This window comes from Chinchilla lanigera, unplaced genomic scaffold (genome assembly GCF_000276665.1).
Source record: "Chinchilla lanigera isolate Chin_1 unplaced genomic scaffold, ChiLan1.0 scaffold00017, whole genome shotgun sequence".
Classification (NCBI taxonomy): domain Eukaryota; kingdom Metazoa; phylum Chordata; class Mammalia; order Rodentia; family Chinchillidae; genus Chinchilla; species Chinchilla lanigera.
Window position 1 is genome coordinate 23,334,388 of NW_004955418.1, and position 72,089 is coordinate 23,406,476.

A 72,089-nucleotide genomic window follows, 5' to 3' on the forward strand; every position below is an offset into this window, starting at 1 on the left:
TTTCTTACTCATACACACAAGGCAGTCTTAATAGTGATGCTTTTTGGTTTTTTGGAAATAGTAGAACAATGGAAGAGATGAAGTCCTTAAACTCATTATCACTCCCTCTACCGGATGGTGTGCATCTATACCCATTATACCCCTATAAAGATCGAAACCCTCTGTTTCTATTGCTACACTTTGCTCTTAACAAAAAGGTAGAGAAGACACAGAAAAAGATCAGCCCAGCAATGTGTTTTGTACTTTTGACTAGGGAAGCTTTGGTATCCATTTACAATACATTTTTTGCAGGGGGTGGGGCTAGATGGGTTTTAATGTCTCAAAACACTGAAATACACTAAAATTTGGAGTATGAGAGATTCTTCTGTTTTGTTTGTGTCTGCATATGCACATGCGTGTGTATTTGTGCATCTATTTAGATGGTAAAAGGACGAAAGAGAAACTGACAGAGGTGATGTGAGGAAAAGAACACTCATGATACTTCCCAGTGGAACCGTTCTCTCCTGTTTTGCAAAAGCACATGTATCGAAGGTGAGAATCTGGAAGGTGACTCCTATAAAACTGCACTTAGTTGTGTTATCCCTTGGAAATCTATGTATAGTCAAGAGTTCTTTTTTTTTTAAAGAATGCTGGGCATTCATTCCCAGATGAGGAGTTCTGTGTGGTAAGGAAAACCAGGGGCCAGTGACCAGGTGACTGGTTATAGACTTGAGTGTGTTTAGAAGGGACCAGAAGCTTAACTTGGTTAGGACTGTAGAGGGGGATGTAGATAGTGTTTAGTAACTTGAAAATTATACCAAGTGGTAGAAAGCCAGCAATACATAACTCTATGTGTGTGTGTGCATGTGTGTGCATGTGTGCACGTGTGTGTGTGTGTGTGTTGGGCAGGCAGAGGGTAAAGCATTTATCCTTTACCAGGAAGAGTCTTATATATGTTAGGCTGTGTGTGTTTGATACAAGGATTGATTTGAGAGAAAACAGAATAAGAAGTTGAAGGATTAGGAAAAGGATGACAGATATATTTGTTGCTAAAGGTTGAACTGGGATTAAAAAGACAGGAAAGGAAAACATGTGTTTTGTTCAATCTCCACTTGTGTCTACCAGCACTACACACAGAGTGGATTCTTGATAAATACCTGTTAATTGACTGGCTGCGTTATTTCATAAGCAATGTGACTAAGTCCTCTGCCTGTTAAAATTACTGACAACACAGAAGAGGGAAACACGGAAAGTGTCTTTTTCTATTCATCAGGCATCAGATGAAGGTAGATCAAATTACAGTAATTTATTAAAGGAATTAGAATTTGGGGAACGTGTCATTCTAGGAAATTGAATCTCTTTGTAGGAAAAGTTGCTTCATTTTCCCCAGTCAAATCACCCAATAGGTGACTTTTGATAATAGTCTTGATAACAGACTCTGTTTTAAATAGTATCGGAGAAGCAACATTATTATTTCTGCGTTTCCCTAAAGTGACTCATATAGAAAACAAACATTCAGGAACTTCCTGGAAAAGAATAAAATTGGGGGCATGTTTTAATTAAAACAGGATTTTCATCTTCAGAATTTGTGATAATCTTTTACAAATCTGAGGGAAAACACACAAAAATATGAAAGCAGTTACACACTCACAGCTTGGGAGTTTCCCAAGGAGGTGGAGACAATTTTCATTAGTTAAAAAAGATAAGACTAGAAATACTGAGTTTAAATCTGAATAAGAATCATTCAAAAGATTGGAAGACAAGAACAGTAAGATCTACTGGGGAGTGAAACCACTTTCTGGAAGAGATGATAGGACCCCAATCACATAAAAATTTAAGATTGTTGTTGAGGAAAAAGCTATAGGAAAAGGAGAAGGATGAGATAGATCCTGTCCCAAGAGGAGAATGGATACGGGGGCCCTCTAAGAATCTCTTCTGGAACAGCCAATAGAGGGAGGAGAGACTTTAAATCCCTGACCTGGGGTAGCCTTCTTTCGCACCCCGTAAGGTACTGCGTGGTTTTGGGGCTGTGCAGCAGAAGCCTGAGTGCCCGGATGGAGGGAAGGAACAGCTTCCTGTCTCTTTTACCCGCTATGACAGAGCCTGAGAATGCGGAAACCATTGGATCTTTTTTCCTCTATGGAAACTCAGGGTTCATAGAGGTACATTATTTTATTACCATCAGAAAGTACAGTTTTAAGGACAGATTAAAGAAACTTACACTTTTTTTTTTTTTTCAATAATGGGACTAATAAATGGTCCAGAAAATTTCACTACCTTTCAGGGCACAAAAAGACTTAGGAGAGGTCACTGCTGAGCACATAGGATAGATTTTTTTTTCCATGTTCAGTTCAGAGCTCATTGAAGAGAATGTTTCCTTGTGAGTGGAATTTATTGTTTCAAGACACATGAGGACCCTGACAGAATAATTCAAGAGGACAGAAAATACCCATGACCAGATCTATTACCTCTTCACAACCAAGGGGAGCACGGAAAAGGTGGTGTGGGACTGATTAGGAAACTGATGCCTTAAAATCTTTTGTATTTTATTTATTTTTTTATTTTTTTTGGTTTTTGAGTTTTCTCCGGTACCGGGAACCGAACTCACGACCTTGCGCTTGCCAGGCAGGCGCTTTTGCCCCTGAGCTAAATCCCCAGCCCCTAAAATCTTTTGTATTTTAGTTTAAAGCCTTAGTTGACTGAGTCTCCTGTCCATAAACTGAACCATCTGCAGCAGATTTAACTTCTAGTTGTTAGTTTCCTTCTCTGTATCTTCTAATAGTATTTTGTAAATATTAAATATGATAATGCAGGTAGGGTGTTTAGTGTAGTGACTGAAACAGAATGTGTAGCAGGTAGTAGTCCTTGGTGCTTGGGGAACAAATGATAGCTGAAATAATGTGCAGAAAAATAGGTGAGATGGAGAATGACAACCAAACATAAAGTGTAACTCAGGATTCTGCCTTGCTATTCAGGAAATCTGTTCATCAGTGTCACATGAGAGGTACATTCAGAGCTTTTGTAAAATAAGAGGAATACTTCAGTCAGAAAGATCTGGCTCAAACCACTTTGCCCAGCCACAGGTCGTGAGGAATTCTAAGCACTGTTCCACTGGGGAAGAAGAGCTTCATTTTGGACTCTCCAAGAGGAATGGCAGTACCCTTGGACTTAGCTTTGACATTCTCATTTTGAGCTGAAAAGAGTAATTGGCTGTGTGATATCTTGATGCTTTTCTGAGTTGTGATTTGGGAAGCTGGGCATGAGATTTGATGGATAAGACATTAAAATGATAAAGTTTAAAAATATGGAAGTTGTCAAATTGTTAAAATAACAAACTTTAAAAGAATGGAGGATAGCATTTTTATTTGAGAAAAATTTCAGCAGAATGATGTTGGAATACAATTCCAGAATCCACTTACATTTATTTCAAGAGCAACGACAGAACATAATTTTAGTTTTAGCATGCAGAATGTTTTGGACAATGGTTGTCCTAGAAATACTTTTGGAAGATAGAAGTGCTGGAAATAGGCACTATTCCATCCCTGAGTTTGTTAAAATAATGATATTTTTAAAAGTTAGATTCTGATGGGTCCCTGCCAGCCAAATATAGCCATCACTGTCCATGTCCACCCTTCAGAGAAGGCTTGAGTCATCTCCAGGTGTTGTAGAACTTGAGCCAGGATATGGTCTTCAGGATTTGATGGACTTTACACATTCTTTGTTCTTGAGTGACCTGAGATCACTAACAATCCTTTGGTTGTAAGAAGGGTGGCAATTTTCCTATTTATAAAACCAAAAACTCCAGCAGAATAAATCGTCTTCGTCTTCTTGGTCAAAAGCAGTAGGACAAATCACTAAGGATCTGGTTAAAGGATCTGCATTACAGTTCTATGAAACTGAGGAGTCACTTGACCTCTCTGAGTCTCTGGCTCCTCTTTTTAAAAACTCAAACCTGGAGTGGGTCTGCCCTGCTTTTGAAGAATTCTTGAAGGTCCATGAAAGTATGTGGAAAATAGTAGACTGGCTTTAGTGTAGAAGGAATCACATGAGTGAAAGATCTGATAGAGAAGGTACATTTTGAGTTGTACTATGAATATTTGTAATGATCTAGAAGGGAAAATTGAGGACTGGATGTGAAAGAAAAAAGGCATTATTGGAAATTTGGAAAGAACAGAAAGTTTGGAATGAAAGTTATGAAAGAGCAGTGTGCAGGGAAGATGCATCATTTCTCCTTAATCTCCAGCTCCCAATTCGATCACACATAAATTTTGTTTCATTCTTACATTTGACACCTACTTTCCTGAACTGAAACTAGAGGGAGATGTCATATTACGACATGAATCTGTGCTAACTTGTGCTCCAACATTATGCCCATAGGCATTTACACGTCCAGACTAAGACAGCATTGATGCAAATGAGAAGAGTTAATTTCAATTCCCACATAACTTTTTCAGGAGAATCTTCTGGAAGGCCTCACCTCTTCATGGAGAATAACAATAACTTTCCATTTTCACCTCATTAAAGATTAACGATATCTACTCTATTTTACTTAGCCAAATTTGGAGAGAAATCCCAAGTAAACATCAAAGCAAAACAGAACAGTGAGGCATCTTCAACATTACAGATATTTCCCTTCATAAGATTGTTTTTAATTATTAAAATAGATTGTTTTATTATGTGGATTTGGAGCAATAAGGATAAAACATGCTTTTGAAGCCAGGATGTGAGGAACACATATGTTGACACTGATGTTAAAAAGACCCCACAGAAATGACAAATGATGGAGGGAAAAGCACTATTACAGCAGATCTTGACCTTTCGAGAATATGATCCTCCTGTCAGCACTAATGGTTTTCCATGCTCATAGCAAAAAGCTGTGAGTGCCTACATTTGTGATGGAGGTCAGACGACATCAGTATAAAAATAATGAAAGAGAATCCTGTCAAACACACAAGAAAGTAATTCTACAACTGTCTTTTTTTCTTACTTTACAACAAAGATGTACAAGTTTGCCTAATATACATATATACAATGATCCTGGCGTTTTTCCCTTCCACCAATTCAATGCCAAAGAAGATACAGAATGTTTCTAGAGGGCATTATGGTACCTAGAGTAGATATTAGGGCTCTAGGATTTCTCAAGTGTTCTGAAAACACTTGAGAAATGAGGTAAGGGGCCAAGAAGTGGCATATAACAATGACCTGAACCAAATTAATCTATCAGTTATCTTACTGTGCGATTAATGCTTTGGAAATTCAGAGGAATTTCTTATAATACTCACACTACCCCCTCACCTAGGAATTTCTTTCTTTGACTAAAATTCTGTCTTCTCGCCTAACTCTTTTGAATTTATTAAAGAGGAGCAAAGCTTTCTGGAAAAAATCCACCAAAACTGTATTTTCCTAATTATCTGGATTTTTATTAAAGGTCTTCCTACAATCACTGACAAGAATTCAGGAGAATTAACAACTCAATTTGTACAAGAAGTGTGTATAACATAGAAGAAGCCTCCCCCTGAGTTCCTTTTATTCTTTTACAAAGATTGATCATGGTACAGTTACACGAATAATGAAAGACAAAAATAAAGTGGATTCTTCCTGGAATTAAGAAGATTTCAGGATTCTCCTGATATATAACAGTGAATGATATATAACAGTGAAGATAAAAATTCTAATAATATGGAAAATAAAATTACAGTGGAGATCATCTACTGCTGTGGGTGCTCTATCAACCAGCAAGAATCATAAAGAAATTTTATGCTATGACCAGATGTCAGGTGTGAGGAATGGCTAGCCAAATGGGACCAGTTACCTCAATGGGGAGAAACAATTTCCACATGGGGAAAAATGTTATTAAATTGATCCAGAAAGCAAGAAATAGAAACTTATTATCAGTTTGTCCTAAATAATGAGATTTTTCTATAGGATTCATGCCTGTATATTGTTATAATAGCCATAGGCTATATACCAAACTGTCTACGGCTGAAGTTCAATTTGTATACTCTCTTGTTTTCATTACTCCATCAGTTCTACACTTATTATACCTGTGACGTCACAGACCTGATCAAAGAGTTGTTATCAACTCTCCCCTCCCCCACTCCCCTTAATGAAATAAATTAAGAGTATTTTTCTTCCTTTCTCCTCCAGTAACACAGCTTCCCTTGGCAGGGGCAATACTGTATGAGGACAAGGCAAGTAGAAGAAAGTTCAGTCAGGTCTCTGAACTCTGGAAAAGCACTATTTCATGTCTTAGAAATTTCTCCCGGGATCCTTCATCCTCAGGTTGCATTAAGTCAAAGATTTCCATTTAAATTTTATATCTCAATGGATGAACTCCATTTTAATCACCTCGGCGGGTCATGTTCTTCATGGCATTTCTCTTATTCTCAGTCCTTTGACATTTCGTCCTCAGGGTAGCATGACATACATGAGCTACCTCAGAATTTCTTGAATAAATATTCGCTATAATCATTTCAAGGAAGGCACAACGGCTTATCTGAATTTTCTGGAGTTTAAGAAATTTTTTTCAGTGGGAGTCAGGCATTTATTTCCTCCCTGCTCTATTTTTGCCACTGGGGAAATATGCGTTGTTTTATCTCAATGATTTTATATGCAAAATGGGAATAATTATACTTCTCTTTTGCTCATTGGAGGATTAGGAAGAGCAAAGCATTTTTTAAATTTAGACAATATACATACTACATGCTTTAAGTAGGAATTATTATTAGAATTATTAGCATCAATAAGGATTTATATATGTTCCTTGTCAAATAGAATTCTTAAAATTAGAATTCAAGCTAATAAATTAAAACAGGCTTGAGGGGATATGAACTTGAATTGTCTGTCAATGACAATTGGATGCAGTGAGTAATCCAATTTACTTCAGGTGCTACATAGCTGTGGCAGGGGTGAGGAGTAGGCATAAAGATGAAAGACTAACAAAGGGAGCGTAGCGATATTCATTAACTCCTTCAGGAAATGGTGGGAGGAAGAGGAGGGGCTGGAAGACATATTTACCAAGACAGAAGAGAAAGGAACTGTAAAAGGACAAAATCAAGAAAAAGCCCTGAATGTCAGATGAGTCTGAGAAATTAGAAACATTCACAAGGCACACAATTTCATGTTCAGGAAGTGTCAACTGACTGACAGGCACAAACGAGATTCAAGGAGAAATCAAGTAGTTGGGAAGAAATGAAAAGCAACCACTCACATTATTCCATAATTAGAACCAAAGTTTTACTTGGAATGGAAAAGAACAGTGAAAGAAACATAAAGCTGGAAGAAACCGCTGAAATTGCCTAAGAATTTTATACCTCCAACTAAGTGTACTTGCCTAGAGAAGTGAACTAACATGCTCCAAAGGCCAAGGGTGCTCTGCTTTCAGGGCAGCCTGAAAAGTTTGGATTCTTCTCTATGGAAAGGAGGCAGAGTGAGCACATATCCGAGGTTTCTTTTGGGATCAGTGTCTTCTATTAAGAAAGTACAGAGGGCTAGGGATTTAGGTCAGCGGCACAGCGCCTACCTGGCAAGTGCAAGGTCATGAGTTCAATTCCCAGTACTGGAAAAATACCAAACAAACAAAAAAGAAGAAAATACAAACTTACTCTGTGAGTTCCACATCTCTAACAGAAGGTAATCCACCCTGAAACCTGGAGGAGAAGAGAAGAGCATAATTTAGAGAGTCCAATGGTCCAATAGGTAATAATAACTAATGTGTAAATAAGCGTTAAAGAGAAGTTCAATTCAGGTATGAATTTTTAATTTTGATAGGAAGATGGGCAGATATTGTCCTTCATTAGCATCTCCCTTGGTGCTTTTACCAGAATCAGACTTATAATCTGAGGACCATGCCACATTGTAGATATACAAATATCTTTATGTCTAAGATAGGAATTAGCAATTAAACCAGTTTTTGACATGAGGGAATGAAAAGATTCAACATATTTCTTGCTAATAGAACAAGTTTCACTTAATGCACAACTCCACAATCATGGATCAGAAAAGGTAGGGCATAAATCAGTTTACCTTCCCCTGAGCACTCCAAGGGTAAGTGAGTGTTAGCTAGAGCTGTCCACATGGGGTAGCAATCTAAGCTTAGAAAGGAAGACTTGCACTAATGTCATAGTTTCATCAATTTCTGCTTCATCAGAAACACATAGCAGTTAATTATCCAAAATGATCTTCCAGTATGCCTCTGGAATTCCTGTGTCAGTTTTGTTGACATGACAGCAGTCTGATACTCTTTTCTAGTCAACATTAAATTTTGAGTATTGTTATTAACTAGGTGATAACATACATCAGTTAGTCCTTTTCTACATGGACTTAGCAACTTGGAACAATGGTTTTTCTCTAATTACTCATTTAAATTGCCTTGGAGGATTTAAAAAAGAAAAACACAATATGATTATCCTTTCCCAATGCACCTGCTAACACATGGAAATTCAGTGTCACTGGCCTGGATGTCAGTGTTCTCAAACACCTCTCAGAAATGTCAATACTCACTTAGAGTTGGAAGCCACTGTTAAAAGAAAGAACTAATTCTGTTTTAACGCAATTGAAAGATAATGATTATTATGATACGGAAGTATACACGGTACAAAGGAAGTTTGGAATATCACTGACATACTTATATCTAGAATAGATGTCAATGTTTTAGGATTTATAGAGAAAATGTAGTAGGTTTGAAGGTTATTTTATTGAGGAGTTTATTATCAGAGTTACAATTGGTTATAAGAGTCACCTTATAATTGCCTTGCATAAAAAGATCAGTATGAAGATAATAATTGGTGGATGAAAATGTACAGTTTTATTCTGAAAATCCTATGGATCTGGAAATATATACACTCAATTTGTTCTGATAAATGATAGCAGAAAGACAATAAAGCACCCTCTACCAGGGAAAAAGAAGAGTGTTTCTTCCCATAAGAGCTTTGGTTTAAAAGCAAAATCATTGTATTAGAGTATAGACAATTAAACCAAGTTAAATCTTGTAAATCTAACTTAAAACTGGATTGGCCATCAAAACAATCACATGTGAACAACCCAGTAACTGGCCTGAACCTTAGCATCAGGCAGAGCAGGTTCTAGTCACTTGCCGGTTATGTGAGGTGTCCAGGTTTTGGACCGCATTATCACAGAGCAACACTTCCAGCATCACCTTGGCAGAGGTACTTTTAGTAACAAACGGATTTTTAAGCATGTAGTGATTTCTCCGAAACAGTGCTAGGTAGTGGTCATGAAATGTCTCTTAAGTCACATAGACTCCCATTTCAACTGGAGTTAAGGACAGGTTATTAATAGCAAAAGCCCTGAGGTCACAGTCATCAATGGCACATCTAATTGCTCACATACTCAATTCTGCCCTCCTTAAAAATCACTGCTGTCTTCTGATGACACATTTTAAAGTAGTTCTCAGAGGCAGAACTCTCTCCTTTTTAACAGATAACTGATGGTCTCCTCAACAGCTAAAAGCAGTGTAACCAGTCTCCTATTGGCGGCCACAGAAGTTAGGAAGCAGCACTTCAGAGCTGAAAGGCCACTTGCTCTGCAATTCGAATTAATGTAAAGGAACATGATCCAAATTCAGTTTTAAAATAGTGACCTTTGGGCCTCCGGTACGTTTTTCACCATTACTATCTGAAGCAAACATGTTAAGACGAAAGGAAAAAGTGAGTTCCAGTTTAACTTTCTCCAACGAGGTCTCTGACACAGCTATTTGTGTACTTAGGTCATTATGATAATTAGAGCCCTCTCTAGACTCAGGAGCTCCAGGGCTGGACATCTTGTATACCAAAATACTTCTCAGCTTCAGCGAAAATGCGGAAAATCTAATCAGAAGCAACTATTGACCAGCAAGTGTTTAGTGATAACAGAAGACATTTTATGTAGTGGACACCCCCAGTGGACACCTCCAAGGCAAAGCTCAGGGCAGAAGGCTCTCACGTGGGACATCCAGAAGGTACACAGGCAGATCCCACTGAGAAGAGACCATGGCTGCCTAAAACAACTTCTTCTGATGTTCTGAGATTCAGGGGACCCATTTAAGCCAACGTGGAGGTGCTCAATATTTTGGCTTCATTAAATACTGTGCCCTATTGGGCATGTGGGAAGAATTGTCTGTGCGTGAGCACTAGACACCAGCCACATGTGATTCCTGTTATAAGCAGACCAGCTACGTGCCTGCATTTTAATCAGAGATTTACATATAACCAATGATTGCAGATGGTCTCGAGGTTTTTGTCAGTCTCCCAAGAAATGCTAGCAGGCTTCAAACACCTGGGATTTGTGTCCTTTGGCAAAACAGAGATAAACACTTTTCTTTTTTTGTTAAGTATGTATAGTTTTATCTCAGGGAGGAGCTCTTCCTTTGTAGCATCTCAGCAAGACACCGACAGTGCCTACTTTTCTTATGGCAGAATGCTGTGCATTCTTACGAGGTTTATAATTACATGTTTGTGACTTCACCCCAACAGCCTCGCCCCATGAATACAGATAGCATCTCACAAAAGGAGCGACTCAGACAGACAGGGTGGGAGGAGAGGGAGGCTGATGTGCTCAGTGACCATCTCTGGGACAACCAGTGGGGGAACTTCACTCTCCAGGACTCCGGAGTGGCCTATGGTCTGAAACACTGGCCTTGTGTTTCATGGTCTGTGAAGCACTCTTGGGAAGAAGAAGAAATACTCAACCTATTGGTTGACATTTTATTTATATCACAGCTCTTGTTGAATCATTCTGAAGAGCCTGAGGTGGCCACAGCATTCCTCCTCTTTATTCACTTGGTTACAGTTTAAAATTTGAATAGCTGTTTATGCTGGAAGGCTGAACACCCAATCAGCAGTCTTTGAATTGAAGCTGTATTGTTCACTCATGGAAATGCCTGTTTCATCTGTCAGCTCTCTTTTATAGGGAGCCTAATAATTTATGCTTGCTAAAGATGTTTTCTGACCTGTGATTCCATTGCCAGTTAGGAAAGGGCTCTGGCAGCATTCACACTTCCTTTCGTAATAGGGGGCCAGCAAGGTACAATTTAGTGAAATTACTGCTCCAGTGCATTAATGGTACCCAGACCCAGACTGGGGGAGGGCGAGGGGCTAGGGGTGAAGGACCCTGTTCTTTAAAGAGGGCTGCTGGACTCCAGGGAAAGATACCCTGGAAAGGAGTTTCCCTGGGAGCTGTCACTCTCCCCGGAGGTCTGCATGACCCTGGGGTGTCTGATGGCTGAGTTGACACACCTGCTGAAATGTTAGAGGCACTGCAGGAGACTTCACAACCTATCCATTTGCACCAATAGAAATAAATCATTCACCCAAATTTCATCATATCTCTTCCAATTTATCTTACTTTTTAAAAATATACTGTGATTCTGTTAGACTGACCAGTTTAAAAGATCCACAATGGTAAAAATCCTCTGTGTCCTTCAAAAGAGAGCATCAGAATGTGCTTGTATTATTCTTCATCTTATTAGTATTGCAGTCACATTATATTAAGTGGAACTTCTTTAAATGTGCCGTGCTATGTTACAAGTATAATATTTTCAAGACTTTCTTTTGCAAGTCATTGACTGAACTGTTCTGAAGAGAATTGTTGTAGATACAATTGGAATTATTATCCAGATGAAGTATATTTTTTTGTGTTTCATTCTCTTATAAACATTCTCAGACAGAAACTATCTTATCCTCTGCAAAAATCATTTGTGTACCTATTTTATACCTTACTACTTTATCTTATTCCTTATGTAACATGTTGCAAACTTATCTCAGTATGTTTCATTTGTAATGGATTTACTGAAGATAGATAAATTGATTGAGAGAATATTTTAACAAAAGAAAGCAAACTAAGATAGAATCTATCCCTAGATGCTTGCTCAAACTAATTAAAATCTTTAGGGACAGATTCTATTCAGCTTTTGCGGCTTTGTTGAAAATATTTCTATAATTAATTCACCAATATTCAATATGCAATAAGGCCAGTGTGAACACTCATGAAACACATTTCACCTGTCATGAAGTTTAACAAAAACTAGGTATGAGTTCTTCAAAAAAGAAATACCAACAGATTTTAGGTAGATGTTTACAAATTTAAATGGCTATTTTAAATAAAGTATTTTGGAAGCTGATTCTCAATGACTTCTGACTTTAATTGTTTTGCTTACCAAAGCTGAAGCACCTCTGCTGGACCTGAACTGTTATGGGCATGCTATTGGTTGTGCAGATCAAGGTCTCAAAGTATTGAAGGACCATGATAACTGATACTGTTGCAGGACTTTGACATTCACAGAGGGCTTCAATACTGAGGTCAGCCTTAGTGGTCCCTGCCAATGAGCTTGAGAAAAACTCCCTGACTGCCTTGGGATTACTAAATGAACAAGGAACAGCACTGGATTTGAGTTCAAGACTTGGATGGTGAGAAGCACCTTACAATGACTCCTGCTGCCCCATCCTTGTCTTTCAAGTTTTGCATCTTTTTAAGTAAGTAAGCAAAAAAATGGTGCTCATTTGACTTCATATTTTTGTCTGACAGAAACATGGTTGCAGAGGTTAAAAAGTGTAAAGCTCAAAAATGCTCATTTTACAATTGAGGAAAGGAGAGATTTTATTATTTCTGCTGATGTTAATATCAGCAAGCTATAGAACTTACCAATTTTTACTGTAGTCTAGTTGCTGAGACAAGAACTCTGTGACATAGACATTGTTTCTATTCTATTAATAAAGGAGCAAGACACAGAGAGGACGAATGAGTTTCTGAACGTCACACTTAGAACATGACAAGAAACAGTGCTCAAAGCCAGGACTCCGAATATTTGTGCTGTGACATATGTGAACTATAATTACACTACAGTAATAGCAAAATTAGGTGTTATGATGTTATAGCTCCCTGCAGTGTTTTTGCTAAGTAGTTGATAAGAGCTGCATGAACTCCTTATTTCTATCTTCAAATTCTTTTCTTTAATTTCATCTTTTCTTGATCTGCTCTATAGGAGCAATAGACCTAGGAATTGGTTTTAACTATGATTTTTTAATCTCAAAGTTTGTTCGTCAGTATTTTGGATTTGGACCAGACTCGGTTTTCTCTCCTGTTTTTACATACCAAGTTCAGAAGTTCATTGATCCTTACCTGTGTCTCATGGAAAGTGAGAAAGAAGTCATGACTTTAAGAATGAGTCACATCTTAATCAAAGTTTAAAAGCTGTTATGTAATATATGTAGAGCAAACACGGCTTTATTTCCCAAATCTCAGCACTTTCTCTAATGGTTATTTCTGTTAGATTTCATCTATAGCTTAATATGTTTTCCACAATATATCCCTGTTTCCAGGATCATTGGAGACAGACACTTTTGTACATCTCCTGCCTACTGTGTATTTCTAGTTGTTCTTAGTGTCCCTCAGTACATAGATTCCTACAAAATATTTGTTTAAGGAAACTGAGCTGTGATTTTCTGGAAAATATGAAACATCGTTTAGAGAAGTGGCTAGTATATTTATGAATCTTGTTACTCCAAGAAGTGATAATAATCTCACATTCTCAGCAGATTCATGAAATCTGTAAGTTAAATTCTGGTACACCTATAGTTGATTGCTAAGGAACTTAGATGTATTTGCAGGAATAAATTACTTTTGGAGGTGCGAACTTGAATGACAATATACCCTTCCACAGAACACCTCTGGCATATTGGACCAGATAATCCTTGGTCTCACTTAATATGACATTCTCTTTACTGATATTTCTACAAGTCATAGTAAATGTGTGTGGGAACTTCATCTATCAGTTTCTTTCAAATGTCTTGCCAGATTGTACTCATTATGAAATGCTATCATGATTGTCATTCTGGCTGATATTTCTTTGATTAACCTCAGTGATTTGTTTGTTTTTTAATAGTCAAATGAAGACTTTGAGAAACTAATGTGTCAACATACTTTTAACTTAGCATTAACCAAGGGAATTTAGTATTTTGAGTTTAGTGTTCCTCAATTAAATTCCTTGGCTAGGACTTCAAGACCTTCTAAAGGAGTGCCTCTGGAGGCTGATGACATGGAGGATTAGAAATAGGTATCAAAGAACAGCTTGTGGATAGCTTCAGATTATGACGTGTGATAGCTAAAAGCTCTTGTGTGCAATCCCCACCTTTTTTCCCCTTTCTCTCACCTTCTCACGCTCCTATAGAATTGCAAGCACCATAGCTACTAATAAAACAATTTGGCAATTGTAGCAGATGGGGACTTCCATCTGGTGTCAAGATGTAGAGGGATGCCCTTGCTGCTAGTTAGTGGGAAATATGGCAAGTGGGGATGAGCTCATTTTCATAAACAATGTGCCCTGGGATGAGGTTCTCAGTCATTATAGTGTGGGCAGCTACAGAGACCCTGAAACTTGGGCATGATTGAAGATTTGACTGTAGCATCTTATAAACTGTAGCTTAGACTGTAGCTTCTTATAAACTACACACACTCTTTGGTTAGAAAAGTAGGTACTGGTACAAATGTGCATTGTACAAATAATTCTCTTCATTAACTTTAAAAAAAAATACAACCCTAGTTGTAGAATTTTCATAGAATAAAGCTATGACCCAGTGTCGAGCATAGAGTAAGTCCTTATCACTGCATGGATGCATGAAATATGAACAGCACATTACTCAGTCTGTCTAGGTGAGACTGTTAATGGTGAGAAGATGACGGTGGGAGTTGGGAGTTGGCCATAAATAATCCTCAAAGATGAGAATAAGAATTCCATTTGCTTACATTTACCAACTTTTCTTTTCCTTCCACCCAACAACTATGTTAGCCTCCCAACAGGGAGAGTTAAATTTTTGGATAGCTTTTGTAAAGCTTCTATAACCTGGGTGGCTCAAAATAAAGTAGTTCACTGTGTGGTGCTTTTTGAGTTGAAAAGGTATTTTGTAAGTCCTAATCATTAATTTTTATTATCATGCTTTTCTATTCTTGTTTCTGCAGGCTAGGCAGTGTGCCATGTTTTTCTGTGGAACAGATATCACTTCTCCATAAACAGGATCCTTTGGCTATTCCTCTTTGGTTAGCTATTTGATGAAAAGATTAAAGAATAAAGCTGGGTCTGAGACCTATTCTGTAGCCTCCATATATTTACATAAATTCCTTGGAAAGTAAATAAAAAGAACTACATGAATAAAATGGTGAAGACATGTGAGATCTAAAGCAGCCACTTACTTGAAGGGTGGAAAAAGACAGTTTTGTATCGTTACAATTAAACTGAGTACGACGGTTCATTTACTATTTTTGGTGAATTTTAATTGAGTTGTGTCTCATTTTTATAAATGTTGTCAATCTTCATTTTCTCTGTCTCCCACGTACCAACTTCAACACACACACACATGCGGATCCACATACCAATGTGTTCTGGGAAAATGCTATCGACAGATACAGTCCAACATCAACTTACGCACAATGACACCTAATGCTATAAACATGAAAACACACAACCCTGATGGAACACCCGTAAGACTGGAAAAAAATTTTCTTTTAATGCGTTTATTTTATAGACACAAAAGCTCAGCTAGTAATCAGTTTTGATAACTTTAGATGTCTGTTTCCCTGATGTAATGACTAGACGGAGGCAGTAACAATACTTCATTATGCTATTGAAAGTGTACGGCAGGATTCAGTCAGAGCTGGGCTCAAAACCTGGCCCACAGCTGAGAGCTGCAATGATGCATTAATCCATAGCAACCCCCTCTCCCACACTGCGCCCCTCAGCATTCAGCCACTAATAATGGATATCATTTTTCTTAATAAAACTGGTGGTACTTGAATCAAGCACATGACAGTTAAGGTTTGTTTAGTCTTTCAAGCAGGTGATTACAGAATTGAACTTCCCAAGTGAGAAGCCAATGGAATACAAATAGTTAAGAACACGTTTGCAGGGAGAAAAATTGTCCAGCCCCATCTGTCAAACTGTGCGTATGACATCATCAGATATTCTGCACTCATTTGCAGCTATTCAGCCCGGCCCGCCCTGCGGTCTACGCTTTGTGTTCCAGTTTCCTTTACAGGGCCAGCGGGCTGGAAAATTACCACATGCTGCCACAGTTAGCTCAGCCAGGTCTTGTTATCATTGTTTCCAAGGAATCCATTCATTCTGTTATTTTACATATTGGGCAGACGTCCTGCCACTGGGGCTTGGACTGCAGTAACTTGAAGGGCCAAACGTTAATGGGTCTCTATTGTTGGTGGAATGGCAGTGCAATACGTGGGAAAAAATACCCAGACAGCTCCCTGACACTGGTTTAGGACCTCTAGACTTAGGGGGTAGCTTGTGAAGATCTTTTATGTAAACAAGCCTTCAATAAACAATGAATATCTCCTCTGTCAATATTCATAACCTATCAGTAAAAAAAATATATAAATCTTCGACTAGAAAGAAGCCCAAATGTATTATGGATGATGGAGCCTTTTCTTAAAATAATCTATAGAATGTGGGCCAGCCTCCTTTGAAACACTGCTAATTTATGGGGGGGGGGAACATTGTTGAAGACTTAAGGGAAGAAAAGCGTTGGATTTGAAGCTGGCAGTATTCTCTTGGCGGTAGATATACCATGTGTAAGTTGTGTGGCTTCCACTATTACTGGACTGAAATAAAGACAAGGGTCGTGGTGACATGTTACATCTTCACCATTCTGGCAATTTTTAAAAAGCTACTAATGGGAACATTAGGAAAATGTCTACCATAAAGAAAAACTTGAGGAATGGATCATGTTGTTTTGATTAGCATATAGATAAAAATAAAACATCCATAGTAGTGTAGAATTAGCAAAATCCAATCTGCATGGAAGACATACAACAGGGCTGAAGTTCTTTTTATTTGTTTTTAAAGGGGGAAACATTCACTTTCTTGTTTGCAGATTAATCTGTTCTTTTGAGCAGATAGTGTATTGGAAATGGATCGCAAGGTGGTATGCGTGTTCTTACTAGCCCCAGAAACTTTTTCCATCGGATTTTCTTTGCCTTAGATAAGAGAAGACTCAGGAATTATTCCTAAGTGCTCAAAGTGGGATACCATATGGTCATTAGTTTTAACCATGGACACTCAGGACACCTTTAATTCAAGTTTTATCATTTTAAACATTCTAATGATTAGTTCAGCTGTTCCTTCAGCTAATTTATTTTATTGATCCTAAAGAGAGTTCCAAATGGCCCTGTAGATGTGTTTACATTAAAATGGTTCTTATCCCAAATCACTGGAAGATTTAGAGCACTGAGTGGAGACGTTGGAGTTTAGGGAAAGAAAGAGAAGGTGATGGGAATACTCTAGTTTCATCAAACATACCTGTGCTGTACTTCAGACGTACCCATATTAAAATTTTGCTTTATTCTAAAACCACACTTGTCACTTTCTCTTTTTTGCAAAGCATATTCTTTTTCTACATTTTTTTATTTTTCATTTTAAAGGAAAAAATAAAACAAACTGTTAAAACAAGATAATAGGAGGGTAATAATGGTTAATACATTGCATATGGTTATCTTTAAATTAGCTACACAGAGTACAAGAGATCGGCATTTAATTGTCCAAACAATATTAGCACAGATCTTTCTTTTCAATGGACTAAGAGAAATTTTGATTCAACTCTCATTTTCGTGTCTGGTAGCTAATTTTAAATGGCTCCCCTTTTCAGCTGACATTAAGAGCCAATTGAGATAAATTTATTTTTCCATAAAAGTAATGTATGTCAGGACTAGATTTCCCAAGCCAAACCCTTCAAGCAATCATAATCATTTTGTAAACCATTGATAATATGTCATCTTTGAAAACAGGTTTCTTCAGTGTATAAAATGTTACATTAAGATAAATATTAAAATGTGGCAGTCTTTATTCAAATATAGTATTTTAGGCAACATTTTAGAAACCTGAAATCAGTATTTTAAAAAAAGTAAATAACATCTTTTAAAATCATTTGTTTTATTCTTCCAACACTTCTTTCAGCTCTCAATTTGATTCTCATGTCAGGTTTCTATAAGATTAAACAAAGTTGTGATAAAGAAAACTACCTTGACTTCAAAAGCACATAAGGTACAATGCCACACCTGATACCCTTAAGAGATATCCTTATTCTCATGTTGAAACTGACCTTTTGGTTTAACTCAAAATCATTTAAAACACCAGAAGACTGAATAATATATTACAACATTTAAGAAATATGTTAAATTAAAAACAGATTTTCAGCAAGCACTAAAGAATGATTCCTTTCACTTTAGCAGCACCCTATATTTATCACAAGTATATGTCAAGCTGTATTGTTTTGCAATAAATTCAAAGCAAAACCAAGTTATGCTTTCAAGTTCTTTAAAGCGTCAGATTAAAAGTAACTTTCACATGAAAGCAATTCATAAGGAGAAATATTACTAATAATGACTCATCTTACAAACAAGACAAATAAATGAAAAAAACCTCAAAGACTTCAGCTACCTCCTTGTTTAAAACATACGAGCTCAACTCTGCTAATAAGTTCTTATAATTATGAAAAGTGAATATAAAACTTCATGCAGTTTATCATCTACCTGTTAGAAATCCTTTTCATTTATGAATCCAGGTCCAGCAGCAGCATTCTCAGGCCCAATTTCTCCTCCTTTGTCACTGCCTGGTTCCTGTAAAGGAAATATTTCCAAGAAATCACGACAAAATAACTTAAACTTTTCTCTCCATGCTGGGCCTTCACATCACATTAGAAACTTTTTATAATATTAACAATTTTCTTTCATTTTATATTAGAATCATATAATTTAAGAATTTCAGCTGCCTAACAAGAAATGACCATGCAATCATTTTAGCAATTTTCATATCGTATTAGTGAAAACAAATACTAATATAATAGGATGCTAACATGAAAACCTCTAATAGAACATGACAAAACTTTTCATATTTTATTTATGCATTCTGCTTGTTCTTCTCCACTTCAACATTTTCCACTTCAGTTTATAGGAAAGTAGCATGGGTTTGCATGTTTTTGAATATCAATTAAGTGATATTGTGGTACAATCATAATGCAAAAGTGAACTCTATCATTCTGCTGTAGGACCAATGCATTTCTCTGGATCATCAAATCTTTATTTGAATGATAATGCTTTCATTAGTTTTGTTATTTATTTCAATTTAGTTTCCAGTCTGAACTATTTGCAGAAAGAAAATAAGAAACTCTTTGCAGTTGAGTATGGAGATGCAATGGGTTGAAGAAATAATGCAATTATTTTAGTAATCTGCTGCATCTCTCCTACTCCAAGTATTCAGATACTTGAGATAAAAGTGAGTTGTTGCCTTGAATCATGCAGACGATTGCCTTCATTTTCTACCTGGATTCTCCTTCACTACATAGAGCACATTTATCCAAAGACTCTTGCCCTTAGCCCAGTTCCAACTCCCAGTTCTGAGTTTACCAATAGAAATGAAGACTATAGAAGCCAACAAAAGTGCTTTTTGGATCCAACTCATTTGTATCAAGAATTGCACCGGGATTAAATACAACCTCCTTTTGGGCAAGAAAAGATCTTGTCTTAATGGCAAAATGCTTTGATCTTTTCAAAATTGCTTTGCACACTAAAGATATGAAAAGTCCTCACCAGGCATAGCTAAGAGAAAAGAGAATTAAGTGTACAATGCCTGGCAGAAAATACATGTTCCCTACCCTTGCTTATGTGTATGGTGATCTGTGAAATCAAACAGGCAAAATTTTGGCCACTTAAGTATCTGGAATATTTTTTTCCTAATATAAATCACACTACCATGTTGTGTAAATATAGCTTACACATTTCAGTAACCAGCACCCACATAATGCCAAAATTATCCTTGAACGGGTCTATTAGGAAGGCACTGCACTGTAGGGCATATTTATTTATCTTGTCTTTAATAAATCCAACATAACCTGTTTGTCTTCCAGACTGCTGTTAATTCCACGGAAGATAAGAAGACAGTGGCTTGTGTGTGGTGTCATACCTTAAAAACACTCAATCACTCAGTGGTGAAATGTTCACATTACAAGTGGCAGGTAGTAACTGAGATTTCATATTTTCCGGTCACATTTACTTCAGGTGTGTTATCAATGAAAAGAATGGCAAGCAGAATTGAAATGTTTTATGTTTTTTTTCTTCCCCCCACCAAATTTTCCTTCTATTTCTCTCTTTTTCTGGTTGGATAAGTACAGTTGGCAATGACTTAGTCTGTCTATAACTGGCTCCATATTAGTTGCCTGGCTAGTTTTTGCCTTCTTTGACAATGTAGGCTCCTTGAGCAACAGGAGCCCATTCATCTTGCTCACCTTGTATTCTCAGTACCTGCCCCAGTGCACGAAGCCAGCAGACAGAACAGTTGTTTAATGAAGGAATGAACCACTCAACTTCATCCTAGCAGATTCATGGGCTCTTGATCCAAAAGCAGAAACTAAAGGTACAGTATTTTGTAAGACAAATGCACTCAATGTAGGTTACCCTTGGAAAACTGATAATGGAAGTCCAAAGGATATGAGGGCAGCCATACTCCAATCTTGGCATTGAAAGTGGTTGGGCTAAGGGGCTGGGGATTTAGCTCAGCGGCAAAGCGCCTGCCTGGCAAACGCAAGGTCGTGAGTTCAGTTCCTGGTACCGGAGAAAAACCAAAAAAGAAAAAAAAAAAGAAAGTGGTTGGGCTAAGAAACAAATTAGCCAGATTCTTTCCAGGGTTGACCTTATGACCCTTCCTGAAACTAGGAATTACTGGAGTGAAGGTGGGAAATTCGGCATGTACTGAGGGAGCGTCAGCATAGTCCTGCTCTTGTCCACATAGTCTAAGGTGCTCTCCTGCTAAATATCTACACAGCTGGGGTATCATACTAAGGGAATTATGAAACCTACACGTTCAATGGATCATTTGACTTTATGACAAGTCTCTCCTTTTTAGTGTCCGCAGGAATACATTTGGATAAGATATCACTGCTAAGATGCTGCCATTTTACACATTTAGACCAGAATTCTCATTCCCAAATGTACAGTCTCTGTCGCAGGACATGACCTTGCATAGGAGAGGTGACTTATGCATGCTTAGAATTACCAGCCAAATTGCCAAGTGTCCATCTCTTATGACGGACTTTAAGCCATGACCAGAAAGACAATGAAGAAATGGACTCACAACAAGAAGTCCTGGACTCATCCATATGCAAATCTTTTAAACAGCACATAAATGATTTGCATGTAAAGCATTCATTTTCCTAGAGAAAGTATTTCTTTTCTTCAATGATGGCAACACACATCAGGGCACTAGCAACACAGGAGAGGTTTAATGCTTCCCTTTTTTACATTCAGATGAGAGCCCTTGTCTCTCATGGACCACGGGTTCATTCCCTGTACACTGCCTCTAGCTTGTCCCTAGCTGTGGAATCCTGAAGACACCTCTCTACCCATGTTACACTGAGTGCCTCCTGAGATTATTGTGGAGATTATCTGTCATTTTCCTTGTGGCTGGGCCACAGAATGGATAGAACTGAGGATATGTTTCAGATAAAGTTGTCACTTTTTCAATACACAGTGAAAGCTTTCACCCTCTGGAGGGATTCCTATGTTTTCTTTTGGTGTTGGTGCTGGGGGAGACATTGAGGTAGAGATGGGAGTTACCTAGAGAAATAGAAAGGTAATCTATCAACTTTCAGTCCTCAGTTCACCGTCTTATTCTGCCATTTGCTTGCTGACTGGCCTTGAATCAGTTATTTGAACTCTTTATTTGAATGTCCAGTTTACCTCAAAAATGCTGACACTGTCATTGTAGGACAGATTTACCACAGCAGAGGTGTCAAGCTGGTGGTGAGTATTCCCTTTTTAGGTTTTGCTCTCTTTAAAATATTAATATTTTTCTATTCCAGAGAGACCAAGCACATTGAATAGACTCTGGCTTTATCATTTTAAATGTCTTGAAAGTTCTAATGTCTAGGTAAGCATGCTTAGGTATCTGGTCATTTATTTTACCTCTATCCTAGTACCATGGGTGTGCCTCTGTCTCTCTGTCTGACTCTCTCTCTTTATCTATCTATCTACCTCATCTCTCTCTATCTCTACATCTATCTCTATCCATATCTATCGCTCCATCTATAATCATGCACACTTTAAAAATATAACTAAATAGAAACCCAAAGAACAAATATTTACTTATTTGACCTTTCTTTTGTTGGAAAATATTCAGTTCTGTGACATGCTACATTATATTTTTCTCTCTAAATTGCTTTATTTGGCTCTTTTTAGAGATATTAAAGATTTGGGCAATGATCTTCAAACACTAATGTCACATGAATGCAGACAAGGTTTTTTTTTTTTTTTGTAAGTCTGCATTATATCCATGTTGTATGATTTCATTATAATTGGTCGATTTTGTTGCTTACCGAAGAACTGTCTCTGGAAATATTGGTTCACAGAATAAAATTGGCCAGTTCATATTTGAAAGGCCTACATTGACGGTTCAGGTAGAATATACTAAATGCATGTGGCTGTGATTCATCTAAAAATACAAGAGAAGTGACTTCAATATACATAAGTGCAAAGGCCCCCAGGTGTTTAATTCACTTTTCCCTGGGGCAAGTGTGAGACCAAATATCTTCATGAATGAAATTCAGGGGTTCTTGCCCGTCATCCTGTGTCAACCTTCTTACCAGGTGGACTTGTATAAGACTTTGACTTGTCTTCAGATGTACATGAGAGTTAAGGATCTGATCCATGGGGCCACTTTTTCTGAATGAAAGATCTGAAAACTGTTTCTGATATGCAGAGTGCAGGAGGAAATGGCCAGCTTCCCTTCACAGTTTATATCAAGGATTAATGTGCAAAACAATCTTTTTATCATCTTCTCATTACAAAAGCTAAGCAGAATCTTAAACTTCTTTAACATCAGGGTATGGTATGTGATTTACTTTTCTGTGTACTGAACTTTCTTAAGATGATATGCTGTTTAAAAAAATCTGCTAATCATAATATGCTAAGGTAAACTATTCTAATTCCATTACTTAAGTCCTGATTGTGTTGAAGTTAAAAACAATTACCTAAATCTTAAAGCTTCAACCACTTACAGTCTGAAAATATGTATCTTGTTTTATTTCTTCTCCCTCTCCATCTCCCCTCTCTTCCCAACTAGTGATTGAACCTACATTGAATTTACAGTTATCATACTGAGTTATGTCCCTAGCCATTTTCTTTATTGTTTAATTTGAGACAGGGTCTTGCTAAGCCACTGAATTATCCAGGGTGGGCTTGAACTTGCGATTCTTCTGCCTCCATCTCCCAGAGTGTGGGGGTTATAGGTATGTGCTACCACACCTGGTTTCTTCCTTTTCAATAGATTTGAACTTTATAGTTTAATTATAAAATCTTTTACCCCACAGTTTGTTTTTTCTTCTCTGATAGAGTCTACCTCTATCTATAATATTTAATACTAGAAAATTAAAATTATTTTTATGGTCAATTTTCTTTTTCTTGGTTTCCCACTATTTATTAAATAAATTAATTTTAAAATGAAACCCATTCTTGCCTGTATATATAATTCAGAGACTTGAAATCCTATTTTTTCTGGTCCAATGTAGTCATTTAAATTTCCTGCATCTATTTTCATTCTTCTATTTGCTGCTAACCTACATGTGCCCTAAACACTACCTATGACTGCACTGAATGTAGTGTTGTTCTTTGAGACTTTAATTCCCTATAGTCTGCCATGTTGGTTGGAAAGACATCTCATGATTCTATTTATATTTTCTAACAAAACTGAGATGGCAAAGATTTGAACATAGATGTAAAGTTCCCAGAATTACAAAATTGCACTACATATTATTGAGGACTAAAAGCATAAGTATCCGGGCTGGGGATTTAGCTCAGTGGCACAGCGCCTGCCTGGCAAGCGCTGGGTCGTGAGTTCAATTCCCGGTACCCGAAAAAAAAAAAAATATATCATTGCACTCAGCTTAAAATAAGTAGAAACTGATATTGTTGTATTATTTTTATCTATGGAAGTTTATTTTTAATTAGCTTTCCTTGTGTAATAGTGAGGATCTTAGCTGATTTTCTTTGAGTAGAACCCCAATATATCTAAGTAGAATATAATTTTCTTTGCTTCTCCTTCTTTAGTCTCCCCATCGCCCCTTTCTTTTTCTTACTGCATCATAATGTCTCATTGAAGTACTAAATAATTGGACATTTTTGAAAATATCATTACCAACCTTCCCAAATCCACCTCTAGACCCTTTACAATGTCAAGTATGTGTGACCTCACCCTGGTGCCCTCCATCATTGCACGAGATATATTGCTTTCTCCTGTTTTCTGCTCTTCAGTACACTTTCTTTTTCTTTTCTTTTTTTTTGTTTTTTATTTTTTTCAGGTACCGGGAGTTGAACTCATGACCTCATGCTTGCCAGGCAGGCTCTGCACCACTGAGCTAAATCCCCAGCAACTCACTTTCTTTTTCTTTTTCTCCTTTTTGTCAGCACTTTCATGCCTTACACAAAGACTCTCCTTGCTCCTTACAATCATATTCAGACACTGGACTAAACCCTAGTTCTTTTAGTTGGTTATTATTTGCATTTGACACTAAAAGGATCTCCTTTATATAAGCAGAAAAAAATCTTTCAACTAATTTTTCTATATATCTTTTGATTTTTAATTATCTTTTTTCTAGTACTAAAACTAATCTCAATAAAAGTACTATAATAGGCTCATAAAACTTTTTTCAAACATACTCATCTATAACATTTAATTTTTCCTGCATGGAAATCTGCAAGATAGAGCAGTTTCATATTATAACCCCATTGTACAGATCATTCATTCTGCAAATACTTATATAATTTCTTTTATGCAATAGGTCCCAAGACAACATCCAATAATTTTGGGAATGCTGCTATTACAATGTACTATATAACTCCAAACTTGGGTTGCTTAGTATAGTGATTAGCTTTCCTGCTGGTTGAACAGACTACTGGATACCTATAATTTAAAGGAAAAGAAGTTTATTTTGGCTTACACTTGAAGAGGTTTGAGTTCAATAGTTGGCCAATTTTAAGGAAGAAACACCAGGGTGGACTGGCATGGTGGAGCAAAGCTGCTGAAATCCTGTCTTTGGAGGAGCAGAGAGCAGGGGAGAGCTCCAGGAGAAGGGCCAGGGACTGGACTTCGTCTCCAGGGCCATGCCCCATGACCCACCCAGAAACACCCCCAAAATATGCTTTATGAACATCTTTGGCATCTCTGAAGCCAATCAAATTGACAAGCAAAGCTCTCTCTCTCTCTCTCTCTCTCTCTCTCTCTCTCTCACACACACACACACACACACACACACACACACACACGGTCTTGTGGGTGGGTGCAGGTTAGGAAGGATGAGAGTGAGGGGAAATTGAGCTCTCACTGATATTTAGGAATCCAGGCAGAAGCTCTGACTTCTCCACATATGGCTTTGAAGATTCCTTGGGCTTCCATGTTTCAAAAAACAGAACTTGGGAGAGGACACAACTACTTCTTTACCATGTAAAGCACAATTGGGCTCACATGAAAGAGGCAGGTAAAGAGTAAAGGATTCATGTATTTCCTCTCTTTTTAAAACTTGATCAAATACAAATTTCAGTAAAGAGAGTGAGAACACACTTGTCTTGGTTACTTTTTTCTTACTGCTGGGACAAAATCCCTGATGCCCAAAATTAAGGAAGGAAAGGTTTATTTCACTTACAGTTTGTGGAGGTTTCAATCCGTACTTGGCAGATAAGGCAGAGTGGCACGTGGCAGAGGGCTGCAGCTCAGGATGGCAGAACACAGCTAAGCAACAACCACACACCAGGGTGGAATGGGGGAGGAATGGCCTCAGGCACTCTTTTCCTCTCCCTTACATATGCAAACTATCCACCCCAGGGTGGGTGTAGCTCTCACACCCACAATCATTCAACTCTAATAGCCTGCCCATGGTCGCATGAGGCTTTGGAGGGGACACACAGACATAAACCATAACAATACTCCAGTGGTTTTATACCTACTTGACAACACATTCTTCTTCTGGATTTTGGGACCCCTTCATGATCCTTTGTAATGTACTGACTTTGTGCTGCCAGTGGTCATCCCTGGACCTACCCATGTGGGTTTATGAGTATACATTTCTGCTCTATTTTCTGAATACGCAGTTGGGAATCAGAGCGAATTAAACCTTGTAAGTCAGGGTTCTCTACAGAGAAAGAATCAATAGGATGAATGGAGGGACAGATGTTATAGATAGGTAGATCAATAGGGAGATAATAGACCAGTAGATTCTCCACTACTGATAATGAGATTAATTCTGATAAATTGACCATAAGTCAAAATGCATTTAAAACCCTTATAAACCTATCATAAAGTAAAACAAGTGATTGATTTGGCTTTGAAAGTTATAACATTTTTCTCTATATATCATATCATATACTTTTATATGTAAAATTGTACTTATTGATTATATCTCTATAAATCTGGGAAAAATACAATATACATTTAAACACATGTTTACACACACATACATATTCCAAGCAGTGCTGTTTCAATGTGTAGATAAAAATAATCAAACAACAATGAGCAAATAAAAATCCAGCCTAATCTGATTGCATTCTCATCTGACCCTCTACAGAAGAATTTTTCCTAGCATCAGAAATCCAGGTCTTATGGTAATTGTATATTGGGAATATTTGCCAGGAAAACAAATCTATCCAGAATTATAACCATTTTTTTATTGAATTAAAAGAAAAGTCAAACAGTTCACTACTTTTTAATCAAAGATTAAAAAAATCATAAAAATTTTCAGCAGGAGAAAACTTTTAGGTAGCTGCAAAAACAAAACAAAACACAAAACTTTACTAAATGAGCCTTCTCTTTCTCCAAAGATTGCCCCCAAAAGCACTGTGAAAAGTTTAAAGGAGAATGACTCTCCTGAGTGCACAAATGTGAATCAATATTCTGTACATCAAGAGCAAGAAGAACACAGGGTGGGAGCCATTCCAGAATTTTCTTCAGTTTCTAATTAAACAAGAGAAATACATACATCTATTGATATTTCTTTCACAAATCAAAGATCATTCCTGTATTAAATCTATAAAATAAGGTTAAAATGATAAATTTCAAATCAATTCATCATATTAACTTTTGTTATTGTCACAAAAATAGGCAGGGGTGATTTTCGTAAAGCAATAGCTCAATTAGTTTAAGCTAAAAGTAAATCTGCTAAAAATGATATGTTACAAATCATGAACCATAGGAAAAAGGAAAATAAGATCTCCAGAGAAAAATAGAACTGCTATGCGTGGGGTACTCACAGAATGGCCAAAGACCATTAGAATATAGTAGTAAAAGAACCCCTTTCTATGTATGACTTGACATGTCCAAGAACTAAGAGGTTAGAAGGTTTTGAGGATAGTATGAAATATATTAGAAAAATATCTCTAGTAGCCAAGTTTTGCATTATTTTAAAGAAAACCACTAAATTTAGGCTGTAATATGTTAAAGTTTATAGATATAAGAGAATCACCTCCATAAAAGTATGATATTATTTGTAGAAAGATGCCCAAAGTGGTAGGTTGTAGCTTTATGGTAGCTTCAGGTGTCAGCTTAATATTAATAGATGGCTGCGGAATCATTGCGCTGGCTGTGTCAATGAGAGCCTTTTCAGAGGAGATTGGCGTGTGAACCGGTGGACCAGTGAGGATGATTCGCCATCACGTGAGCAGACAGCATCCAATCACCTGGGGGCGCTGGTGGAATGAACTTGCGGAAAAAGGGAAAACTTACGGGGATCTTTCTCTCCCTTAACCCAGGATCAAAACATCCTGTTCTCTCTTCTTGGACCTCACAACTCTGAGCCCCTCTCCGGTCTTCAGAATTTGGGCCCCACACCAGCATCTCTTGAGGCTTCCAGTCCCTCATCTCAGATTGAGATTTATGCTTTTGGCTTCTTTGATTCTGAGGCTTTTCCAATTGGACTGGGTTGTGTTACTGGCATCCCAGGGTCTTGATTGCAGCTGGCCTATCATAGACCTTCTCAGCCTCTGTAACTAATCTCCTCTCTGGTTATTTGTTTTCTTGCTACTGGGTTCCATTTTGGGTATTAACTCCTTATGTGATGTATGGTTTGTAAATATTCTTCCCCATTTGTAGGTTGCCTCTACGTTCTCATTTCCTTTGCTCTGAAAATGCTTATTAGTTTGATGTAATCCCATTCATCTATGTTTGCATTTGTTTTCTGTGCTTTGAGGATCATTATCTAAAACATCATTACCCAGCCCAATGCTTTGGAGATTTTTCCAGTGTATCTTTTTCTAGTAGCATCATAGTCTTTGGATCTCTTGTGTCAAGTCTTGACTGAAAGTCTCTTTGTCTAATATGAATGTGGCCAGTTTCATGCCTTTTAATTCTCATTTACAAGCAACATCATTTTCTACCCTTTCACGTTGAGCTATGTTTTTCTTTAAAGCTGTAGAAAGTTTTTTTATTTATTTTTAACATCTTTGGGACAGGGTCTCACCAAGTTACTAAATTGCTCAAACTGGCTCAGCCACCCATAGTTTTCCACCATGCCCAGCTGAAGAGAGCCTCTTGTAGGCAGCAAATAATTGGATTTTAAAAAAGTTTTTATCCACTTGACTGCTGTACATCTTTGGATTAAATAAAGTAAGCCATTTACAATTAAAGTAATTATTGATAAGCAAGGATTTACTACTATAATTTGTGAATTATTTTTTGGACTTTAAAATTTTTTTGTCATTTCTTCTGCCTGTTTAGAGTTTTCTTTTGTCAGTGGATCATTTTTTTGTCATAATATATCTTGATTCCCTTCTATTTACTTATTTATTTATTCACTGTTAGTCATTTAAAGTTATAGTCATTATATTTATAGTTATTATTATTTATTTATTATCACTAGTTATTTTCTTTGTGGTTGCCTAAGAATTTATATAAACCATCACATAGTTACAATAGCCTATTTTAAACTTATATCAACTTGACTTTGCATGCAAAAATTTAAGTTTAAAAAAATGTAACACTATCTTTCCCTCACTGCTAATTTTTATGTTACTGACATCACGCCTTACTTGTTTCTAATATTGTGTATCCATCAACAAATTATTATGTGGTTGTTTTTATTACTTTTGTCTTTCACACTTGAGTTAAAAATAATTTATGTTCCAGCATTAGAGTGTAGATCATTTTAAATGTGGTTACATGTCATCTTTTACTGGAAGTTTATATATTTTCATGCTGCTAGCATCTTTTTGTTTAAATTTGAATATTTTCTTCTTACATTTTTTTATAAGGCAGGTATGGTGATAAACTCTGCTTTAGTTTGTCTTGAGAAATCTTTATGTCTCCTTCATTTTTGAAACATAGCTTTGCTAGTGGTTAACAATTTTTTACTTTCAGTACTTCGAACACATTATCCCACTGTCATGGTCTGAAAGGCTTCTGCTTAGAAATCCACTGGTACTTTTCTAGAAATTCCCTTGTATGTGATGAATCACTTTTTCTCGACTTTTTGAAAATTCTGTTTTGATCACTGATTTTGGAGAATTTGATTTAAATTTGTCTTGATAAATATCTTTTTATGTTTGATCCATGTCACATTCTTTGGAATTCATAGAGCTGGAGGTTTACTTGTCTTCAGGTTTGGGAAGCTGTTATTTCTTTAAAAAAGCTCCCTACCTTTAGTATTTTAGCTAATCTTTATTGAACTCAGTAATGCACATATTCACTTTAGTGGTACCCTGTGCATTTTAAAAATTCTATTTTCATTCCTATAGATGCTTTTGAATGATTTATGTGCAATTTCATGGATTCTTTCTTCTTCTTGGTCAAGTCTATGGTGCAATCTTTCTATTGAATGTTTTGCTTTCGTCCTTGTGTTCCTCATTTCCAGATCTTCTGTTTCATTTTTCTTGACCCTTTTTGTTTCTATTTCTTTGTTGAACTTCTCATTTTGTTTATCTATTTTTTTTCCTGACATCATTTATGTATCTGTGTTCTGTTGTAGTTCTCTGAGCTTTTTGAAGAAAATTATTTTAATTTTATTGGCCACTTCATAGATTTCCATTGCTTTAGACTTGAGGTCTTGTACTTAATTTGTTCCTGTTTTGAAATGTTTTCTTTTTTTGTCATCCTTATGGGCTTGCAGTTGTGTCTATGCTTATGAAGATGCAGACATCTCTTTTTGTACTTATAGACTGGCTTTGCCAGTAAAATTTCTTCATGAGGCTGCTCATTCAGAATTATGGGGCGTGGTCCACAGGCAGGCTATTGTGACTGCACTGGTTTTGAGGCTAGCTGATTTAGTGGCTAGGTCAGTGGGTAGATGAGTCTGAATTTTGTGACCAAATGGGCCACCTTGATGACTGAGTCCTCTGGAAAGGCCTGAAACTAGGTCCACATCGGTGAGTATAGAGCTTGGATGTAGGTGAATGAATCTGACTTGTGGGTCCATGATGACAGACCTGGTATTTGAGAATACATTGATTGAAAGCATTTCCGAGAAAACCTGGAACCTTAGATCAGGTATAGGAGACAAGTTAATAAAAGAGCTGGAGCGTAATAACTTTATGTTGCCAGAACTATTCTTTTTGACCAACCATCCAGTTTAATTTTTGGTCCCTGTGTAGCTCTTGTCACTGAAGTCATAGGCTTTGTTGAAAAACTATTGTACTGTGGAACTTAGGACACAATCCACCCTCAGGTTTTCATCTCTGAGGAGATGGTATAGAACCATTTCCATGTAGCTCTAATCTCAGAAAAAATTCTAGTTGCTTTGTACTTTCTGTGTTAACTTCCACAACTTTTAGTTTTGTAACTGAACTATTTGGGAATTTTTCAGTGGATTACACACATTTCTATTTTATATTTCATGATATTTTTCATAAAGCATTTGTTTGATTTTGGTTGGAAAGACACTGTGTGGAAACAAACTGACTTCACTGACAGGTGGAAGAATAACATAGTTCTGGTAGTGTCATTTTCAACATGAGTATTTGTAAATTCTGTTAACATACCAGAAATGAAAATATAAAAAGTTATGGAAATCTCCTCTGAAGTGAGAAATCCTTTGAATTAATGAAGTATTTTGTACTATGCCTATCTTTCTGACCCAAATTGAAGGAGAAATTTTTGGTTTAAAAAATAAATATATAGGAAGATGCATACAGTCAAAGCATGATATATACATGAATAGAAATGTCAACATAAAACTATTAATTTTTACCATTAATGCAAGTTAACAAAGTATACAAATTGATTAAAAGTAGGTGTATAAAACCAGACCCAATGACTCACCTCTGAGAGCTTCTGGGAACATGAAGGAAAACTGCAAAGTCAAAGCCAGCTTGGGTAACTCAGCAAGACCTGGCAAAATAAAAAGAAAGGAAGGAAGAAGGAAGGGAGGGACCGGGCAAGGAAGGAAGGATAGAAGGAAACAATGAAAGAAAAGGTTTAGGATATAATTCAGTGGTAGAGCACTTGTGGGTTTGATCCTCAGTATAAAAGGAAGAAAGGAAAGAAAGAAAGAAAGAAAGAAAGAAAGAAAGAAAGAAAGAAAGAAAGAAAGAAAGAAAGAAAGAAAGAAGAAGGAAAAGAAAATTGATCTGTCTGATAAAAACAAACCTATAAATTAGGCAATTTTTGAGGGGAGCAACATCTCTAATTACTTGCCTGTTTGTTTTTTCTTGGTCATACATTCCCTATTTTTCCAATTACTTTCCCTACAAACTCTTGAGAAAAGTTTGCTTTCTAATTCTGCCCCTCTTCCTTCCAAACGTTACCTGTGGATGTACCTTTGCTTCTCAGGGAGTTAAAATAATATGATAAAGTTTTGTTAACAGATAATTGCTTTAATGTAAAGCACTCTGTTGAAGACATCATTTTTATGAGGACTTTTGGAGGTAAATATTCTTAAATTTCATTCAGAGAAATTAAAAGTAGATGGAAGAGTTAGGAGTACCAAGAAGTGTACACTTTTGTACAGACAGAACTTTTTCAAGCATTCTTCAAATTACATCTCCTTATTTTTGTATAACAACCATTCTGCTAATATTAAATACATTGGATGCATAAAATAGAAATGGTTTGCTTGTTATTTGAAAATGGAATTAATTAATTATTAGAGCAGTTTACATTTCTAAAGTAATTTCATGTGCATTTTCTCATGTTATTATCTCAGGGGAAGGAGCACACAGTTTCACCTTTTTACAAATGAGAGAACTGAGTCGTAGAGAGGTTAATAGATTTGTTCAAGGTGATCAAACAGTGTGTAGTAAAAACAAGAAGAGAAGCAATGTCTCTGGACTCCCAGCCTGGTAAGGGTTCCATCATTGTTAGTTAAGACATGTAAGTGATTGAAATTCAATCCAATAGCATTCCCTCTGCTCTACATATATATTAAGCACCTGCAATATGCTTTGTACCATAGCGGATGTGACAGTCACAGACAAAACTGCACAGAGGGACATCTGGGACTATTTGGGAAGGTTAAGACATCTAAACAGATTCCTCTAATGTGTGGTAAAAAGTTAAAAAGTATCACAACTGAGGAAGAGATGCAATACCAAGTAAATCCGCAGAAAGAGTCTCACTGGAAAAGGATATTGTGGTCTTTATAGTATGCACTTGGGCATGGCTTTGTATGAACACACAGAGCTGCAAGATGAAGATAATACATGAAAGCAGAACAAAGATTGAACACAAAGCTCAAGAGGAAAAAAGGCAAATGATACAGATTTCATGTGCATTTTGTTTGCTCCATGTCAATATGTTTCTCTGTTAATAATACCCAAATATTTGTTTGGGAAGACACCTCTCTCCAGTTTTTAATATGTACATTTTATGCAAGATTGATCTGACAGTTCTTCTCCAAAGCAGACCAAAGTACTGGCACTGGTCAGTCAGATTTACAGTGGCTCAGAGATGTGCATTTTTCCAGGACTTTTGGAAGGGAGGACCTTTCCTTTCTGCTGATATTGCTCATTTCAAAGAATAACAAGGAATGTTCATTGCTGTCTCATGGAGAAAGTCTTTTGCTGAGAGAATTCTCCATGTGCCTCTCACATTTCTGTGTATCTCATACAGTACTGACTGCCGTTTGTTCTAGACTCTTTTTAAAATATGTTTGAAAACTCAGAAAAGTCTTGAGAAGGGACAGATCGAGATCCAGAGCAGGGGAAAGGAATGCCTGTGACTCACTGTAAGGTTCACATTTCATAAACTCACAGTTCCTGAGCGCTACCTTCTGCCTTGGTGGCCATCAGTCTGAGATTATCTGTGTCATAATTCCCATAGTATTTATGGATAAAGAGGAATCAGAAAATTGTAATTATACTCATGCTACTGGTTGTACTATGCATAGCAAAGTATCTAATCCAGTAAACTTATATCCCCTACCAACGTCTTTGTACCTGAGGCTCATCAACTTGTTAGTGTCAAATTTCAGATCCTTCCCATTTCCAGACAGTTTCTAGACATGGAGAAAGATGCAAAGAACAAAACATTTGTGACAATAACTTTGAGATACCAGTATGTAATTCTAACTCTCTCTCTCTTTCTCTTTCTTTATTGTAGAAACCACTACATTTCCTTTCTTGATTAAGTTCTGGCAATAAGTTTCTATCATTTCAAACCAATAATAATGATTAATCCCATAGATGAGAGCAATCAAATAATTTTAACTAGAAGAGTAGGATATAGGAAAGGGACTATGGAAAGATTAAACTAGATACTGGCTTCTAGAAGAGCCAGAAACTCTTGAGATGCACAGAGAAAATTAACTTGAAGAGAGAAAATTGGAACCTCCTATTAGCCTATGACATTTTGCACACATTTAATTCTGGAATACAAAAACATGGAGTTTCACTTTAGTGTGTCTTATGCACGTACTCAAGTAGTGAAAAATACATTCAAGAATTTCATCTGCATTAGCTTTGACAATACAAGGAACAGATGTTGTTTACCATAAGACCTTATTTTACCAAGTTAAGATTGAGTGACTTCCTGAAGCCCTATCATGGTCTGAAAGTAGAACATAGTGTATGTGATTGCCTTCAGGTAGTCTGTGTCTTTTTATCTGACATCCTTCTCTTCAAAATATTGTATCAAAATTAACAAATAGAAAAATTAAACAAATGTAAAGGAATTATATAAAATACAATATTTGCTACATATCTTGTAATTAAAATGATAATCACTATACTCATGTGTTTAATTTTCAAGAAAAATATGATATATATGATATTATGAAAGCGTTAAACTTGAAATAATTTCACTCGTTTTTATTAGAATCCTGTACATCATACAGCTTCTCCAAGTCTTGAAGTTCTTATGTGAATTAGGATAATTAATCCCGTCTTTAAAGAGTAACTAAAGGTTAAGGGAGCTGTATTGTACATGAATATGTTTAACAAGTACTAGAAAGAAGCACAGTAGGTACTTTGTAAGATTTATTGTTCTTTCCCTTTGTTATGCAAATAAATATAAGAAGTGCTCTATTGATGTGCTAAAAATAGCAAAAGGTGATTTTATAAGAATAAGTGACTATCTGTTTGGAATACATTTTGAAATTCTCAGATAAATTCATCTGAAAAATGAAAAAATATACATATGGTAATGAAGCTTGTGTACTTTCTTACCTATTAAAACATAGTATAAACTAATAATTAGTAAAAGAAAGCATGTATAAGATAAACAATAGATCAGCAAAATAGAATAATTTTAAAGAAAATGCTAAAATGTACATGAATTTATTAAAATATGAAACAAATAAGCAATTGGTACAATTCAACAACAGTTTGAAAAATTGTCTCTGTACTTAAAAACCAAGTTATATCCTTTATGAACATTATTTTCATGTGAAATTATTACAATGGTGGACTTCTACCATCTTGTCTAGTGAAACTCTGTATTATCTCTAATGTTTTATTAAAGAGTTATTTTCTTATTTTCTTTAATGGTTTGAGCAATCTGTCATTCTTACATCTGATAATCTGAGCAATGTAGTTGAGGATAGTGATAAGCAATGTAACAACCACTGGTGATTTGTATTAATTTGTCTTGAGACCCTGTATCACTTTGAATGTTCTTGCTTTGATTTGTTTATGTTCATGATACTGGTATGCAGCTACTGTTCTATTTTTTTGTTTGTTTGTTTCTCATGTACTACTCTCTTTAAAATAAAAATAAAGTCTTGTAATGTCATGGAAACTTTCATGCATTAAAGCTATGAAATCATTCCTATAGGAGGTGTGTAGTAAACAAATGTAGATAAATATACAAATATATTACTTCTCTGTACCAAATGATGAGTTACAAAAATATTTCCAATAAATATTACAAAAATAAAGAGTCCTCTCAAATGGTATAAGAAGAAAAATCCTACAGAAAAAGAATAAAGGTCAAGAAAGCCTCATAAAAGAGAAAAACAAAAGACCTAGAAAAATGGAAAACTTTACTTTCATGATTAGGCAGAGAAGTATTAATAAACTGAGATTACCATCATAATTGCTAGGTAATTTACAGTGATCTGATTTATGTGCAAAATAGGTACTTTGTACAAATATTTTGTAAAAAAAGTTAATAGGTATTTTAAAACTTACAAGTTCTTTTTTATTATATCCTTAATCCTTATCCTAAATTTAAAATGAACTCTACCCATAGCCATACCTTGATTTCCTAGTCTACATTTGGAAATCTCTTCAAATAAAATAATCAGTAACTCTTATTACCATGCATTATAAATGCTAATGGCATCATGATTTAAAATACAAGAGAGATAATAAAAGCCTAAAAATAATGACTGAAGTGCAACATATACATGTGAAAATTTTTATTAAAAATATAGCTTTTAAACATATCTGGGGAAATATTCAGGATATAACATTAAATGAAATACAAAAGCAAACACAACATAAGGACACGGTCTGATACCTATCATGCAAAACTATGCACAAAAAAGGAAAAGAAATAGGATAAATATGGATACCATGCTTACTTCAAATTTGTAGTATTATAACTTATTTTATAGTTTATGATTTGTGTGTTTTCCAAATCATTATTTTACAATGTGATCTGTTTCTATAATGAGAAAAAAATTGCTATTTTAAAAATAAAGTGCTCAAATAAAAAATAAACATTCTTCTCTTTGGATGGAAACAGCTCATCTGTAAAATTATGTACTAGTCAAATTTCAGAGTACCCAATAAGGTAAGAAAAATTAATTTGATTTTATGGTACAAAGTTTTAAAAATGAGACACAAACTATGCTTGTGATATGAATATTTCTAATATTATTGGCACCACCGACAGAAGGTATACTATTTTGCATATTTTAGCTCTTTTCTCTTTGCATTACATGACCTTAAGTTTGATTTGCATAATTTAAATGATTCGTTTGAGTGGCATGTAGCTGAATGATTATTCTTTTAATTACTCTTATTAACCTGTTTGTGTAATAGCACATAATTTGAATAGATCATTTTCACCTTTCAAATTCTGCAGTTTCATATGCAATATAGGTAGTCTATACCAAAATGGCAAAATTATACTAGTAGGTATAAAGAGAACTGCTGGAACTTCTGTAGGATCATAGATTTATCTTTCTCCTAAATATGCCCAGAGAGGCTACTTATACTACTTAAGTCTAACAAAGTCAAAAGTTAAATATTTAACAGTTACACTTTGTTTAATTGTGGAAAATCATTCACAACACATACAAAAATGAAGCATGTTAAATTGCTTCACTGTACTGAATAACATACTTTCTTCCTATACTTTAGAATAATTTTCTTACATAATAGACCTAAGAACAAAGTCATGTGTCAGCAAAGTACGCGTGTTCATTCTAGATAAATAAATAAAAGTGGTATTCAAAGTCAGATGGGTTCTGAAGATATTTTCTTTTCTATATTTGTGTAAAAGCAAAATACTCTGTGACTTATAAGAATCCTTCAGATTTAAAATCTTTAACTATTAATCTCACCTTCAGATTTATTCACATAAGTAATAAAACTCTCAGAATTAGAGCATATGTCAGACTGTACATATGCCCATTTATTCTAGAGGAAGCACAAGGATTGTTGAGGTGAGGTACGTGTTTGCTAACGCATGAGGCTGACAGCGTTTGGGGTCAAAACAGACTGGACAGCCAAGTTTTAGATCTTATAGCTGTCACTTCTTCCTATCATTAACCAATTTTTTTTTAATCTCTAAATTTCTCATGAAGAAACATTTGCCTTGGTGCCATATTTTTAAAAAGTCAGTTTTACTCTCTGTGGATATATGTCAGTGTCAGGTGTTAGAAGGAGAATCAAGAAATAGAAGGTAGAATACTAGACTACTCATAAACAGCTTGCACTTCCTCTGGGGAAGACTTGCTCTTGTCTGTACCCCTCACCCCCAAATATCAGGACCAATTCTTGTGGTTTGGAGCAACTAACCGTATGGCCTAGTTGATGAATCCACAAGGCAAGTCAGTGAGGAAATCCACTGCAGTCAGAGGGTTAGGGCAGACAGAGGGTCTTAGATAAGGTGGATGACTTGGAACTTGCCAGGATCAGTGAGCACCTTGTGTCATAACACATAAGTGAGAACAGTGAATCCACCATACTCAGTGGTGTAATTAGTTACTTCACTCAGAAAGTCTGTCTATTTATATCTCTTTCTCTCTGGTAAGATAATTTTAATAAGTTACTAAATCTGTCAGTTCCACAACTTTCACATTGTTCTCAGCTGTACCCCTCTCTACACGATGTCATCCTCGCTTCTCCTGCCTTCGTTTAGAATTCCACCAGCTTTCAACTCAACTATTACAATAGTCTTCTGATTGATTTCCTTGCTTACTGTCTCACACCTCCCAGAAATCCTCCCACATGCTTCTGTCAATGGGATCTTTCAAAGGAGAAAACATGGCCGTGTTCATCTCTTACTTAAAACCTCACCTGTTGCATCAGCTCTTAGGTGGAGGTATATAGAACAGATCATGTGGAACAGGTTTGGCCCTACCAAAAGAACAACTTTCTAACATAACGTCTGAAACCTTCATCAGGACACTTTGGGGTGCAAGTCACAGAATATTTAACTAAAGATGGTATAAAAATGGAAAATATTATCTCTTAAAAATACTTATCCTTCAGGCTGTGCTTAGTAACTTCTCTTTTTTAAGGCTATCTTTTCTCTCTTTATATATATACCTTAGGTGCAATTAACAAGTAAATATCCTTCTGAACAATAGCACTTTTTTATTTTAAAGAGAGAAAACATAATGAAACAGGTGAGTAGGATAGTTACAATAGTTGATACATTAGTTGTTACAATAGTTGATACATTTCAAGTTTTGAAACAGGTTAGTAGGATAGTTGCAATAGATCATACATAGCATATTGTTGTCCTTGTATTAGTTAATCAAAGTACATGATATAGGCATGATATCTTGCCTAAAGTATATTAGCACAAAGCATTCTTTTCAAGGAACTAAGAGAAGCTAGCTGTAAGACTATCTTAAGTATAAGAAAAGACAAACTGCAATGGGGGAAAGGGGAAAAGGAAGAAAAGGAAAAGAATATTATTACTTTTCATATAGGGTTATCATTTAAACTATGCTAACCTTTATTTGTCTTCTTTTCATAATAACCTCAAGTTGTTTAGGGCAAGAACCATGTCTGATTTTGTACAACTTCACACCATTCCTAGCATTTAATAAGCACCAAGTATTTGTGGACTGAGAGAATGGGAGGGGCTAGATGAGTGAATAATTAGCTAGATAGAGTAAAGTTAGACCTCTATTGTATGTGTACGAGTAAAATACAGATGTCTCCATAACTGCCCTACACTGTGGGTTACAGTTTGGAGATTTGCAGTACAAACATTTCTTTTCCCATACCATTCACAATGAGGGACTGACAGTTGAACTTGTTTCCAAATCTATTTTTCTTGCTTTCAGGTCTGACACTATGAGTAACAATACCAACATCATGTTACTCTCAATGCAGAGGCAATCAAAGGAAATTAGTAGCCCTCAAAGCAAATAATTCCTATTTCACATAAATACTATATCCATGTATATTTATACATCCATGTATACTTATAATTCCCTTTCAAATGCTGTTTGGGTGGTTGGAGAGATGGCTATGGTGTAGGGGGCTGAGGACAGTGAGCCAAAACTAAGCAAAAAGATGCCTGGAATGGGGGAAAAGAGCTAAAAAGATGCCTAGAAACCAAGAAGAAAGTGCTAGAGAAGAAGGCCAAGCAGAAAGATCTCAGTGAGAAATAGCTAAGCCAAGCTGCTGCTGCTGCTGCTGCTGCTGCTGCTAATGGTGTGGGTGCTGAGGAAGAGAGCCTGGACTCACACCAATGCTACAAGCTCTGCAGTCAAGCAGTCCACCAGCTGAAGGTCAGTGGAGAGGATCTGTCCCCACACAGGTTCCACATAGACATCTCACTCACTCACTTCATCCAAGAATACAGCCATGGATCATCTGACTGAAATCACCTTAAAGGTTGTGAGTAGAATCAATGCCAAAAGAGCTTCTGGGGAGAAGCTCATCTTCTATGACCTCTGAGGAGAGGGAGTCAAGTTGCAAGTCATGGCCAATTCCAGCAATTATAAATCAGAAAAAGAATTCCTTCATATCCACAACCAACTGCATCAGGGAGACATAATTAGAGTTCAGGGGAATCATGGGAAAACCAAGAACCGTGACCTGAGCATCATTCCCTACGGATCGTACTGTTGTCTCTCTGTGTGCATGTGTTACCTCACCTGCACTTCAGCCTCAAAGACAAGGAAACACGGTATTGACAGAGGTGCTTGGACCTGATGCTGAATGACTTTGCCAGACAAAAATTTATCATCCTCTCTAAGATCATCACATATATAAGAAGTTTCTTGGATGAGCTGGGATTCTGAGATTGAAATTCCCAGGCTGAACATCATCCCAGGGGGAGCTGTGGACAAGCCTTTCCTCATATGCCCCAATGAGCTAGATCAGAACTAATACATGAGAATTGGTCCAGAATTCTCCAATAAGATGTTGACGGTTGGAGGCACTGACCAGGTTTATGAAATTGGATGCCAGTTCTGGAATGAAGGAATCGACTTGACTCACAACTCTGAGTTCACCACTGTGCATTCTACATGGCCTCTGCAGACCATCACGATCTTACAGAAATCACAGAAAAATTGGTTTCAGGAATGGTGAAGAGCATTACAGGCAGCTATAAGATCACCTATCACCCAGAGGGTTCAGAGGGCCAAGCCTATGAGATTGACTTCAGCCCACCCTTCCAGAGAATCAGCATGGTGGAAAAGTGAAAGAGAGCCCTAGGGGTGAAGCTGTCTGAAACCAACCTCTTTGAAACAGAAGAAATTCACAAAATTCTTGATGATATCTGTGTAGCAAGAGCTGTTGAATGGCCTCCACCTCGGACCACACCCAGGCTCCTTGATGAGCTTGTTGGGGAGCTCCTGGAAGTGACATGCATCAATCCTACATTCATCTGTGATTGCCCACAGATCGTGAGCGCATTAGCTAAATGGTACCTCTCTGAAGAGGGTCTGACCGAGCACTTTGAGCTCTTCATCATGAAGAAGGAGGTGTGCAATGCTTACACTGAGTTGAATGATCCCATGAGGCAGCGGCAGTTGTTTGAAGAAGAGGTCAAGGCCAAAGCTGCCAGTGACGATGAGGTCTTGCTCATAGATAAAAAGTTCTGCCCTGCCCTGGAGTATGGTCTGCCTCCCACGGCCAGCGGGGGCATGGGCATTGACCACATCATGATGTTCCTCACAGACTCCAATTGCTTCAAGGAAGGACTTCTGTTTCCTGCCATGAAGCCAGAAGACAAGAAGGAGACTGTAGCAAGCCCTGACACAGCGGGAAGCACAATGGTTGGCACTTTTGTCTAGAAAATAGCGCCAACTCATATAACCTAGGCATCTGCATTTTTGCAAGAAGATCAAGTCTGTGAAGGGATTCTTGTGTCAATCATCCATTTGATCACCACGATTCAGTTCAGCCACCAGAAGAGAGAAGAGGAATTAAGAATTTCTTTTTACTTCATTACCAAATAAACAATTTATCTCTACCTTTGATATGTCAGCTTTTCTCCCCAGACTGCAGGCCTAATGAATGTTTAGGATCTTACCATCTATTCCTTTAACAAATCGATACTAATGTCTGCTCAGTGCTGGGCATTGTTCTAAGGGATCAGACACAGCAGTGTACAAAAGCAAAGTCACTGCCTTTATGGAACTTACATTCTTTCTTTAGGGTGTGTAGAAAAATAAACAAGAAACAAACAAACAAAAAAAATGAACTTTGGTACTAACATATAGTGAATCATTTATTGATGTTTCCAGAAGGTGCTTTTGAAATTATTAGCTAATATCACCACCTGAAATATTTACTAATAAAAAGTGATGTTTATAGGGTAAAAAACAAAATGGATTCTGAGAGGATATATTCAGTATTAAATGAAATAATCTTATCAAGTTTATAGAGGTCAAAGTTTACATGATGCCTCAGCTTTCCAGAGACTGTTTTATAATACATGCCAAATCATCTGTTTTCTTCAGATTAATGGAATAATGGATTTTTCAAAATCTAAATTTTTTGTACAGTTCTAAGCATTATAAAAAAGTGTAAATTACATGCAGGTTTCACTCTAGTTCTCATAGTTTGAGTTCAAAAGAAAGTTCCTTATTCAGAATTGTATATAATAAATTTATGACTCCTAAAATAGATTGCCACTTCCAACACTCACAAAAGTGTAATAGATTCAGAGGTGTCTGGCCTTATTTATTAATTCTACCTCTCAGTTTCCTCTACATACTTTTTTCCAGGTTGAGAATCTTGCAGGGGTGAAGAAGGGATTGCTGAAAAGAATATAAGCAAGTCTTATCTTATGTAATAGAATGCACAGGTAGGGATTTTATCTGGGCTACAAAAAAAAAAAAAAATGGTAAGTCTCACCATGCTCTAGGCTGAACCATATTTTCCAAAATGACATTATGAAAAATAAGGATATTTGTGAATATATTCATACAGATCTTCTTAGATGCAAAATTTCCCAACTTTCAATTCTACTCTTAAAGATAATCTAACAATTTAAAACTCCAGTGATTTCTCTTAGTGATGATTTTATTTTCAGAAACTGTAGGTAATGTCAGCAGTGTCTAATACACAGCAAACTGGAGGAACCACTCTGTGTTTTGGAGAGGTCTCTACTGCTTGGGAGACTCCATAACTCAGCAGGAGGAAGATCCCCAACTATTTACTGTTTTTACACATATAAGCAGTTCCATAAAACAAGCATATAACCACCAATCTCTGGCCTCTTTCCCCTCAGTATTAGGGTTAAGAATTAGGAGAAATAACATTAAATCAGAACAGAAAAGACCAGGTTCCTGTGCTGAGCTCATTCATGAGGAAGTTTAGATGACTGCACAGTCCAGACTGGGGGATGTGGATATATCATATTTTATAGGACAGCGGCCCCAACAAGGTGGATTTGACATAAGCGCCGGGCAAATAGTCACATGGAGCATGGAGGAGTCACTTTTAGCAAATCTGAAGTCATGTCTAAGACAAGCTGTAGTTTAAATCTAAAAATGTCCCCCGAAGGTATCTGGATCAGGGGGTGATGTACGCAGCAGTGGATTCCCCCCTCTGATGTGTTCATAGCTGACTGCAGTGGGAGGAGGTGGGGCCAGGCCGGGTGTGGGTCACTGGAATTGCGACCTAGAAGGATGTTATTTTTGTCCCCAGCTCCTCCCTTCTCTACTTCCAGGCTGCCATGGTTTGAGCACCTTTTCCTCTGCTAAGCCCCACTGCCTGCCTTGGAGCCAGCCAACCAGACACCAAAACCATGAGCCAAGATAAAGCTTTCTTCCTTTAAGTTGTGAGTGTTGGGAATTTTGTTCCAGTGGTGGGAAAATGACTCTGACGACTCCAGTTGTTACTCCAAGTATAGAGGAGTAACTGTAGGAAGCGGGTAATAAAACCGTGACAGAGAACTGAGAGTCAAGGTCAGAACGAAGTTAGCTTCAAGCCTGTGTTAATGGAGAGTGATCTTGACAGCTAGGGATGCTTGTCCCCTTTTCCACATCTTGCCAAATTTAATCCCAGTGCAGCCACCTGTTGAGCCCACAGTTAGAGAAACCAGAAGAATGCAGAAGCTGGTTAGATTAACTACTGTTAACTACTGAGACACTGAAAGTTTGGTTGACTGCCAGGAAACAATGTCATCTAACCTCTGCTAGGCCACGCCGGCCTGTCAGACTCTGACTACACTCCCTCACCTACACACTGTGTTTCTCCATCCATAGGACACTACTCTGAGAATTTTCATGAATGGTGAGAAATTAACACCATTCCTCACCTAGCAATCCACCTACATCTCACCTCCAAATGGCTCTTATGTCCCTTACAATCTTGTATCACAAGATCATTGAACTCACTAAGGTGTCCATTGTTCTATTGACCCTTACGCCTCTCGATTTCCAGGTAATTTGCTAGTTTTCTTTGCTTCCTCTATAAATGTTCTCAAAATGAGCTCTGTAAATACATAGGATTCAAATAGTGTGTAAATCTTTTGAAGTTATGTTTAAATTTTGGGATATATCTCCCAATGTAAACTTTTCTAAAGATAGGGTTCATGATGCTTACTGGATTTTCAGTGTGGCTGGAAATAGGACATGAAGAAAGATAAATTTGTGACGTGTTATTCATTGGTTTCCTGCCATTTTCTTTCTAGTGTAACAAGTTACACTGCCACAATCATGATAGAATTTCTACAGCACTTTACAACTGGAAATATTTTTTCAATACTCTTTTATGTTCATAGACCCATTTGATGTTCATGACTTTATTGAGGGAGGACAGGTCATATATCCACTTACAATTGAGGAAATTCAAACTCAAAGATATTAAAAATATTCCTGCTAGTTATGTGGCAGAGCTGAGACCTGAACTCAAGTATCTTGTTTGGTCTGGAAGGAGAGATGGTTTTTTGCATAACAAATTCAGCACCTACTTGGGACTTTTCCTTCTTTGGCCCACATTTTTTTCTTCTTCACTATTATCTTTGATACTGTAGAAAATATCAGTATGTGTATGTGTATTACTCAGACTTCACCTATTTCCAAAGAGGGAACTTCCACATGATGTGAGTTTTTGTTAGGGCTCTGAATCTCTTCTTCAGTATATTTACAAAAAGGTGATTCACTGCCTTAAAACATGCAGAAACTCAATAGTTCAGAGAACTAACTGTTACAGATTTAGATTTATTGAATGGTACTAGACTAAACATTTAGCTATTTTTCCTCAATTAATCTGTGAAATGGAGTTAAAACAATATCTCATACCTGTAAAGGAGCGATTAATAATTCACAGACCACTTAGAAATCTACACATGCTATGTAAACAAAAATGTTTCTTATGCTATTTTGAGCAGGTCAATATTTCCTAGGCTAAGCTAATAGAAGGAAAAAGATCCTGTGAGCAAAAGATTGAATCTGTAATTCATTTCCTGATTAGACCTTTTATTAAAAAGTCCACTTTTTTTCTGCATTTCTAGTTGATTATTTCTTCCACTAAATTTACTGTCTCATCAGAGCTGTGTTTGTTCATTTGTAGAATCATTTAGCATGTATTGGACTATGGGGACCTGAGATGGAACTTTTCCCATTTAAGAAAATAGCCACTCTGTATTTAGATTCCTGTAGGGGACAGTTTAGTAGAGTGATGTTGTTATATCATGCCTACAAATACCTCATCTGGGTCTAGAGTTGCTGATATATCTGCTCATTCAAGATAGCAGCACTTAGCAATTCAACAAGATGTAAAGTTGGCTAATAAACAAAGCCAGTATTCTCTGGGGGTTTGAACAACACTTCCTATGTTTGACTCTGGTTGCCCTGAAGTTCTTTTAAACCCAGCACTGCTGGTGAAGTTTCCCCTGGTGCACTGAACAGCTCCTTCCATGTCAAAGGGCGCTGACCTTTTCACTCAGACAACAAAAAGACTGGAAACAAATTATGCTCAGGGAACTGGTCAAAGGATAACCACCACCACAACAAAAAAGTGCCTGACCCCTTCCAAACAAGCGATGAACATGAATTCTAAGCTTTAGAGCATTATCTCTAGAGCATTGTCTGTTTAACCAACTTTTATGTAAAGTGTAATATGAGCATTTGCTTCAATTTGCTCTGAAACACTCACCCCCACCCTATGTTCCTTCCCTCTGCAGAACACAATGAACCAACCACTGTTGTCTCTACTCCTCTAATCCAACTGGATCTGCTCCAGTTTACAAGCTGTCCACCACCACGCTGAGTCTTCCAGAGACAATGACTCATCTGCAAGTTTCGCTCGTGGCTTGTGAGAGTATATTTAGTGTGAAGAACTGGAGGATGCAGCATAGCCAAACACATGGTAGGGTACAGAATTCTAGTGGGAAGAAGAGGACAGAGCTAAAATAGAACTATTATAATAAGCCAAAGAACTGAAGCCTAGCTTAGCTCTTTCAGCTATGTAGCTGTAGCAACACCTACAGTTTCCCACCAAGAATGGCACACCATACTAATGCAAGGAAAGCAAGGTCTTTCTGGTGATTTCCCTGGGAGAGAAGAAAAACATACTCTTTGTAAAAATGTACTTAATGTTAAATATAAAAGAAAACCATACATCTCTATTGCTCCTTGCTGGTGGGAAAATCGTTTCTCTTTGTATTAGAGAAATTATGCCACAACAGGTACCCAGAAGATATTCGTGTAGATACTTGTGTTGGAGTGGGAGGGGCTGACAATAATCCTTAAGAGTTATTTAGGTTGGATCTCCGTGAGAACCCAAAGTTGAATTTGATACAAACATGGGGATCACTCACCTCTTGCTTTTCTCAACCATACTCCTCAATAGTTAGTTTTGGCCTCAATGAATGAAGTCATTCTTCAAATGTTTCCTTCCATATATTTGTGAAAAACTAGCTATGATCTCATGTGGCTAATGCTCAGCTATTCACCCGTGTTCTGATGCAGAGCCTGTGTTGGAAACAGTGATCACAGAAGGCAACAAAGGAGGGCCAGTGTCCCAGCCACTCCACGGCATGAACCTGGACTGGAACTTGCACTCCCATCAGCCTGTAGCTATTCCTCTCTCTTCTTTAGTTGCTGCATGACTGTGTTTTTCCCTTTCTGTGTCTGAAATGGTATTTCTTTTGTCTACCTGCCCTTCTCTTTTTATTTTCTACCGTCCTTTCATTGTCTTTCATCTCTGCTGTTCCTCCACTGGTATACATTTTCCTAACCTGACCATGACACTAAAACAAAGGTTATTCTTTAAAACTGTTGCAAATCTCTGCAAAAAGTGAATTTTTTTCTATTGTTTAATAACCCATAATCACTAAAACTAAAGATTTGTGTTACTCTCTTTAAAGACAAGTCATTATTTTTATTCGTATGAAGATTTGATTTCTTTTTTCCTTCATAGCTTAATAGAAAAAGGAAAGAGAGTCTCAATCCTAATATAAAACCAAAATATATTTTTGGAGTAAAGCAGTTGAAGTTGCCCAGATAGCTAGGAAAAACTTGTTTCTGGACAGCTGTTTTGAAAATGATTTCCTTTTATTATCCTAAATGGATTCATGCACAGAAGTAATCTTTGATTTACTTTATGAATAAGACTAGCAAGCTTCAGTAATTTTAATTGCAATTTCAATCATATTTTATTTAAAAACTTATAGTTTCAATTTTCATGTTTTTCTTGCTTATTAAATGTGCAATTAATTATATTAAAGTTAAATCTTTAGTCTATGCACATATGACATTAAAATATATTTGATAATCAAGTAAATGTAGAATTGGATACTTAGATACCTTCCAATTTTTGGCCAAATAAGATGAAAAAGAATTACAACCTCAAATGCTTGGAACAGTTCTATAAAATTCCAAATTCAGTTTACATATGGCTGCTAGAGGGCAAATTAGGCCTGTATTTCTCTCCTTCATTCTCTGTGTGTATATGTGCACACATATACACAAATGTAATATATATATATATACATATGTATACATATACATATACACACAATATATGTTGTATACATTTTCTATTTAAGGGTAAACAGAAGTCCGTATACATAGCTGTATAAACACACATATATTTATATTTTTGAGCCCATAATTTCACAGTTAAAACCTTGTCTTAAAGCAACAGTTCTAAGTTTCATAATATGACTATGGGCATGTGTTTTCCATAGTGTTATTTACATTTTTGAAATAGGCAAAGCACACAAATGCTTGATTATAGGGGAATAATTAAGCAAACCATTAATGTTTACTTAATGTGTTTAATAGTATTTTATACTTAAATTGACATAACAGTTTTGAAAAAAGATATAATATCATAGGGAAATGCTTATGATATGATCCCATGCTTATGAAATGTAGAAAAATATATGCAATATATATGAAACCTTAAAGGAAAATGCAAAATTGTCAAATGTGTTTGTATAAATATTGCAACTGTTTTTTCAGAAAAGTTTTGAATTCTCAAATTTGTAATAATGTACATGTATAACTTTTAGAAAGCCATGTAAAAGTCTGTATATTTCTCCATCCTCAATTTCCCCAGTAAAATTTGATTACAGTTATTTTTGTGGCTCTTAACACTTTTATGTGTTTTAATAATTTGGAGCAATAGCCTTGCAAACTTTAAGAATGCTGAGAGGTTATACCACTGAATTGCACTGTAAAGGAAAAGTATGACATCTTCTGATGACTGTTAATTGCATTGCTGTAAAAAGCTGCTCCCCAATTCCAACAAGTTACAAACTATTGTTTTCTAAGTGTATTAAAATGGTAAAATGTAGTTCTTATAGCCTTAGTCATACAAAAATAAAAAAGGAAATATGTGGAGAGAAGATGTGTCACAGAATTTGACATTACCCTAAGGAAAGGAAGAAAAGAGTGAAATGCAAACAGAGTCCTTATTTCTATCACAAAACTTAATTTAATTTTTAAAGTTCCACTGACTTTCCTTTTGGGGCCATATCTGAAGTTTATTTGTAACACAGACAAATACACACCCGCACAGTTGTGATTATGAGTGTTGTGTTAACAAGCACTGCTGTTCTATCAAAACTGTGAACATAGAACGGTTATTAATTAATGGGAGACATTACCAGGCGGGGAAAGTTGAGAGAGTATTCAATAAGCTGTCAAAACAGAAGCTGAATTCTATAGAACGGGTGTTCACATATCTGACAAAAATTGATCCTGAAACTTTGCTTTTCCATTTTTGCTTAGAAACAACACTACACAGACTCTCACCTACAGTCTTTCAATAGCTTAGAATAATGGTGTTTATAGCATGAAAATCAAATTTATTTTAGTACCTTTAAGATCAACAAAGCCACTGAGAATTGTGGTACAAAAGGGGTACACAGATGTGCATTTAGGTTCGTAATTGAAACTGTCTTATTTTATCTCATAGGATTAAAGACCCCCGGAAGAGACAGTACTGTTTGGGAAATAAATGGTGCCAACTATCTCAGTTAAATAAAGACCAAAAACATCTTCAGAATATAAACTGATTTTTAAATTAGAATTTTAGATATGTAAAATTATATTCAAACATGTACATTTAAAATTCCTATTGGAAAAAAAGACATAGTGACACAGGAACCATGAATAAAATGTGTAAGATAAATTAGTCATAAATATTTTTTGAGTGAACATGATGAGGAGGTACTTTGAAGAAAAGGAAAAAAATGCAACTGGCACACAACTTAACTTTCCAGATTCCAGATCTCACAATGGAAATACAACCTGAAGAGAAACCCAAGTCTATGATTTAAACAACTGATACAGTGCTATTGTACTTTCCAGCAAGGGCCCATGGAGGTCTATGATCTATGGGGGCTTAAAGGTACATTCAACAAAAAACTCTCCTTCACTTTCTTGATTTCATATATGATGTTCCAACATCAAGTTTTTTCTTTATGTTAAGAGCACTAATTATCCTTTGTGAAATGCTTGTCAGAACCCTGGAACCACAAGCTTCAACAGTACATGAAAAGGAGAAAATACAAATGAACAATGAACCCAAAAAGGTGCTCAATCTCACTAATAATTTTAATACATATTTGTCTTTCAATTTTTTAACTGAGATAAAATCCATATAACATAAAATGTATTGTGTTACTTTAGCCATTTTAAGTGTACAATTCCATGGCGTAAAATACATTCCTAACACTGGGCAACCATCACCCCAGCCATCTCTGTAATTCCTTTCATCTTGGAAAACTGAAACCCTCCAGCTGTTAAACAGGAGTTCCTCATTCCCTCCTTCCCTCAGCTGCTGGAAACCCTCATGTACTTTTTGTCTTTATGACTTTGACCCCTTTAAGTACCTCATTTATGTAGAATTGTACAATACTTACGTTTGTGTGAGTGGTATACCTCATTTAGCATAGCGTTTTCAGGATTCATTCATGTCATAATGCTATTCTGAATTTTCTTCCCTTTAAATTTTGAATAATATTCCATTGAATGTATGTACCTCATTTTGCTTACCCATTTATCTGCCCTTGTACATTTAGATTGCTTCCACATTTTAGCTATTTTGAGCAATGTTGCAGTGAACACAGGTGTCAGATAGCTCTGTAACACTCTGCTTTCAATTCCTTCAATTATTTACCTGCGGGTGGAATTGTTGGATCATGTATTAATTCTCTTTTTAATTTTTGGAGAAACTACTATACTGTCTTCCACAATGGCGATACCATTGTACCTTACCAAATGTTCCAAAGTCGAAATACATATTTTAACAAAAATCACTGTCTCAGTGATATTTACAACAATGAAAAACTGAATGTGCCTTAAAACCCATCAATAGGTTAAAATATGTTTTACTCATATTACCAATGACTCTACCGCTAGAATGAAATTTCTTTGATATGTTTAATACAGAACATTGTCTATGTGTATAATTTTGTTTAAAATCAGATTACAGAAGAGCTTATAAAATGATACCACTGATGTAGAATTGTATACAGTATCTATGTCTGTGAATGCAGACAGATATGTATGTATGCCCAGTTATTACTAGATAATGGGATAGCTAGTGATTTGTGACTTTCTTTTTGGTGTTTTCCAAACTGCTCAATTTTTTTTTTAAATGTCTCTAGGTGCTATGAAAATAATGTACTCCATTCATTCATACCTTAGCATATTATTAAAAATGTATTTTTTATTTGTTCATTATTAAATCTCTTAGGTGGGTCTTGTCAAAGTGCAATGGATCATTTTGTATCTATTGATGTCCTTCCTTACATCACTATACCAGGAGGCCCTTGGATAAGAGAAAGACTAGGACATCAATGCTATCCATTTTCAACAGTGCTCACGGTTTATGGGATGACATATACTTGTAAAAAAATCATGACAAATACATTGAATGCCTGCAGTAATATAAAAATGAAAAGAATAAAGCAGATATTGAAGAGAGAATAACTATCTGTCTAGAAAGCTGGAGGTCTAGGAAAGTTTCAAAAGAGAAGAAAACTGAAAAAGAAAGAGTAGACAGTTGCCGAAAGATAGGAAGGCAATTAAGATTTCAGGACAGGGAAAAGGAAAGGAGGACAGGACGTTGGAGAGCACCAGGTTTTTTTCCCCCTTTATTTTCTTATTAGTACATGTTTGCACAGAAGTCAGTATGGAGATGTCTCAAAAAGCTAAAGACAGAAATTTCATTTGACTCAGGCATTCCCGTACGATATTTGTTCCTGAAAGAGTTAAAGACATCACATTGCAATGATCCATGCCTACACATATATAATGGTTGATACACTGTGTCAAGTTGAGAAGTTCAGAAGCTTAACTAAGTGACTCAGCAGTCCTACATCCTAGCCTGTAGAGGACATGCCCTAGGGGTGCTGTTTATGTCCTAGGATGTTGTAATGGTTGATTCCTTGTATCAACATGAGAAGTTTAGAAGTTTAAGCAACTCAGCAAGGTGTCAGAGGGCTCACTTTGTAAACATCCTCATTCTGTGCAAGAGGAGGGCACAGACGTGGTGTGAGTGCTATACCCGCCCTAGGGTGGGTAGCCTGCACACAACATAAGGAAAAAGGAAAAGAGGAAAAGAGGCTTGCTTCCCTCTTTTAACTCTTGTCACTTTTGCTGTCTTTCATCCTGAAATGTTGCCCCCCACCATGCTACCCTGCTTTGAAGCCAACTGATTACTGACTGAAACCTCCACAAACTATGAGCTAAATAAACCTTTCCTTCTTTAGCTTTGGACATTGGGTATTTTGTCTCAGCAACAAGAGAAAAGTAATTAAGACACCATATTTATAAGGAACATTAGATTTTGAAAGGGAGGCAGGAACTCACAGAGGCTCAGTGTTCTTGAAAAAAGATGGTGGACAGGCTGGAAAGAGAAACACAAACTGTGTCCCGGAAGTAGATTTTGGTTTTGGTAGGAGTTGGTCTAATGACTGGCCACAGTTACAGCTTTAATTAATCATACCTTGGTTTATAATTTAGATGTTAGGGGGATTGTGTATTCTTTGCTTTGGTCTTTACAAAGAGCTCATATCTAAATTCACTTGTACTTAATGGCATGACTCTACTGCCTTAGATTTTCATGGATAAACTTAAACTGGTAAAATAAACAGTAACTGAGATCCACAACTTTGTTCTTGTAGATGCTCAGTTAGCTGTGCATGCTAGTGGCTTTGCATGCTGGCAAACTGTCACTTCGCTGGAGCATTTACCAGTCAAGCTGAGCAGAGGAGATGGCAGCTGAGAGCTGTCAATTTCTACATCAGTGGTCGCTAAGACAAGCATTGCTGTCTACACCATAATTCTTCATTATAAAGTAACAGATCCATGTTCTCCCTCTCAAGCAATGTTATTGCAATACATATCAAAGTAAGGAGCTGCTTAGGATTTCCATTAAAATAGGAATTAGAAGGCTGGCCTACAGTGAAGATACTTGAAATTTACAAGTGGAGAGAAAATTAGGCTGATGTGCAACTAACTTCAGGAACTAATCAGTAGCAAAAAATGCTTCTCGGCACAATTTTTCTTTGCACAAAAACATGATTCAGCAGCTTTCTGCTGTAGCTCTGTCAACATTTTTGAATTGGTGGTGATTTTGTTGGCCATGTTTATTGGGTTTTGCCCTTGCCAGTCATTGCTAATTGTACCACCTGGTAGAGGATACGCAAATCTAGACAAAGCTCCACTGCACTTGCTTGAAATCATTTTCATCTATGGTGTATTCAGAGGCTTTACCAAAGTGTTGCTGTACAGAAGGAGAGTTTTGTGAATAACAACCAATAAAACTGATTGTAAACTCTTGGTGAGATAAAATGTTATGCAAATGCTACTTAACAACAACAAAAAAACAACAATAACACTTTAAAGTCTCTAGAAGTGGGAGGCTAATGTGAGATTTCAGAAATTTGAGAAAATACACAAACAAGGCAGACATTAAAATTATTTAAGGTAAAGTGTGTGCTTAATTTAATGATCACTGTGATAGTTGTCATTTATGTACGTAACAGCAAAATAAGAAATTTACTTTTCAGTATAAAATACAAAACTGAAGCATACATAAAAGGAAGACGACCACAATAATTAACAGGCTGGAGCTAACTTTAAATGACTCTAGATACTAGACAGACAATGAATTTCATTATTTTGTATAGTGATAATACCACCAAAGGAGTGGTGTAGATTCAAAGTTAAAATGCTAAGCTTTGGCCCCAACTTTTTTTGATAATGTAGAGGGTGAACTCTTAGCTTCCATGCCAGGCTGTCTGGATGCAGGTCAATCTCCTGGTATTGTATGTGTAAATTTGGGCAAGTCACATGACTTCTTGACTCCTATCTCTGTTTAAGTGGAAGTGATAGTAATTTCTGCTTTATAGGTTTGTGACAATGAAAAGTTCCTTCAAAGCCCTGGCACATAGGAATATTCTAGAGGTGTTAGGTAATATGCTTGAATTCTTATTTGCAAGTGATATCCCCTTAGACAAAACAAAAAGTCCCTACTGTCTGTAAGCTCCAGTTCTTTATCCACAGAGAATGGAGCCCAGACAACAGAAAAGGAGTACAATGCCTGGAGCTACTTGGAAAGTGCTCCAAGCTACAGAGTTTTCCTGGGGACTCACAGTCTCCAATGGCACACAAAGAAGATTATCAGAAGCTCCTCAGTGAAGAACTTTGTATTTTCAAAAGTGTTACATTTTTAATTTGTGTAGACATAAAACACTTCTCAAATATACCTATTTATATGTCTTAGAACAGTTTGAGATATTTTTGGGTATTTTCCATAATTTCATTCTGGTCCATGCACAGATACTTTTAACATATTAAACCTTCACATTAATTATTTGGAAATAATTTCAAACTTATAGGAAAAGTACAAGGATGAAAACCATTCAAGAACATTCATAAAGCTTTTACCCAGAATAACTTATGGGAACATTTTTGCCCTATTTGTTTTATTACTTGTTCTGTCTATCTATCTATCTATCTATCTATCTATCATCTATCTATCTATCTATCTATCCATCTATCTATCATCTATCTATCTACCTACCTATCATCTATCTATCTTCTATCTACCTATCTACATACTGATCTATCTGTAATATTTTCTAAACATTTGTGTGAGAGTAAATGACTCTTTATTCTTAACCATTTCAGTGTATGTTTCTCAGTAGGGATAATCTCTCACATATCCACAGTATAAGATCAACCTCAGTAAATTTAATACTCATATAATACTTTAGTTTATTGTTCATTTTCCAGTGTTTACAACATGTCCTGTAATGTTCTTTACAACCTGCTCCTCCCCAAGTAAAGGATCCCAGGTCAAGTAATGCATTTAATTGTCATGTTTCTTTTATGTTCTTTTGTCTTCTTTAATTTATAACATTTTCACAGCCTTTCTTCATTTTAGATGGCATTGATGCTTCTCATTGTTTTAAAAATAGAACATTGCTCATTTTGAGTTTGATTGTGTTATTTCTTCATGAAACTTCAGACCTGGTGTGTTAATCTTGGTCATTCTTCTGTGTAAGCAAAGATGTGTCCTTCGAGAAGGAGCAGGATATTATATCTGGGAGACGTTTGATGTCCATCTGTCCTTCTTTCATGTTGTTAATTATGTGATCAATACTTTCAATTTCTTCACTGTATTATTCCTGTTTGTTCCTTCATTGTCATTAGTGAGCAGAATGTGGAGACATAATTTAAGAGCAAATACCTTGCTCCTTGTCATAATTTCATTCTATATTCAAATCTATAGTTATTTTTGTCTCACCCAGTCTTTACTATGACTTTTGTAAACTACTGATCTTCCAACTTTATCACTCTTTCCACTTTTATGAGTCCATTCTTGGCATTCAGCTTTGAGCAAGAATCACTTTAGCCAAATATAGAAATGATCCCTGAAAGTATAGCCTTGAGAGGAATCATTTTAATTAATGGTATGGGCTTATAAACTCTTATTTTAAAATATTTTAAAATTCATCATTGTTCTTAATTGTTTGGGTTAACAAACGATCTGACATTTAGTTAGTGGGAGCCCCTGCACATTGATTTTTCTGTTCTTGTGTCAAACTGCCATATTTTTGACAATTTTTATTGAAGCAAAATATTTGGTTCAATTTTTCAGTTCTTTAGTCTAGCCCTGGAATTAGCTACTTGTCTCTCGGGTTTTGAGACTGAGACTAGCTGGGCTTTATTTTGGGGGGGAGGGTGAGTGAAGGCAGTAAGTGGTAATGAGAGAGTGTATGTGTGTGTTTATTAAATCAAAGATAACATTGGAAAATGGTATGACAAATACTTGTTGGTCATCTGGTCTGATTCTTAACTGATGTCAACAACTACCCTACTAGAAATGGTGAGTTTCTAATACAATACATTTAATATCAAATTTTGCAGAAAATTTCATTCCTGTGTTAATTATTAACATAAATACATAAAGTTTCCTGTCAGTTTCTTCCCTCCTTAGACAGTCTTTCTATTTTCTCCACTTTTGTCAAACCATTAAAATATCTTGCACAGATTAGTTAATATAAAAATCACACTGTATCATTTAGGACTTTGTGTCTAAGATGAATCAACTTGATATGGTCTAACAAGAACCAAAATTGGAGTTTTAAATACAGATATAGGAATATCTTGTGAAACAGATGGCAGCATTTCTCTTGTACATCATGAAAAATTGTGATATAGAGGGTTAGGAAGACTCTCATTTTAGCTTCTTCATGAATGTATACTTCTTTTTTTTCCTCTTTGAATTCCAGCTTTCTCTACTTCTACAAATAAGTCTCTTATAGTGTATGAATTTATATGTTCTAATTTTCCAATATGTAGAAACACTCTAAGTAAGTGTTTAATAGTGTTTAAGCTTGAATTCCATAATTCAGGTAATATCTGATTGAATAACTTAGGCCATTTGTCCATGACTAGCCCACTTCAGTAAGTTAATGGCAGGTGAAACTCCACACCATTGTCTTGTTTCTGTGAATCAGAGGAGGCCATTCTGAGACAAATCAAGCTTTCCTGTGAATGGGTAGAAAGTCCCCAAAAGAGGCAAAGTATATTTACTCATATTCAATATGTGCTTTTCCTAAAAATATGGAAGCATGTCAGTATAAAAATTTTTCACAGTAAGAAAATACATGTTCAGTACACAATGTGATCCAAAATTATGGTCTATGTTTAATTTTATTTTTGTTTTTAAAGATACAATGTCATTATGTAGTTCAGGCTGGCCTTGAACTCATGGCAATCTATTTGCCTTAGCTTCCCAAAACTGGGATTATAGACATGTGCCATCATGACCAGCTGGTGTGCATTTAATTTTTAAAAAGTATTATTACAATAAAAGACATATTGTCATTAATCCCTCTCAAAATATTCCCCTTTTCTTTGACATATCTACCCTATTGTTCTGATCACTTTTTGAAGCAGTTCTAGAAGTCATCTTTTGTGAGTGTCTTTAGTTGTGTTATCATGGCTGTCTTGATGTTCTGAATCAATGTAAAATGTTTACCTTTCATGATTATTTTTACTGTATGAAAGAGCCAGAAGTCTCATGGTGCTAGTTATGGTAAATAAGGTAGATGAGGACACACCCTCTGCCTTCCCATTGGGTGGCACTTAGCTGCAACATTCGTTCTATTTTGATCACTCCTTGTAAAGACACCCATGAAAGAGGACTTCCAGAACTGCTTCAGAATGTGGCAAGAATGATGAAATAAGTGTATTTGAATCAAGAGGGAGTATTTTGATCAAGATTAATAGCAACTGACTTGTATTGTAATCATTTTTAAAAATGTAAACATTCACTGTATTTTACAATCACCCCCTGTGTATAGAGAACTGCTCTTTCTTAACAGGGAAAAAAAGGCAACATACAATGGCACGCTCATAAATAATTGGAATTTCTTTCAGAATGTATTTGTGGATTAACAAGGGGAGATAAATCTAGAGGGCCGTGAATTGTGCTTTCTAAAAAAAAAAAATAATTCATTGGTGAGGCAATTTTATTTGGTTGATAGTGCTAAATTTATTACTATTATGGACATTAAAGGGCCACAACATACAGGCATCAGTAATGGTTCCCTTACCAGTGACTATTTTGGGGTCTGCATAGGGTTTATGTGCAAGAGACCTCCTGCACCATGGAGAGGGGGTGGACACTCACCCGGTTCGACATGTAGATAGCAGGAGGAAGGAGCAAGGCATTACTTTCTATGTACATCACCCTTTATCTTCAAGAGAGTGCTTGCAAGTACATTATTACTTGGATTATCATTCAAGAACATCCGTCTGTGAAACTTGAGAGCATTGGCCTTAAAAATGCCTTTCACACATGTGAAAGCAGAAGCCTCACTAGAGTTGTGCCAAGAGCACAGGATAGGCTGGTGAGCCAGGATTTGAACGTGGCACCACTGTCCTTCATTTAATCTCACAATACTTAGAAACAATAAGCAAGCGTCCACGCTTGGCCCTGCACGCCCTTCAGGTCCAGTCCTGCTGCTGAGGTGGACTGTTGGTTGATGATTATGTAGCACGCAAATGAACGAACAGGAACATAGCAGGTTTCATTCTTGATGCTTAAGTAAGAGAAAAGCTCCTCAGCTCTCCTACTGGGCATAGACTTGGTCCTGGATCTGCAGTATTACAATTTTTTTTGGTTAGCATAAGATCATATATTAGTTATTTTTATCTAAAATGGTTATTTAAGTTTTAGCTCCATCTGCTTTAAAATTTAAATAGTTCCAATTAAAAAAATCGAAGGAGAGGTGAGTGTTGAAGTCCTAAGAAGGCTTTAGAGCTTGAATTATGATGCAGATTTCAACAAGGAGCTTCTTGGTCATGGAGGGATAACTTACGAGAAAGAGAGACAGAGAGACAGAGACAGAGAAACAGAGAGACACAGACAGAGAGAAAAGAAGAAGGAGAAGGAGGAAGAGGAGGAGGAGGAGAAAAAGAAAAAGAAAAAGAAAAAGAAAAAGAAAAAGAGGAAAGAGGAGGGAGGGAGGCCTCAGAAGCAGTGCCACTTGCTGAATTTGTACTCTGCATTGCTGGCTTTATCCTCTTGCTCAGAAAGCTTGGTTTGCCAGGTAGGGAAAGGCATCTCTGTCTCTTTGGGTGCCCTTGTACTGTCCCTGTTTTGTACAGGTTGTGTTGGCAGCAGGCATGGAGCAACTTCCCACTACATGTTTTCATGCACCACTGTATGCTTCCCACACAGATTCTCTCATCTTTAAAGGCTACCAGTGCTGTTTGCTGTATTTTAAATGCTGGTCTGGCTGAGTGACAATCCTCAGAAAGATGTGCACCACATTTCAAGCTTTTACAGCACGGCTTTGACATGTCATTGGTTGTCAGACACAGACCACTGTGACTTCCACCTCAAAGTCCTTCAACATTTCAAGCAGAAGGAAACAGGAAAACGATACCTGGGGAATTGTATTTTATGATTAAAATCCCCACTTCAACTTTCTTCATATTGAAAGAGGGAGGGAAAAAGACAGGTGCAATCTTACAAGAACACATTTTTTAAAAATCCAAAGAAAAGTTATTCTAGCTGCCAAGATGTATAAACCACAGTGTTCAAAATTGGTCAGATCCCTCAAACACCCTGAAAATAAAAAAAGCATTTTCAATCAAAGGCAACTGACTGCTTGCTCATTGAAGTGGTTAGCTGGTTTTGTGTGTGCACATTTTTTTGTTGCTATTAAGTAAGGCAAGAGACCTCTCCTAGTTTGGCAGTGGGTGGGGAGAAAAAGTCTTTTTCAATATAATGGCCGTATTTTAGTTAACATGTTGTCAGTCTTTAATGACTAGTGCTGTAACAGCTGGTTTTGATGTAATTTCTTTTGAGACCACTAGATTACAAGCAGTTTATTGCATTCTTCCTCTCTGACTGCTCCCTGGATACAACCTAAAGTCAAAAGGTTAAAGGTCTAACGCCATAATCTAAAGGATTTGTCATCATTTAACAGGTCACTTGTTGCTATGTACTATGCAAACGGAAAATTTTTCAGTGAGGCTGTCAGAATGGCTCAGTAATATGATTATTATTTTTTCTATTTCAGCCACCAGGAATTGCGAGTATTAAGCTGGAGACAAGTTCTTAGAAATCAAAGATTATATTTTAATGGGTATATATGTGACAGTCTTCATGAGGATGAAAGAATATGTTAAAAACAATTTAACTTTCCCTGAGAGGACCTGAAATTGGGAATTTAGCTTCAATGGAAACATATTAAAATGATACTGGGGTTTTGAAGGAATTGTAGGTAACATATACAAAATGAAAAGTGAGAGACAAAGGACGGGTCAGACAACTAGGGGAAGTGCTAAAGGTCACGGAGCCCTATTGTTGCTTCACTGTGGACTTGTAGCCTTTCAGTCTATCAGCATCTGGCAGTCTAGCTATGTTGCACCAGCCAAAGACCTTCTTTGTTTAGGGAAGGAACCATGCTTTGAAGCCTGAGCTTGGTAAAAGAGGTAAACAGAAAATCCAGAAGGAAATGCATGAAGCAGCAAAGTCTTTCTTTGCAAACATCAATGGGAGATTTGAGGGTCATTTTGAAAAATAGGTGCACAGGTGTAGATTTATAAAAGAAATAAAGCTGATTTCCATTGTTTGTTTTCATATTAGTTTGTGACGCCTCACTTTTCTAACATTTCATCTTTTTTTATAGTATTGAAAATGCTCTTGGTACAATTCTGGAAGTGCTCTGAGACAGTTTGGAGTCTTTGGAACTCGTGGTACATCTCCAGCGCTGTCACTGTGGATGGCACCTCAAGATGGTGACCTGGCTATCTGTGGGTTCAGTCAAAGCTCATTTCCTATGCGTCTGTTGCCCTCTAGGGACTCCAACATGAAAGGAAACATGTCATGTAGCTGTTTGGCCCGGAATCATTACCCGACTCATCTTTCTTCCCATCACCCATTCGAATTTAATATTGCGCTTTATGCTCGTAAACTTGTGTTTAGTATTTCTGCGATCTGAGAGAAATTAAAGAATTAATCTGAAACATTCTTCTAAATTCCAAAAAGATGGCAAATATCACAACTTAGTCATCTTGATTATTTTCTGCTTGATTTTGTGTGTTTGATAGAAATAGCAAAATATTAGGATGTTTGAATCACTCTATCTACTCTGAAATTTTGGAATCACTGTCATAATAGGCAGTGATATGCTTCTAATAGTCTTCTATAAAGATAACATGGTACTACAGATTATTCCTTGAGAAATAATTATGGGGTAGAAAATGAACTGACTCCAGAAGCTGTAGTAGTATGAAAAAAATTTCTACATTTCTTCAAAAATAGTTTCCTATCATATTGCACTTGTGTAGGTAAATGTTCTTCAGTGGACCCCTACATTCATGGTAAAACAGTAGTTTTTCACAGGAAAATAGAATAACCCATGTTGACTGTGCACCTTTTAGGCTTTGCTTGCATGGTTTTCTCGGCTGCAGTGACAGTATGGGTGCCTGAGCCAGAGACACTCATCAATAGGCTGGAGAGTTGCCTGTGAGGTAGTCTCAGATAAAAAATATATTCTGAAGTAGAAAGTCTGATGCCCACTTTTAAAACAACTTAGAAAAATGGAATGTATTGGGCAGTTAGTAGTTGGTTATAAAGGTCATGAGAGATCAAAACCAAGCCTCCCAAGTGTTATGGGAGCTGGAATTATAATGAAAGTAAAGCTGTATTATCAACAAAAGATGCAGTCAATCAAGATAGTAAGAAAAGAGGAAAGAGAAAAGTAGCCGATGATCAAGAGAGAACTATGTCATTTAATGGACAGAACTCTAGTAAAATCCTGTCAAATTGGGCTGCCATGACAGTTGGAATGGCCCAAACATTTTTCTCTAGCTCAGTCTCTTTTGAAAACAGATATCTCACTCTCTTTTGAAAACAGATAATATCTCACTCTCTGACTAATTCCATTGCTTTTATTACTTTAGAACTTAATTGCACCTAAAAGAGGCAGACTATTCCACATAATAAAGCCACTATTATAAATGTATATCAAAGAATTCCCAAGACAAATGTTTTCGCCAAGATGTGCCTCAATGTAAAAATTGTTTAGAGGGATATTTAGGATAAAAATATCTTTTCTCAGTGTTGTTGAGCATGGACAGAGGGTGAAGGGATCTTGCACAAAAGTGGACATTACTCTTTGAGATTACCTTTTTTTTTTAATATTCACTTTTCCCCGTCAACAGACCTGTGAAGGAAACTCCCTTGTCGCTTAAATATGGTTTACCTAAGTTTTTGAGGAATGATATTGAGGAAAGTCAGTGTATAGTGAAAGTGTGGTTCAAAAATCATGTCTTTTATAAAACTATTTTTTTGAACATAAGGAATTAAACAAGGATCAGGAGTTCTTACTTTGTTTCTGGACTTACCACTGCATATAATGTCACCACAAATTTTCATGTCATCTTGATGTCTCAGTTTCTGGAAGTTTCCTTAGTTATCATATTACTCCTACAAGCCTGTCAATTTCACCTTGTTATTCCATTGAATTTTGCTTTTAATGCTTTGAGAATATATTGTAAAGCACAGCAAACTATAGGGTTGTCAAATCTTGTGGATGAAAATTCTTACCATCATATAATAATCCTCTCTGTATATAATCTGACTTTTTTACACATATAGCCTACATTTTCTAATATGTATATTTTTTATGACATCATCTTTCTTTTATTACTGTCTCCACAGGCCATAGTCTTCTTTGATATTTTTTCTCTCCTTTGCTTTCAGATATTCTGTGCAATCTCAGTAGGTAAAACAAAATAGTGGTTAGAACATGGTCCCCAACTGTCTAGCTTGACAACTGTCTAGCTTGTAGCTTCTAGCTGTGTAACTCAGGCTAATTACTTAACCTCTGCTATGGCATGAATGTCTGTGTCCTTTAAAATTCATAGTTCAAAAATTAATTGCATGTGATAGTACTCAAGTCTGGAGACTTTAGAAGGTGATTAGCTCCTGAAAGGCGAAGCTTCTTAAGTACTAATGCTTTCAAAGTCAAATCTTGATAAGAGTCTGTTTTAAGAGTCATCAGAAAGCATGTTAGAATTTGACAGTGTTGATTGACTTTTGACTTGCTATCCTTTCCATCCAAAACAATGTGTTTCATATTTGTCATTTTTGGTATTCATCACACTTCTTGGAACCAATCAGTGAAGAGTAGTGCAGTATCATTGCACATGAAAAGATTCTATAGCACACATTTACCACTTCTTGTACGTAAAGACATAGCAAAATATCTTCTATGAATCAGCAGGACAAACCTCAGTAGGTGCTGAATTCACTAGCACCTTAGTTTTGGACTTCCCAGCATCCAGAACAGTTAGACAAATTCTGTTGTTTATAAAATAACAGGTCTGTGGCATTTTGTTATACAGAGGCCTAAATTTACTGAACCTTACCATGGTTTACTATTTTCATCTAAAAAAAAACTCCAATAGTACTCCATAGGTTTATTGTGGGTATTAAATAAACTATTGTGAGAAAAATTTATAGAACATTTCCTGTCATATAGCTAGTACTAAGTAAATGCTGATTTGTTTTTGCTATAATAGGACTATGGCTCTATTGTGAAACACATATTTTAGAGCTAGACTGCCTAAATGTGTGTTTTTTATCACTGCTTCTTAGCTCTGTGAATATGTTTATACTACTTAATCACTCTTAATGTCAGTTTATTCATTTGTAACATGAAAATGTAACAAAACCTTCCTGAGGAGTTGGAGTAATACATGAAATATTAAATGTCAGAAGATTGCCTGATATGTAACAAGCATTGTGAGGCTTAAGGGGTGTATTAGTCCATTTTCCCATTGCCGGGTCACAGTGCCCAGCACTCACAAGTTAAAGGATTTGGCTTACTATTTCAGGGGATTCAGTCCATGGCTGGCTGGTTACAAGGCAGAAACATCATGCTGGAAGGGCATGACAGAGCAATGAGTCTCTGGGAGTCCAGAAGCAGAGCAGGAGAACAGTGCCAGAGAGAAAGGTGTAAGGGTCCCAAGATATAGATCCAGAAGCCATGACTTCTTGATCCACTCAGAAGCACTCAGAATTGTACTTTTCCAGTTGTCTGGATAGCTCCCAAGCCCAGCAAGTTGATGGTTTACCTTAATTGTCACATCTCTTCCTTTGTCAACTTGATACCCAGATATTTCTCCTTAAATATTTCTTTTTCTTTATTTTTTATATTATTTTTAATTTTAAAGAAAATAGTATAAAAAAGAACAATAGCAAAATACAAACAACACAAAGCAAAGACATTAAAAATGATACAGGGTTTCAAACCAAATGATACAGAGTAACAGTGGTTGTTACATTACATATTCTTATCTTCAATGAAGTTGCTCAGATTATCAGATGTAAGAATAGAAGATTGATCAAATAATTAAAGGGAATAAGAAAATAATAATTTAAAAGAACATTAGAGACAATACAGAGTGACACTAGGCAGGACTGTGGGAATTCACCAATGGATGTTATACTGAAAATTATTGTTGTCACATAAGTTGCTCAGATTACCAGATACAAACATGCAAAATCGGTCAAAATATTAAAAAAAAAACTTTTAATCATTAACTGTTCACCTCAACAAACCATCAGACACTAACAGCACAGTTATGCCACTGATCCATATATATATATATATATGTATATAATGCCTTAGTACTTTTTCTTCTTTCCCTCATCCAAGTTGTTCCTTCCTTTGAGCAGTTTCTTTCCCTTATTATCTATTGTACATATTGGGTTTTATTTACTCTTTCATGTTCTTACACCAAGGAGAAAATATGATGTTTACACATGTGGGTCCAATTTATTTCACTTGTGAGTATGGTCTCTAGTTCATCCATTTGCCATACTTAATCTCCAAGTAAACACAAGATCATAATTCCACCAGATATGATGCATTACCCCACATATAAATGATATACAATAACTCCTTCCCCAAAGATTCAACTGTTCCATTGTCACTGCTACAATTCCAGGTCAAAGTCTGCTCTGAGTCTCAGGGCAAACTCTCAGCTGTGAAGACCTGTAAAATAGAAAATAAATTGTACAACACTAAGATACAGTGGGAGCAGGAGGCAAGAGGATAAAGTGGCACAGGGTAAACATCCCCATGCTGAAAGGGAGGACTAGGGAATAGAAAGGAAGCAGACTGAAGCAAGACTGGCTAGTAGGACAATCTATGCAGTCCCGTAGCTCCATATCTGGCAGCCAGGACACATGGTGGGGACATGTGAGCTCTAAATGATTTAGCTAGCCCTCCCTCTACAGCCTTGCTGGTTGCATCCTATATGGCTTGTCTCTTGGGCTGGCTCCACTCACAACTTTTCTTGGGAGATGATCCACATTCCTGGCATCTCTAAATTCCTTAGGTCTTCAAGGCACCTTTGGCTTCATTCTTACAGCTTCACACACTGCCTTCTCAGGCATCTCAGGCCTTTTTTTGAATCTGGATGGATGCTTCCACAACTTCACAACTTTTGTGTTTAGCGTGCTAGTATAAACAGCATTTACATGGATGGTGCCAAGTTCTGCTGCCAGCACATGCACGACTCAGGCTCCCCTGGACCACAGTAGCAGCACTCTGAGTATCCTGATACCTGAGGATGATGAAATGAATCCCTGGGGCACCAATTCTCTAGGTGTCCCTTTTAGAGCAGGGAACCCAGAGACTCTCTACTCAAGTGAAAAGTTGGCACTCTGTACCTTTAAGCCTGCATTGGGTGAGGTCTTGCTAGTTTCTGAAATGCTCTCAAGGCATTTTTTCTGTCCTTGTGGTTTCATATCTCTCTCTCTCTCTCTCTCTCTCTGCTCCCTCTCCTCTCCTTCTGTCCTTTCTTCCTTCCTTTCTACTACTAGCAATTGAAATGAGTTCTTTCATATTGAGCTACATCTTCAGTTCCTTTATTTATTTTAGTTTTAAATTTTGAGATGGAGTCTCAATAACTTGTTAAATTGCACAGAATGGACTTGTATTTGTGGTCCTCTTGCCTCCTGCTCCCAGAATGTTGGGATTGTAGGTGTGCAAAACCATTCCTGGCTTGGCTATTTTAATGGAGCTAATCTTTTAAGCAATCACACCTTCTTTGGTTCCAACTTGACATGTGATTTCTTTTGAACCAATATTTAAGTTTTCAAATTTTTCTGTTCTGCATTTTGCTCATGTAAATCAGCCAGTTGTAAACATACCACATCCTGAATATCACCCTGCTTTGAAATTTCTTGTGCCTGCTTAATTAGTGTAAGACCCTCAATCTCATTCTTCGGCAAAATTTCAGGACCCACATAAAACATAAACTAACTTTTTGTCAGAGTGTAACACATATGCCCTCTAGGCCAATTTCCAGCAAAGTCTTTGTTCTCAACCTCAACCTTTAGAGCTTGGCCTTTACTGTACACATTCCTTTCAGCATTCTGATCTTCTGAGCTTTTACCAGAATCACCTAATCAAGCTCTTCATACAGCATTGTAGGGCTTTTAGAGCCCTGTCTTGATTACTTTTCTCTTGTTACTGAGACAAAATACCCAACACCCAAAATGGAGGAAGGAAAAGTTTATTTAGCTTGTGGTTTTGTGGAGGTTTTAGTCCATACTTGGCTGACTGCAAGGCAGAGTGGCACATGGAAGAGGGCAACAGTTCGTGGTGGTGGAACAGAAAAGCAACAAGAGCACAAGGGAGGAGTGTCAGAGCAAGCAACCTCTTTTCTTCCTTTATATTGTAAACAGGCTACCCCCACCCAGGGGGTGTGTAGCACTCACATAATCTCCATGCCATCTCTTGCACAGGCTCAGGATGAACACAAAGTAAGGACCCTGGCTCCCTGCTGAGTTACTTAGTCAACCTTCTAAACTTCTCACATTGACACAATGAAGGACATCCCAGAGCAGTAAGGGCATGTCCTTTTCACCCTAGGATGCAGAACTGCTGAGTCACTTAGCCAAACCTCTAGACTCCCCAAGTTGACACACCATATCAACCATAGCAAACACATCTTTCTAAACTACTCCCACAAACTAGTTTCAAATGCTCCTGAACCACATGGTCTGGTACAGTCACAGCAATGACCCCATTTATCTGCTACTAATTTTCTTTATCAGTGAGTTTCCCCATCACTAGAACACAATCCCCAACACCCACAATTTAATTTGGCTTATGGTTTCAGGAGTTCATTGTATGGTCCATAGTTTCCAAATAGAAATGTGGCAGATGGACCACAACAACCACTGGTGGAGCAATGACCACAGCAGGAGAACACAGCTAGAGGGGAAGGGGCAAGCGACCAGATATAGACAGTAAGGTCATACCTCTATTGCCCATCTGAACATATGCAGAAGTCTGCCTTACAATCCACCTTAACTATCACGCATGGCGCTTAGTAAGTGCTTATAGTACAATTCATTTCTGTTTGAATTGAGAATAACTGATACTTTATGTACATGGCACATCTAAGAAAGTCTAACATATTTTTCCTGTTCAAACAAGCAGAATAAAGATTTTTTAAAGGCCTTAAATCTGATTATTCATTTTCCTTTTTTCATGTTATTTTTGGTCATTAGTGTCTCTAATCCTTTATAAAACACTTTATATATTTTTACAGGCAGTGATTTTTTTCAGGCATATATACATTTCTTAATATTTTGCTCTTATTGCTTCTCCATGGTTGAAGTTTCTCATTTAAAAATAACATAGCATATTAAAAATAGGGAAATGGTTTTTATAGTAGGAAATCTTTATTTGAGTGATACTTTTAGATTGACAACTATATTCTTTTGCTGTTTTTCATAGCATATATTCATTTCTTCATAGCATATACTCATTTCTTCATAGCATATACTCTTAAAAGTATTATTTTATTATCTTCTATCATCTACCATGATTGTTGAAACAGCCATTCTCAGTCAAAAGTTTGTTCATTTGTTTATTATCTTTCCCCCTAATTGCTTTAAAATTTTTCTTTTTGTCTTCAATGTTTTAAGTTTTAGGTATTTGTGGCTTTATTTTCATTTATAATCTCTGGGATTAATTATACCTTTTGTTCCAAATATTCATAGATTCCATATAATTTTGATATCCTAAGCCAGGCTCTTTGAATGTTGCCTTCTCTCTATTCACTGCTTCTGCGGTTTCTATAAGATGTCTGTTGGGCAAACTCAGTCTGTGCTCTATGCCTCTTAATATCTTGCACAAATTTTTAGTCAGTCTGATTCTTGTTGCTGAATTTTGAGTTATTTCCCTTGCTATACTTCTAGTTCATAAAGTATTCCTTTAGTTGTGTCTAATCAGATTTCAACTTATTTACTGAATTTTCCATTTAAGTAAATAATTTTTGCTTTCAGAAGTTCAATTTGGGTCTTTTTCAAATCCAGTCATTTTTTTTCATAGTGTATATTCTTTTATTATAATTTCTAGTTTATCATTTTTTCTATTTAAAAATTTAAGCCTAGTTTTTTGTGATGTCTTTCCATTATTTTATCTCGAAGTCTTGGAATATTAATCTTCTTATTTTAACTCTGTCAGTTTTTCTTCATGTACTATATACTACATGCTTCCCAATTATAAAATTATTTCTAAGTATAACTTTCACACAATACCTCACTCTGCTCCCCTGGACTCCTTGTGTAGCTCAGGCTGGCTTCAAACTCATAATCTTCCTGTTTCTTTTTTTGTTTGTTTTGTTTTGGTTTTGGTTTTTCTGTTTTTTTGTTTTGGTTTTGCTCTGGTACCGAATATTCCTGTTTCATGATTACTGAGATTACAAACATGTACCACCACTTAGGGATTGTATGTTTTTTTAAGTGAGAGTTTCATAAGTGATCAAGTTCAATATTTTAGCTTCTTGTAGGTATCTTGGTCTATAACTAGCTTTTTCTTAATATCTTCTTATCACACTTCACAGTGGTACAGATAGCAATGGCATAATGCAGATTTAGAGATATTATTCCTGGAGGCATTTTTTATTCTTTTGTTTAGCTATGCTTATAAGTGGATTTTTTTATATCTTGCTTGTCTCATATGAAATTGATAAGGAATATCAACTTCAGTACCCCACTTTGAATAAGCAAGAGGTCACATGTCTTGAAACTGGCTGAATGTTGAGAAGAGTCTTTAGTAATAATGATTTATAAAACACAGTTCCCTGGCTATTTATGGTGATGTCTACTAACATAAATGCAAATCTCTTTTAAAGTTTGTCTCTTCTAGTGTCTGACAATTTCCTTCCTTTTAGAACTTAATAATATATTTTTTAAAATGTTTTGAAATATTTTCTCCAGTAAATGTCTGTGAATAAATGGATTATAGTTTCATTAGCTCACTATGCCATATTGGAATATTATGAATTGGAAAAAGTTTCCCAAAGTAAATAGATAAACATGTTTTAAGTTGTAGGTTTTTCCTGGTTAATTCAAAGTGAGATTTATATAATATGAAACTTAGTTTAAGAATAAGGGGAAAGAATGTTTTGGTAGATTAGTGGTATCTATAAGGAAATTTGGGGTGGTGAGAGTTAACACGCGTATACTACATTTATTCACTATGCATCAAATGATTTCTGTCTTTCACAGCATTAAAATTCTAATGGGTATGTATATCTGTAGGAGTGTGATTGTATTGTGAATGCCAATAACATGTAGTTAGAAAAAAGTCCTCCAGTTAGTACACAGTTATATCCAGTGATAGATTGTGTTTAGCCCCACAATTTATCATATTGAATGGCAATCATTTACATGTTTTCTGATCCATTAAACATTTCCCTCTGGTATAAACCTTCTTTTTTTCCTGTGATCACTTTTGGATTTTTCTCAGTCCCAAGGTTTCCCATTATTACTATTACTTGTTCATATTTTCTTCTTCATCCTCTTTGAAATGGCTCACTGTCCTATCACTTTTTTTTAAAAAAAAAAGTAGGCAGTAGCACATGAGACCTAGTTAGCTTTACAACATTAGCTAAGAAAGTCAGAAAATAGATCTCCCATAGTCAGTAGGCACTTCTGCTGCATTTGAAATTGCTGTTATAGCACCGTGAGACTTAGCCAAGGTTGCCACCAAGTCTCTGGGATTAGCCATCACTGTGAAGTCAGGCAGGCATTCTCCCTCTGGGAGCTGCTTCCTCTTCTTGATGGAGGTTTATGCTGGAGAGGTGAGTTGGACTGTAGCAGTGAGGGCTATGGGTTGAGACACCTAACTTTACAAGCAGGAACAGGGTATAATAATTATCTCTATTCCAGTTACTGATTCAATAGATAAATATCACCTACTCCAGAGGTAGAAAAAAAATCTTTATTTTATCCTGTCTTTGGCTTCTGGAAGAGTCCCTGCAGTAGCCAGTTTGTCTGCTTTCTAGTCTACCTTGTGATCAACTCAAAGACCTTCAAAGACCTTCATTTATTTTCTCTTAGTTTTCAAAGTGTTCAGGCAATGTGAGAAGAGCTATTCACTGCCCTATGACATTAAGTACACTAAATTTTAAATTATATGCCCCCCTTTCTCTCTGCAACTACATTTATTGACCTTATTCAGACAAAACTTTACCAAACGAGAAATCTTTACTGTCATAATACCAATGTCTTAGTAAGATTGTTTGTGGTCTGCATAGTGGGGACATGTCAAAGTAATTCTTCCAGTCTTATTTTGGGGGGTCACATTAGATCTGTGAATACTTATCACTGAAATAACTGGATTATCTCCAGTTTAAAATTATAACAATATAAAATACATTAAATTATTTGTATACTGACATATTAGTTCATTGTTTTAAAAAACTAAGGAAATATTCTCATTATTTTAGTTAAAAAAGATTGTTTAATTTATCTGATCTTACTAGTACATAGTATCTTCACCTTTGCAAATATTGTTGTATAGATTTTTCATTAAGCACAAAAAGACAAAATTGTCTTTTACCTACTTGATAACATAATTCCTGTCAATTTTCTAAATAAGATCCCACCAACATATGAAGATACTTTGAGAAGGAAAAAAAATCATTGAACTATGTCTATCAAAATTACGCACTAAGTATTTATGCTGCACTTATATTTACATTTTGAAGCCCTCATTAACAATGAGATAGTACAGAGAGGTGATGCATTTGGAAAAATAAATAGGCTTTGAAGAAATCTTTCTAGTAGGGCCTCCATGATGAAATTAGCACCTTCCAAAGACGAGGAAGAAGTCAGAGCCCTGTCCACTTTCTCCGTGCTTTGTACCCACATAGCAAATATGCAGCCATCTGCAAACCGGGAAAAGAGCTTTCATCCAACATTACAGTTTCCACCTCTAGAAGCTGGACTTCCCTACCTCCAAAAATATGAGAAATTAATATTTGTTGTTTAAGCTCTTCCCTCTATAGTATTTTGTTAAAGCAACCTAAAATAAGACAACAAACAAAACCCAAGGAATTCAAACATATGTTCCCTTATTTAAGGAATTACACAATTCCTTCAACTATATCCCACAAGTGCAGCACCAATAATTGAACATTTATGTTCTCTTATTTTTAAACATGCCAGACTTACTTGCCCTACTTAAGATTTAAAAAAAAATCAAACTCCCATGGTTTCCTTTAGTGCATTTTACACAAATGAATTACTCAAACCACTGCCGTGAATGAATCAGAGTCAACTTCCTGTTTCTTTGCTCTTTTCCCGAAGAATTATGTACAGTAGCACCAGGAGGGGAGTGGCACAAACTAACCCATACACACTGACATCCTGCATTTCAAAGCCCATAATAAAACAATCTTTCCCCTTTCTTTGGGTTAAGATTTATTACCAGTATACCATCATCATTCATTATATTGTAAGTACATCTTGAACAACTGGAAAAATAATAGTTGCTATGGGAAACCTCTTCATCTGATACTTAAATTTATTCCTCATGGCTTGGTAGGAAGAGGACATAGATGGAGGAGGAAGCACGTGTCTTGGTTACTTTTCTCTCATTGCTGAGACAAAACGCCTAACACCCAGAATTAAGGAAGGAAAGGTTTATTTAGCTCACAGTCTGTGGAGGTTTCAGTCCATACTTGGCTGGTTCCAAAGCAGGGTGGCACATAGCAGAGGGCAACCATTCATGGCTGTGGAAGACAGCAAAAGCAACAACAGCAAAAGGGAGGAGTGGCTGTAAGCAGCCTCTTTCTTCCCTTACATATGTAGACTATGCGCCCCAGGGCGGGTGCAGTGCTCACACCAATGAATCAGTCATAAACTCTAGAAGCTCGTCCTATGACTGCATGAGGTTTTGAGAGGACACCCAGAACCAAACCATAACAGCATGGAATTCTTTCTAGTATTTTTTTTTTTTTTTGTCCATTTCAGTATGAACTGAAAGCACTTTATATTGGGAAGCTGCATCTCTCTTTTGTGTAGTAGTGCAATAGGTAGATTTTGGTTTAATCAGACTCAGACAAAGCTGGTGGTATGCTACTAATAGTTTAACAATGCTCACTTGCAGCACTAACTGATTTTGTAATATTCCCACAATGGCCAATTTAACGTAGGAAACTGACATCACTGAATACAGAGTTCAGAAGACATCGCAAAATCAGTTCTCATTAGCCGCTGACTGCCAGTTCCATCCAACAGGATAAAACATAAACTTTTAGAGGAAAAGGATTTGTGTAAACTATTATAGGTAAATACACAAATGATAGTATATGTGTGATAAATTTGCTATGTAGTCCTTAATAAAAATTGGACATTTCAAATCTTCTTTTTTTTTTTTTGTCTTTTGAGATAGGGTCTCAGCATGCAGTTCAGGCTGCACTTGAGCTCATTTTGTAGCCCAAGCTGGTCTCAGACTTGCAACGATCCTCCTGCCTCAGCCTCCCAAGTGCTGGGATTACAGGCATGCTCCACAATGCCTGGTGACATTTCAAATCTTAAACTGTCTATATCAAATAATCAATTTTCTAGCAACTCATGATGATAAGAGTAAAGAATAATATGTGAATAAAATCAAATGTATGAATAGTCCTAGACCTGTTTCTGGCTTTCAATTTCTCTATTACGTAAGCGTTTAATTGGACCATCTAACAATTAATACCAGAAAGTATTTCTCTTTTTTCCATCCTTATGCACAGCAATGCTTGAAAATCAAAGATAACTCACAATCTGAGGAAATATTTACAGAATAATAGTTAAATTTACAAAAGATTTGATACAATATTTTAAAATAATTAATTTTCACTGGTAAAAATTAGAATACTTTGTTCCATTTTTGCATATATATTTTGTGCCAGGAGCACAACAATATTTTTGAGAGCCTACTATGTGCTGGGTGCTATTCAAGATGGTGGAGCATAAAAGTGAGCAAAACTGACAAAAATCTCTACCTTCTTATGGTTTATGGTTGGGCACAGGGAAAAACAACAACAGCAAAAAAAAAAAAAAAAAAAAAAAAAAAAAAAAAAAAACCACACCATGTGATAAAGAGATATCATTGCTGAGGAGCTAAAAAGAGGAAATATTGTGAACCTGGGAATAATATTTCAGGTGGATAGGTAGAGAATATGCTCCAACAGTAAAGAGGA

At 36.4% G+C, this 72,089-nt stretch overlaps 1 pseudogene; it reads left to right on the forward strand.

The window, feature by feature from the left end:
- Positions 1 to 37,872: 37,872 nt before the first annotated feature.
- On the forward strand, positions 37,873 to 40,871 carry LOC102003550 (annotated as a pseudogene).
- The last annotated feature ends 31,218 nt before the right edge of the window (positions 40,872 to 72,089 follow it).